A 72,089-nucleotide genomic window follows, 5' to 3' on the forward strand; every position below is an offset into this window, starting at 1 on the left:
CTTCCCATAAGATTTATTCCTTTGGGTTGAGGCTTGCCTTCCTCTAGCCTTTCTTCTTAAACAATGGTATTCCTGTCTCCCCTGAGGGGCTCCTGGGGCTGGACCCACAGGGGGAGCTTTGTGGATGACATGTGATTCTATGACTGCTCCTCAAGAAGGCAGTGGGAGCAAGTGCCCTTCCTAAAGCCAGCCCCTGTGCTCCTCTTTCCTCAGCTGACACATCTGAGAGTGGAGGCCGTCTTTCCCATGTTCAGGGCAAAGGAGGGGAAGAGCTGGAAGTCATCAGGGTGTTGTTTTTGCCAGTGGAGCCCTTGAAGTGGAGACAGGAGAAAAACAAACAAACTCATGTCATCTCCCCAGGGCCCTGGAAGAGGTCTCTTTCACAGCCAGGAATGTGACAGGGAGTGAAGTCAGCCAGGAGGCTGCCTGCAGAGGGAGGGATGCAGGCAGCCTGGGCTAGGATCGGAGGCAAAGAGCAGGGAGAAGGGGCCAGAGCTGGGGGCGTCCAATGCCACAATATCTCCAGGGAAGGGCAAAGACCCACCAGAGAGAGCTGTACCCCCAGGCTGGGAGGACTCCATGACACAGAAAGATGGCACATCTCAGAGGAGCCACTTAGGGTCTTCTAGAGGAATCCAGCCAATGTTCTCTAGAGACTGGTTTTGTGGCATAGATACAGCAATAATCAGACAGATTGATCACTGATTGGCCAGGGGGATCATGATTAGGAAAAAAAAGATCATAAGCAAATACAGAGGGAACAGAGATGGTCCCTGGGAGGAAACAAAGTGCTAGGGAGGGGGATCAGCCCCAGGCTGAGAAGCAGAGCAGAGAGACAAGTGGCCAAGGGTCAAGGTTATGCTGAGCTTGCCCAAGAGCTCTGACACACCAGAAGGCCTCTGATGGGCCAAAGCTGGACACATGTACCACACCGCTGTTCTTTCAAGAACCTTGACCAGGACTTCCATGGCATGTCCCACCCTTACCTCTACCATGGGGCAAGCCACCAAGGATACCTGGTCCCCAGTCTCCATTCTCAGCTCACCCCAGCCCCTAGGAACCAGGGGAAAGGAAGTGAGAGGAAGACATGGGATTTCCTGATGCATTCTCCTTCCTCCTCCAAAGTGCACATTTAGGGTCCCTCATACCATAGGCACCACCTTGAGACTGCAGGGCTTGGGCCCCACCTACCCTCCTTTTCCGTCTACATCTGGGGGGCCTAAGGTATGTTCCACTCCAGGATCCTGCTCTGGGTCCCACCTGTGTGAGGAAAGCCGCCAGACCAATTCTCCCAGAAGCTCACCACAAATGGTCAGGGACTCAATATACCCATCTGCAAAATGGAGGCAAATCCCAACCCCTCACCTCACTGGCAGTTGGGGGTTGACACAAAACCCTAATTGCCAGAGTACCCAGGAAGCAAACTAAAGCATCTGAAGCATTCCAGGAGAAAGGCTTCTTTGGGGGGATTTTCTGTTGGAAATGTTGAATCTGTCACTGCCTGATCTCAGGCTATCAGAGCTACCTGGTCCAACTTCTCCATGTGCAGCTTAGAAGACTGAGGACGACATAGAAGAAAGGACAGTCTGTGCTCCAGGGACAGCCAGCGGCTCAGCACTCACCCTCAGGGGGGCCAGAGGAAGGAGGAACATGCGAAGAGCAGGCTCATCCTCTGGCAGCCTTGATCTTGTACCTGCAGTCTGATAACTACCTTGTACCCGAGACTCAGGATTTTCCCAAACCCATCCCCCAAGTCTGAATCTCCACCTTGAGATCCTCTTAACACTATTTTGAAGCCCAGGCCTGGGTCTTGCCCTAATGTCTCCTTCCAGAGGCCAGAGCCCCCTCCCTTCTCCCAGACTCCCAGCACCTCCCACCTATTGCTCCTCTAGACTGCCTGGGCTCTCACTAGAATGTGAACCCCATGTGAGTGGGGATCTTGGTGTCTCTTGTTCACTGATGTATCCTAAGTCCCTCAAGTAGTGCTGGCACAAGGGAGACACCCAATATTTGTGCAGAGGCCTGAATCTACTATAAAAGGATTGGTGAGAAAGTAGAGCCCATGACTTGATGGAAAACACAAGGAAAGGCACTGTGCAATGGACACCTGCTGGTTCACCTCTCTTGTCCCTCACCAGAGTTTGCCCCCTCTCTAAAATGACTCAGACCATCACCCAGAGGACCACTTCCTCCACCAGCTCAAGTCCTGCAGCTCTCCATTGCCTGGTTGGCTCCTCAGCCCTTCTCCTCCTCCTGGATGCCCAGTGTCACCACAGCTTTGGGTATGGTCCCCCGATCCTTCAGGCTACAGGCTCTGCAGCCATATGGAGCTCGCCAGGCTCCATCAGGTGGCTCCATCCTCCCAGACTGGAGGGTGAGTGCTCAGAGCTTGGCCTTGTCCTTGAGGCCCTCAGGGGTGAAGAGTCCCAACTGGACCCAGCTCTTAAAACCTAATGACTGTTGAGTTTCCCTAGCCTCCCCTACATGTGCATCCCCAGCTCCACTGCCCTGCCTCTTTCTCCCTGACCTTAGCACCCCCTTCCCCAGGGGTCAGACCCAAGGCCACTTCCTGCTGCCAGCACCCAGAGCACAGGGAGGCCGCTATCTCCTATCCCCAGACTCCAGACCCCAGGAAAGGCCAGGACCTTGTATTCTTTCACTGCATTCCAGAGGGAGCGACAGGGAGGCCACCAAGGTGGCCTGGGCTCCCAGGAACAGCCTGGCTCCTTCCCCACCCACCCCACTCTGCCCTCTGGTCACCTCTCAAGCTTTCTGCCTCTAAGTTGCCTGTAGGAATCTTGGCCCAGATCTCCACAACCCCTCCCCCAACCTGCTGCAAGGCCTCCTCACCCTCTCCCTCCCTGTCAGGGCCCCAAGCCTGGTATCTGGTATCCGGTGCTCCCTTCCCCCTGCTTTTCCATCTGCACCCAGCACATCTTTCACTTAGTGTTCTGCCCTCACCTGATCCAAGGAGGGCATCCATCCCACTTTATCAAGTTGAGTTGCTGATACATATTTATTTGCCTAATAATATGGGGGAAAAAAGGTTTTCTTCTTCTCTTGGCTGCAAGGTCCATCCTACTACTCTGAAATTCTGAGTATGCCTAGTCATCTTTTAAAATGGAAAACAGTCTTCAGAAAAATGAGGGGTGCTTTCCTTGTGGAATGCTCTCATCTTGATTACCTGACTTTCAAGGGACTTTTATATATTCATATGTTCAAAAGTCAAGCTCTCCTGTGTGTTCGTTATGGAATGTGCTGTAAATGAGGGCTTTGCAATTAAAGTGAACTTTGCCCACATCGGAGGAAAACAAAAAAGTCTATGGGTCTCTCCCCTGACCCTCACCTGGGTCCCCAGCGGCACTCTGAGTCTCTCTAAGTGTGGAGGGCACTTCTTTCATACTTATCTCACCCCCAGGGCCTGTGTGGGTCCTGAATCTTCCTGTGCTAGGTCATGAAAGAAAGATGGGCCATCTGCACTGCTGTTTTTCACTGACACGGCCTTGTGTTTCTCTACCCTTCCTTCATTTGCCAAATACTGAGCAAGACCCTGCAAGGTACAAAGTGCTGGGCTCTTCCTGTTTCTCTCCCCTTTCTCCATTTTAAAAATATGGTTATAAAGTAGAGTCCAGGATCCCAGCCCAAGATGAAGTCTGAGCAGGGATAAAGCTGGGGTATGGTCTGGGGTATGGAAGACTAGAGATTCCCAGAACCCCTTTTGAGTAAAAAGAGGCACCTGCCTCTCCTCTGCTGCAGCCTTGCTAAGGAAGCCACCACCAACCAGCCTGTCACCTCCCTGCCCCCAGTCCACTTCCACTTGGCAGCTGGGGAGATTTTTCAGATCAACACCCTTCTTGATATACAGATTTCTATACACTGGCCCCTGACTACCCTCTGATCTCAGAGACCGGGTGTCCTCTCGCTTACTACAGCCACACTGGACCTGCCACATGCCAACTTCCTCACACCTTCACGCATGCTCTTCCCCTGCCCACAACACTTGTCTCCATCTCCTCCCCCCCCCCCCATCCCCACTCTCTTCTTTTTGCCAACTTGTACACATTATTCACATTTCAATAGAAGTGTCTCTTCCTCAGAAAGGGATATCTTACCTGGCCTTCAGGTAAAGTAAATTCCCTATTATATGCTCTTATCATTACCCTGAACATCATGATACTTCAATACTCATTTAGGTAATCATGGTCTCTTTCCCTTGACTATAATAACTACCTTGAAAGCAGTCCCCTATCTGTGCTGGCTGCAGATATTGGGCTGACTCAGCTCACTCCAGGCCTTTGTAGGAAAGAGCTCAAAAGACACTGCCCCATTCCTTCTAACTGATCGGCTGAAGGCTGTGTGCCCTATTGCAGCAACAGGGATAGAACCAACCTCAGCTGGAGTTGATACTCTAAGCACATTTAAACCAGAGCTCCAGCTAGCCTGTACATGCCCCTGTGGGATTAGGAAGAGATGTTCCTTCTTCTGGGAGGGTGCAGCCCAATAGCAGGGCATGGGCCTTGATGAGTAGAGTCTGGCCTGGCTACATTTCAGCTCCAACTCACCCCTTGGGCAAGCACCTTTTTACAGGATATGCCCCCATTAAGACCCAGGTACAGAAATGAGCTAATTTTCAAGCTAGCTAAAGACACTACCGCATGTTTTGAAACTCTGCAGCTTTCTCAAGACCCAGCTGGGTCTCAAGAAGTTGTGTCTTTCTTCTCCCCACAGGGAGAGAAACATCTCAGAGTTTTATTTCCTAGTCTAGTACTGCAGGCATCTCAGGGTCTTCCACAAGCTCTGGGCACTTCCCCTCCCTTAGGCCCTCCAAATCAGTTATTCACCCTCCCTTACTCTCTCCCTGCTTCTGTTGACACCTGTTTTGGGCCTGTTCAGGATTGTGTTTAAGGAGGGGGCTCTGCCATGGGGACAAGGTATCCCCAGCCCAGCATACTCCACTGGGTTTCCACCTATGCCTCTGTGTTTAGTGACAGCAGGTAGGTGGGTCCCATTTGGCCAGAGGGAAACATGGATGTGCATTCACAGGGCAGGATCCTGGGAACCAGCAGAGAAGCCAGATCTACATTCAGCAGACCAGCAGGAGGGCCCACGGTTAGTGATAAAACCACCACAGCATTCCCGGTCCTCCGTATGGTCTGAATGACCAGTCAGGGAGCAGCTGCACTGCAGCTGGGACAGCTCTGGCCCACCCTGTCCTCCCCACGTCTGACCTTCGCATGGCCCCGAGGATCACACTGCCCACCAAGCCAGCAGTCTGTCGTCAGCATCTTATTTCACTCTCTCCCCATCCTCTGGCTCACAGTGCACTCCACAGCTCATACTCCAGCGTGGCTGGGACAGAGCGAAGTCACAAATGGGCTCCTCCCAACTCAGGTGGCAGATGATAAGCATGCCAAGCCCCATCAAGACTGAGCCTTTGGCCCCCTGAGGCCTTCCCCACACACGGCCATGTGATCCACTCTGGCCATATTCTCCTTGTCCATGCCTCTCTCTCTCTCTCTCTCTCTCTCTAGCTACTGGGCTCTTTCCAGGGCAGAGGAGCATGTTCTCGGAGCTCTGGGAGTCCCAGATCTGTGGCTTCTGGCTTGAGGTGATAGAAGATCTGTCTTCTCTTCCCTCCACCAGCTGGCCAGCCTTTTATGTGCCCTGTATGGCTTTTCTCTCATTTTGCCTTCAAAGAGGCAACCAGTGCTGATAGCTGAGGTGCCCCATTCCTTTTCCACTTTGATCCAAGCTCTAGTTCATCAGTTCTTGTCAAAAAAGGAAGTGAAGCCTGGGGTTCTAATCTTCTCAGCTCGTGGGATTATTGTCTCAGAAAACCCCTCTTCCCTTGGGAGCTAGGTTTTGGTGTTATAATGGGAAGGAGAAATCCAGGCCATGGGGCTTGCTCACCATAAAGAGCACATCTGTAGCTTATTGCCATTAAAACTGTCATCTTCATCACCATCACAACAGTTATGACAATTATCATCATTGCCACCATCCAGTAAATATCAACTGCCATCATCATCCTTATCTTTGTCACCTTCTCCATTGTTTTCACCATGATTATCATCACCATCACCAACAGTCATAACCACCACCACCACTACAGTCATCCCCAGTTACCTTTACTGTGACTATTAACATCTCCACCACAAGACCTGCCACCATCATAATCACTTTCACAAACACCGTCAACTTCTATACCACTGTCCTCACTGCTAGTTCTCTCATCCAAACCGCAACCATCATATGCTCACCATCACAAACATCACTGCACACCACCGCCATCACCAACAATCCCACAACCATCAGCACCATTACTAGCATCAACACCTATTACCACCACCCAGTGTCACATATCCTCTTCATCCGGGTGATTTTCTCTATAGTGGATTCTACAAAATTCAGCTCTGTTTGCAAAATCTTGGCTGAACACAATCTATGAGTTCAACACACAATGAGTTGTTGAGGTTGAATTAGTTGGCTTTCACTGCATGATGATCAACCCCCAACATGAGTGGCTTGAAACAATAACCATTTAATTATTTAGCACGTGATTCTCAGATCAGGTGGGAAGTTATTCTGGTGTAGGCTGCCTCAGCTGATCTTCACTAGGCTTCCTTGTGTGTCTGTAGTCAGCTGATAGGTCAGCTAGCAACTGGATGAACAAGGATAGCTTCGCTCATATCTGATGGGGCACTTCATCCTCCAGCAGGCTAGCTCAGGCTCATTCACACAGTGGTTGCAGGGTTCTAAGCTTAGCAAGGGGGCAAGCCCCATGCACAAGGGTGCTTGCCAAGCCTCTACTTGTATCAAGTTTGCTAATGTCTCAAGGTCTAAAGTAAGTCACCGGGTCAGCACAGATTCAAGAGATGAGGAAACAGACTTTGCCTCCTGATGGGAAGATCAACAATGTCACATTGCAAGGGCATTGGGGAGGAGAAGAATTTATGGCCTTTTTACAATTTACCACATGGGTGAGCATTAAAAAAAAAAAGAAGAAGAAGAAGAAGAATTTTCTTTAAAACTAACAGCAAACACTGGCCAAGAGAACTCTAATGTAATGTCCAGAGGAATGCCCTTGGAGTAGCTTGCAGAACTGGAGTAACTTCACACCCAGAGTCACTGAGTCCTTCTACTTGGCCTATTTCAACTTCCATGAAATCTTCAGCATACTACCTTTTTCTTTCTATCCCAGAGTCCTTTCTGCTCTGACTGTCCCTGATCTTTAAGGCCCCTGGCTCTCTGCAGAGAATCCCTTCCCATCCTCCTCTTCTAAGGACATACATTATGAATCTTCTCAGATGCTCTCAGACCCTCAGCCACTTAGTCCTCAGCTGCCACCATAGTCAACTGACTCTTGACACGCCTGCTCGGTCCTACCATCTGAGGTTGACCAGCTGCCCTGCTCCTATTGCACTCTCAGACCTGGAAGAAGCATCAATATGCACAATGCAGGATATGACTTTGTAAGTAGCTGCTGAAGGAGCCAAGTGACACAGTCAGGATGTTCAGATTAGTCATCTCCACATGAGATGGATTTTGAAAGACAGAATATGGAAGGGGATTTCAGATAAAATTATCTTCCCTTACCCCTTCAGATGCACTGTTCTGAGGTACACTTTTTCTGTATAACCAGTCCAGAGATGTCTTGCCTGGCTGATGAGAAGCTTCTACATCTTGATAGGCTGTGTCTTTCAGCAAGTTGTTAAGAAGCAATAGCCAGTGTAATAATGTATCATCTTACCTTGTTCCCTATCCTTTACTGCTTCACTTTTACTTTGCTTTACCCTTGCTGCTCAGGATTTGCATCTCCCAAATAAAGCATTAGCACCTAAGCCTTGCCTCCGGCTCTATTTTCTAGGGAATCCAAAAAAGATGTCACCTGAAAGGAGGTCACCGCTAGGGATATCTTTGGAGGAAGCCAAGGACATCAGGGGGCTATCCCTCTTAGCAAAAGAAAAGAGAAATTTGTGGTGTTACTGAGAGTAGAGGTGGTGGAATATTCCTGCCCCCCCCAAAAAAACCCCCAGTAACCCATTTCTAGGATGCCAGGGCTTAAAAATGAGGGTCCAGGAATTCCCTGTTGCTCCAGCTCTCTGGATAAGAGACCTCTTCTTTTTTTCCTTTGCCCTGCCACAGTGCTCAGACACAGACCCAAAGATTCCTAGTTGTGCTAGTATTAGAACTATTTTCTTACACTCGTGTCTCTGCTTTATCTCTGAGCACCACATGAAACTTCCTGAGTCCAGGGATCACCTGGGAGCTCCTTGATGACTCCCTTGTTGGGCTAGGGTTTCCCAAGGGCAGGAAATATGTTGCTCCCCATAAAATTCAGCCCAAGATGATTTAGGTGGGTCATGAGAACACAGCCCCAGCCATTGGGCTGAGAGGAGCACTGTCTGCTCCTCTCCCACCTGAATGTCTAGACATCCACGAGGGTCCTTCCCCCAGCTGTGCTCTCCTTCTTCCCAGAGTCCAGCTCTCAGTAGAGGGCTCACCATTGTCTTCCTCTCAACCTTCCCTGCCAGAGATTGAGGCACATACACAGAACTGTAGCTCCCTTTGTCATTCTGTGTGTGTTCATGAAACTTGATGACCAAACTTCTAACACGACTGAGAGACAGAAAAATGCTAGCAAGTAACCCCACAAAGGAATTTACCCAATTGGAAAGTATTTTCATTTGGAGAAATTTAAAGCCCCCCTCCCAAATCCAATTGCTTTGCATTTGGGTTTCCTGAAAGTCCCAGTAAACAAGAGACAGGCCATATGACCCTTCAGCCTTGGTGTTTCAGAACTGAGAATGAGTGCACGCATTCCTCTCCAGGTATGGAGAGGGGCAGAAGGAGAAGGTCACTTAACTCTAGCATCTGGCTTAGGAGAGCATCATTTCCAAACCTGTCTCATGAGTAGCCCTCCTACCTTTAAAGATACCCGAGCCTAAAAAAGAAGCAGAGAAAACATTACTGGTTGCCCATTTCTACCAGTGGTCCATCCATTTTTTTCAGGACGTCTCCTTACACTCACCCAAACCCTTATGGCTGCAGTTCAAGCTTATTTCTACCTGCCAGTTCATGGTGAAACTTGGAGCCTTGCCACCATGCTTCATTGTTTGGCTCTGGCTTTTAGGGCCAAGGTTTAGCCGACTCCTTGGGGGTCCAATTAACATTGAGTTGTACTTAACACTCAAAAGTCAAGAGCACTGGACAGGTGAGGCAGGGTTCTGCCCTTTACCCTGCTGGGCATGTTGTCACCAGGCCCAGGCCCCCGGTTGCTAGTATTCTTGGGGGCAACTGCTAGGGTATGACCTGGGCTGCTGAGACCCATCCCTAGCACACCACAGCATGGGCCACTGAGGGTATCCCTAACGTCATGCAGCCCCTCTGGAGGGGCAACCTTTGTTTTTTCAGGTCCACTGTGAGATACGGTCCATCTCCCGATGATATTAAATCATAAAATACAGTGCTCTGACCATGGTGGGGCTCTGCAATGCTCCTTCCTGTTGAAAGCCTCTTGGATCTGATTGGCTCAGGATTGAGGGCAGGCACGAGAATTCTTCCACTTGAGGCCTCACTTCCCTTTTCCAGACTAATGACTACTTTCAACACGCAGCAGGGAAGATATACAAAGACAGTCTTTGCAAGCAAGACAGCAGGGGAATGGGGAGGGGAAGGACCATCTGATGAGCCTTTCGTATGTGTGTTACCTAAGATAGTATTCAGTACGGCCCAGTGAGGCAGGCCTGGCCACCCCCATTTAGTCTCAGGTGGTCTGAGACAAAACTCAGACCTCCTCTCTCTTTCTGGAAAGAAGGAGGAAGGGAGAGAAGAAAGGCTCTGGTATGAGGCAGTCCCAGTTCAGTGGCAGCCACGGGGTTTCTCTGGGCATGCCCCCAACTCTCACCCTGCCAGGTGGCTGCTATGTAGCTGTGAATAACATGACCTCCATCTCCAACCAGACGAAACGGTGAGAGAAATTGATGATCTCTTATTCTAAGAAGGTTCCTCAGGTCTCCTGCTCCATGCTTGTGCAATGCACTTGAACTTCTGTGTCTCAGCTTTACCTCCAGATGCTGCAGGAATTCTTGGCATCCCATGTAGGTATGAATATACCCAGAGGAAGGCAAAGGACCTGTCTTCCTGTGTCCCTGTCTTAGGAGGGGAGAATCATTTCTTGTGAGCCCCCAACAGCCTTCCGTCATATAGCACTCTTGCATCAGTGACGGGCAAGAGCATGGGACTGTCGTGACAGCTACGTCAGAGCAACATCCTGGGACTCGGGTTCCATGAGCACTACAGGCTTTGTCTAAGGGGCTGCCACAACCCCCCCCCCGCCCCGGGAGCATCTGCTCTGTGCCTCAGCCTGCACCAAGCAGTGTCGGGGGGAAACAAAGGAAGGGCCCCCACCACCCTGCCCAGGGGCTCATTGGACAAGGATGAAAGACAAGAACAACATAGATGGGTAACTGCCTCCGCAAGACCTAGACTTGTTCCTTCCCCAGCTTCTGTCAGCATGTTCTCTGGAGCAGGACAACGAGGACCCTCGAAGAAGGTGGGGCCTTGGATGGGCCTACTAGAAGGCATTTCTCTGGGGCCCAGAGCAGAGGTAGGACTGGGCTGGACACTCGAAGCACAGTGTAGAAACAAGCAGGGAGAGGTAAGAAGTGGGGGGACATAAGATTGGGGGGGGGGCAGTTCTAGAAGGAGTGGAGGCTGGAGTTTGGACTTGACTGCACAGCCAAAGAAATTCAGCAATGCTCATCTCAGTCCTCTGTCTGAGCAGGTGTCTCCCCTCGTCCAAACCACATATATCCATAAATGATTTTGCCTGTGAGGACCTGGGGGAAGCCACAGGCCAGTACAGGAGAAGGGAGCAGCTAAGAGGCTGGAGATAGCACTGGCAGATGCGGAAGGAGCAGGCCCCCACCCATATCCCCCACACCCCCGCCCAGGAAGCCCCTGGCAGGGGAGAGGCAACAGCACCCCTGCTCATTCCCTCAGGTCCAAACGCCAGCGGAGAGAGGAAAACTAGGGAGAGTGTGCCCCCCACTGGTCAGCAAGGACAGGACCCACTGCCAGTGCAGGGCTGGGACCATCTCCCCCAGGGCAGCCTGGCCTCCGGGAAGGACGGCGAGCCTCCAGGCCATTTGCCCTCCTGGCCCTGGGGAGGGTCGGTGAGGCCTGTCTCTCTCTCTCTCTCTCTCTGGAAACGAATTTCTCACTGCTGCTGCCCAGAAAGCCCGGGGCGGAGGTCTCAGCATGCAGGCTCCAAAGGGGGCATCTCAGAATGCGCTCTCCCTGCCCTGATGGGAGGATTGGCAAGTTACCAAGGATGGCAGGGTTACGAAGCTGGTCCTCCAGAGGGCAGGAGTTAGGCGAGCTCTAAATGATCTTCTGAGGAAGGGATTCCAGCAGGGTGGGAGGGGACTTCCCAGACCAGCGGGCTCCAAATACAAGGCTAATATTCAGGTCTCCCCCAGCCCAAGGGGCACCGGGGCTCCCTCCTCAACTCTGATAAACCTCACACAGGAGAGCCTGGCGGCCTCTGGATTTCCTCCACTCGGGTGTGCAGGCTTGTAAGGGACCCTAGGAGTTGAATGAGTTCATTTCTTTCTCATTTGCAGGAGAAATCATGCCTTTTATAGAGGTTTCCCCAGATAGGTCTAGTCATAATGATGTCCCCCACCACCTTCTTTTTCTTCCTCGCCTAAATCCCTCCTGTTGTCGTTAAACCTCTGGGACAGAGGGAAGAACTGGGCCAAAGGCCACAGAGGAAGAAAACATGGTTCCCATCTTTGAAGGCCCCCAGGCTGAGTGTTTCTGTCCTAAAGAGCCTCGCAGCTTCTGGGAGAGATAGGCTAGGCACTCCTCAAAGGAAAGAGGTCTGCAGCAGACAAATACACAAAGTAGAGCAGAAATCATAAACACATTTTATTTCTAAATAATTTGAAAACCACTGGCATTGTAGCAAATTGGAATATATTTCCAGAATCGACTCAAAGAGATTTTTTTTTTATGGCAACATATGAAAAACGTCATTTAAATATCCACCAGCAGCTGCACCACATGTTGGGCTCTTAGGAAAACACTTTCTTTCCTTTCATCAAAGTCCCTTGATTAATGTTCCACTTTTCTTTGACACTTTTTCCATAGTTTGAAAAAAAAAAATCAAAGGCTGACCTATTATCTGGGAGAAAATTAAACTGATAAGATTTAATGTCTGCTATATTCTACAGTGGTAGGCAAAAAATATACTTTAGGCCTGGGGCCAAATGTAAATGAACATTAAATGGAGGGTACATCCCTGCCTGAGGCTTTTGGGAGGGGTGAGGCTGGGGTAGCTGCGGGAGCAAGCAGAAAGAGTTGGGCCAGCCGGCATGGGGAGGGGCTGGTGGGAAGGTTTGCGGCGCCCCCAGGAGGAAAGGCGGAGCAGGACCTGGCAGAGGTGATTCTGGGGACCGCAGAGTCCCAGCGTGGGGCGGGGGCAGGGGAGGGGGGGCGGCCAGGGCAATGCTGGCAATGCCCGCCTGCAGCAGGGCCTCCCGGGGGCTGGCATGCTGTGAATGGGGACACCTGAGGAGGCAGCTGTTGGGTCAGAGGAGGGAGGAGGAGTGAGAGGGAAGGAGGGAGGGGAAAGCAGCAAGAGGAGAAACTGCGCCAGTAGAAGGCTAGGCAGATGGAGTGAGGGGAAATCGCAGCGTGTCTGGCACGGCAGCTGATGCCATAATTTAAAGGTCAACTCAGTGGAAGGGGAAGAGAGGAAGGGGGAGGGGCGGCGGCACAGTCTGGCACTCGCCCGCCCCTCCCCATCCCCGTGCAGCCCCACCGGGCCTTCTCTCCTGACCTGACATCCTCCGCACCCCGGGTTCCCTCTCCCTCGGCGCACCCCCAGCGTGGGCTCCACAGTCTGCCTCCTTTGCTACCTCACCAGAGCGGAAGCGACTTAGGCTCCCGGAACCTTAGTTTCTTCCTTCCTAAAATGGGGATGATCACACTTTCTCTCCCCGGTTAATTGTAAAGGTTAAACTGGATAATGGCATCAGTGTTGAAAAGACTCATTAAAAACTTGCAGATCTTTCTGGGCTACTCTAAAGGAAGTAGCTTGAATTTGCCTTTGAGGAAAAAAGTGTCCCTTTGTTCTGGGAGAACCATCTTTTGGGTAAGTAAAAACTAGTAGTCCTCCTTTGTCCTAAGGCCCCCCTTCCCCCCGCTCCCCGTCCTTGGAGATAACAGGTCACCCTTAGACCAAAAGCCTGGGAGGATGACATGGGCTCACCTCTGGCTTTTCAGATGTCGTTAGCCCGTGGGTTTTGTAAATGTGTGTATCTTTGCGCAGAATCCGCCCCCCCCCCAGCACCACCTCCAACTCAGCTGGCTGGGTTTCTTCTTGAGGAGGAATGTTACTTTTCTCTGCGTGGATCTGGGCTGCCTGGTGCCTATAAATTATGGCAAGTTCTTGGGAAGCTATGGAGGTTTTTGTTGGAATGGTTTTTTGCCCGAGGGCTGGAGAGGAAACCCCATGGGCTACAGGAAAGCCTTCCAGGCGTGGGTTTCAGCTCTGGCTGGGGGAGGCTGTCTAAAGCGATGGGACAGGCCCACAGACTCCCTACTGTGCTGCTATGACATGACGAAAAGCCCAAACTGAGGGGTCAGTCCCCGCGAGGACCAGGAGACAAGCCCACGCTGCCCGCTGTCTATGGTGGGACGGAACGCTGGGCAGTCTCGACACATTCCTGGGCTCCGGGGCCCGAGGGTGCTAGGACAGCTCCAGATGCCGGGCTGCAGTGCCCTAGTCGCATGGGGTTGGCCCAAAGGCTGACTGGAGCTCCGCTGGCCCCTCGCTTCCCTTCCATTCTCCCCATCTGTTCAGTGATTCTGATACAAAGTCTCAGCCTAGCCTCTACCATAGGGTAGAGTGTCCTCCTGCTCTCATACCAAGGCATGGCTTTGAAAGGCTTCAGTTGGAGAGAATGTGGATGTGGCTACGGTGGGGTGGCTGGTGGTGGGGAAGACGGATGGTCCTCCTTCAGAGACCCCATCCCTGGGGCTGCAGGCAGGTAGCCAAGTTCCAAGCCAGGACACTATGGGGGTTGTACCTCTTCTGGTCTCTCGGGCCTGATAAAGCCCTCCTCTCCTTTAGACCGATAATGACCAGGACATTTCAGTCCACGGCAGGCTGGCTCCGAGGCCAAGCTGTCTGGCTGGATGGTGCCAGGGGACCTGGCCCCCGTGGCAAGCAAGGATGACATGGCCTTGCTTCCTGGCTTTTCCTGTCCACAGTCCCTTCCCCTTCCTCGCGATGAGTGCTCGCCCTCTGTTAAAAGGTGGGGGCCTTTCAGCACAGAGATCTCAGGTTCACCCTGAGGACGTGGTAGGGTAGGGTGAGAATGTTCACGAAGAGGTGCCCAAAGTGGGTCACTGCAGGGAGAGGGGATGGGCCTTGACCTAGACCTTGTGCCTCGTGCCACCTTATGCCTGGTGGGCCGCAAGGAAACTCTTAACTTAAGGGCCTCTGCCAGCCACAGGGCGAGCACAAGGAAGCCCCTGCAAAGGGAAGAAGCTCCCTTTGTGCACTTGAGGGCTGCCAGAGAACCCGGGGAAAAGCGGCACACCTGCACAGTGACCACCAGGGGGCTCCAGGGGACCCTGTGGGAGCTGCTTCTGGAGGAGAGCCTTCTGTGACCCCCTGGCCTGGCCTGCAGCCCTAGAACACAGGACAGAACTTAAAACCGACCAGCAGATGGTGAGCTCCCTGTCTCCACAGGTACGTGATGGAGGCTGAAGGAGTTATCTGCCAACAGGGGAATTTCTTTCTCATGCAAAAGGTCCACCCGGCGGGCCAACCCGCTCCAAGATCCTGTTGATATGGCCCGGACAAACCAACACAGTGTTCCCATTAGCTGATCTGTACACACAGCACTCTGTCACCAGCCATCCAGGGGACGGCGAAGGCTAAAACCAACCAAGACCGTGAGAGACAAACACAAGTTTCATTCATAGTCTCAATCTAACCAAATGGGAGTTGTTGGCAATTCCTTGCAGATAATTAAAGAGACAGCTCACATTTTGCCTAAAATAACGAAAGAATTGAAGGAATAAAACCATTAGTTCCAGGATCATGGAGAATTGCAGGTTATGATGTGTTAACCCGTCATTAGCTGCAGAAGGGCCTGATGGCAGGGGCAGCATGTCTCCCCCTTGGGAGGGAGGCTTTCCCAGGGCAGGGTCTCTGGCCCCTGCTGGGCCCCACCTACCCGCAGTGGGCCAGGAGATGCTCTGGCACCGTTTGAGAGGCCTGCTGGCTGGGGCTCCTGCAGTGGCCCAGGTGAAGGACAGCCCGCAGCAGGCCCCAGCTCTCAGCAGCAGCATCTGGTCCTCTCTGGGCAGCCCTGACCCTAAGGCCACAACAGAACGGTATCCCACCCAGAATGTCTGGCACCTAGTGCTACTACCAGCTTTCCTCTGGTCAGCATTTCCAAGAGCCAGATGCTTCCAGGACACAAGCCTCCTCTCCCTTGGGAGAGCTCACATCACCCGCCTCCAGTCTCTGCTTCCTTCCCAGAGCCAGCAGCTCTCCGCAACTCCCTAGGGTCCCCAATGCCACCTGTGGCCGTTTCTCCATGCTACTCTCTGCTTGACTCCTTCCAGCTGCTTGGACCACTCTTCAGCCTGGGTTACACCGTGTGCCAGGCCTGCCCTGGGCATGGGGGACACAAGCAGGCTGCTTCCTATTCGGGACTTCCCATTCAGGCTGATGACAGCCTCAAGAACCCTCTTGGGGCTTTGCTTTCCAGAGACCTGTCTTAGGTCACAGACCCTGGCAGAGCCCAAAGACTATGGCTGAGGGCAGGCTGTTAGGGCAAGAAGGGACAGTGAGAATCAAGCTCGTCTGGAATAGGGCTGTCAGGCTGTTTGCAGTGTGGGCCAGGAAGCTGGGAATCGGGGTGAGAAGAAAGAGGTTGCACCAGCTGCTAGGCTGGGCTCTGGGCTGGCTTTCAAAGTCTGGTTGGGTCCAGAGAGGAAGCACATTGATCAAACTCACACTGAACTGAGCGGGCCTCACATGTGGGTTCTAGCCCACAATCCAGCACTCACTCACTCACTCACTCACTCACTCACTCACTCACTCACGTACTCACTCCCCATCCTCAGCTTCCTCCTCTGAAAGGGATGCCTCCTGTGCCTGTCCTCTTAGAGGAATATAGTGAGGATCACAGGAAATCTAAGAGATTTTATTCTCTGGCTCACACTTCCATACTTGCAGGACAGGGAGCTCACCACCTCTCAGGTGAAAGCTGAGTGCGTTGGGCTGGTGTCTTTGCTGAGCAGCTCACCTGAAGTGCACTGGGGAAGCCAGAGAAAGAAGCACTGATACAGCTCGGGGCTGCACTTGGAGACTGTGACTCCATTAAAATCAAGACCATGACTGGACAAAGGACAGACCCCAGAAATCCAGAAGGTGATGCCCTCTGCCTTTGGAGACCTCCCTGAACAACTTCCTCAGACCTACCCGAACACCCCTGGCCTTGACCTGCTTTCCCCTGGCCCTGTGGCATCTGCACGGATGCTCAGGCCTGGGGCCCCATCAATCACTCTGAAGCCACACATCTGAAAAGCGGAATGGATTCTGCTTGGTGAGCAATGGCTGTGCCGTGAGCTGCCCCAAGCAGGCTGAGGGACACGTCCCCCAGCCCCAGGAGACAAACCCCTAGCATCTGAGGAGGAGCCCCCTAGGAGTGTGGGCATTTGGGGCAGCCCAGGGGACTGGGATGGGAAGCAGGCGGCAAAGGCAGGCAGCTGGTTCAGACCCGTGGCAGGAAGTCCCAACCAAGATTCATCCTGGAAAAATGCAACTAATGCTGCACAGCTGGGGCCACTAATCAGAAACACAGGCCCAGAGGTGGCAGCAGGGACAGGCCCAGAGGGCAGGGCCGACAGCGAGGTGATAATTGGCAGCAAACTCTAGGTCCGTCTCCCCACCCTCTCCGGCTGGCTGCCGTTTGGAGACTGCAGTCTGAGGGGGCAGCTTCTCCCCTGCCCTGTCTGCCTGGGGCGGGGAGTGGGGGACGCATGGCTCGTTCAAAGCCCTCACATAGCTAAAACAATAGCTGAAGCCTTGGCCTAGTCTCCAGAGCTGGAGCCGGGAGTGGTCACCCTTACCTCTGGAATCCCCATGCCAGGGGACAGCCCTTCTCAAACCCTTGGGGCCCAAGTTCCTTCTCCCAGCACAGCCTGGCCTCAGGAGACGTTCTGAGACGAGCCTTTCAGCCCTCAGTGGGCTCCCTCTCAAACTGGGCACAGGCTCTGTCCCCTGGGAAAGGCATGAAAAGGGAGGGTTCCGGGGGTGAGGTTATGGGCAGAGAGGTGAAGGACTGGGCTGGCCCAGAAGCCCTGAGAGTGCCATTTGCTTGAGCTCAGGAAACACTTACTAAGCTCCTGCTGTTACCTGCCTCCCAGGCCCTGGGTTATAAGGTAATGTTTGCATTCTCTGTCCTCAGGGGGCTCACAGTCTCATCGGAGAGAAACAAGGGAAGTGGAGATGATGTCAGTAGAGGTCAGGGCAGTGACAGGACAGTCTCTGAGAGCAGAGGGCTAGGGAGGGGCACTGCCCAGGAACAGGACACAGGGGCTGCCCACTGGGCTTCTCTAGGACCCCACGGTGCTCTGTTGGATCTCATCCTCCCCACCCTTTCCCTAAGCTTTCCTTCTGCCCTCAGCTGGGTGAGCTGGGTGAGCCCCCAGGGCTACAGAGACGGAGGGCCATGCCTGGGAAGATGGAGAGTCCTCTGCAGGGGCAAGAAGCCAGGCCCTCACACTTCACAATTCCCTCACTCTGGCCCAGACAAATCCTCCGCCCGCAGCCCCAGGTCATGGAGCCCCCGTGTGTTGGCCCAGGTAACAGCAGAGTCTCCCCACCCCACCCCCCGCCCCCATCCTCAGGCTGAGCCTCAGGTCCTTCAGCTTGCCTCAGGCTATCACTGGCTTGAATTCGTGGGCAGTTCCTCCTGTGGGTAGGAGCCTTTCTTTCGCTACTCACACTGTCTAAAGAGGCATCCTGGGGAAGCGTAAGTTCTCTGAACCCCCTGAGGAAATCACCGGACCAGGAACCACCTGCCCCTCCCCAACCTTCCCACAAGCCCTACTTTCCTCCCATATCGCCCCACACTATACCTACAGATCTGACTCAGTCCTGGTGACCGGCCGCCCCTCCCAACTTGAAGAAAGCCTTGGGGGCGGGTAGTGAGGCAGGGGGTCTTTGGTGGAGGTTTGAGAAGTGGAAGTAGAGGGATGGGAGGAAAGGAGGGTGATCCTGAGGCCATGCCCTGGGGAAGGGGGGTTGGGCATGGCCTCCGGAAGCTGAATGGAAGAAGCAGGGGTCAGAGGTGTGGGAGCAGGAGAGGAGAGGAAGAACCCAATGCAATGGCTGGAGCTGGGAGCTGCGGTGTTGGAGGGTTCCTTACAGCCTGAGTGTTTGCCATGGAATTTCCCGGCCTAATAAAGAAGAATTTAAATAGACCACAAGTTGCTTAATGTTGACTGTATAAATAATCCAAATCCCCAGCTCCCTTTGTTCCACAGGCTATTTGTGTCAAGAAAGAAAGGGGGGGGAGGGAATCCAACAGAAGCCACCGCCCCAGATCACAGGGTTTAGGGACTCTCTGTTCTCCTCCATCGGGGCCCCAGGGAACAGGGGCTGAGGCCTGGGAGGGGGAGATTTGGGTTTCCCAGCCAAGCCTTCCGTTCATGAGTGTGCACACACAGACACGTAAGCCCCACACAGACTCACACGCATCCATGTACGTACGTGCACGTGCCCCCACGCGGCACATTACCCCCACACTCACTCAAGGGTATGCGTGCACACAGAGACACCCGCTCGCCCACTTGGGGAGGAACACATGCCCATGGGTGCACACCCAGACACACAAAGTGAGGTTCAGCCAAAAGCGCCGGGTCCTGTCACGGGTCGGGTCCCAGCCACTTCCCCACCCATTCTGTGGCTCAGCAACCCTAGGGCACATGGCTCGGGAACTGGGATCCTTGGAAGTCCCGTTGGGTGTGTAGCAGAGTAGCTTTGGTCATACTGAGTCACTTCCAAAGAAGATTCCTGTTGAAAACCAAGCATGAACACCAAGTTCAGAGTCCTCCAGACCCCACTGCTAGCCAGTGACTAAGGACTCCAGCCCCTCTGCCCACACGTGCCGAGTCCTACCAAGTCCACCTATACTGAGGCCTCAGAGGAGGAGGGAGACATAGCCGTTCCTCAAAGTCAGGTCCTGGACCAGCCTGGAAATTTCTAGCCCCTTAGCCATGGACACGGCAGTTGGAGGGCAATTGTAATCAAGCGCTGCTACCAATCAATCTGCAGTGCCCAAGAGAAAGAAGGAGGAGGAGGGAGAAAGAGCGGCAGGGGTTAGAGCAGGGGAGAAGCAAAAGGGCAACACAGCTGCTTCTGCCTGGTGTCCATTCTGACTGCTCCATCCCTATGCAGGCCAAAGTTCAATATTTCACATCTCATTCTTGTCTGTGCTCTTGAGCACACGTGCATGCACATCACACAGAGCAGGGGGGGAGTGGGGTCTTAGGGGGTATGGGGGCGGTGCCTGGCCTCACATGTATTTCCAGGTTAGCAGTCCCTGTCTCGGTCCTACTTCTACCTGCTCCTTAAGCCCTGGATCTATCCTAGCCAACTAAAGCATGCACCCCACCCACCTGACTGCTCACAGGGGCACAGCTCAGCCTGGAACAGTAACTGCCACTCCGTGTCTAACCCTGAACTCTGCAAGGCCTAACACATGTCCCAAGAAACCAATGGCAGGGACTGGCTGAAGCCCAAGACCGGCATGTAGGAACTTTATGGGGGTGAGATCAGGGATCTTACCCCAGGAACCACAATTTTCTTCCATGTTGAGAATTAGAGAGAGGCGTAAGCCCCCCAGAGAACCCAGTATATATCACCAGGCAGGAATAAAGAATAAGGAATAAAGCCTCAAAAAATAAGGCTCTGAGTACAGAGGAAGAAAAGCCCCTGGGACTAGAACTATCAGGGATGTTCATCCACTAATTCATCCATCCATTTATCAAATACATATTGAGTACCTACTGTATTTGAGCAGTATGCTGGGCACTGTGGGGGTGTGTGTGTGTGTGTGTGTGTGTGCGCATGGATCTGGGTTTAGGAATTACCCCCCACACACACACCCACCACACACCCACACACACAGACAAGAGCAGGATCCCAGGGCCACTCTCGGTCTCAGCCCCAATCCTAACCCCACCTTCCAGGGCCAACAGGTCCTCTCACTCCTTCCCCTGAACCAGCGTTGGCCCCTGGCTTCACAGGGAAGTCAGGGTGGGGAGAGCTGCCTACAACTTTGCAGCTCCTGACCCACTATTCTTAGGTGCATTAAGCCTACTAACCGTCTTGCATAATGTCCGCTGTCTTATTCCTATGAAGCTCCCCCAGCCCAGGCCCCCCCTGCCCCAGCTCAGGGCTCCAGGAATGGCCCAGCAGATCCTGCCAGGGGCTCCTTTTCTGGGCTGGCTGGGAACCCGAGGTCTGGGGCTGCCAGCAGATGGTGTGCATCTCCCAGGCTGCCTGGGAGATGGACGAGAAGGGGAAGCGGGGCTGTCCGAATCTCTGGGCTGTCACCAGGTCCCCTTGATCCTCCTTCCAAGAAAGAAGGGGGGAAACATGTCTTTCCGGGCCCTAATCCTCTCCACATGGGCGGGCACCATGGAGAGCCAGGGCTCCCGAGGCAGGCGCGCAGGCGGGCAAGAGCACTGCTGTCACTCCACCCAAGGACCTGTCCCCCTGTCCTGCAGGCTTGTGACCGCAGAAGCTTCTGCCTGCCTGCCTTTCAGAGCCTCCACACTGCCTACCTCCAACCCTCTGCCCACCCTGTGCCTGGTATCCCCTCGCAGACTTCGGCTGAAGGGAAACCGAGGCAGCACCAGCTGACAGACATCTGGGTGGAAGGAGCCAGGCAAGAAGTGGTTTGCCCTGAGCTGAGCTAACTTCCGGAACCCGAAGCCTCCAAGAGCATCCCAGGCCACAGCTCCCAGGAACGCTTCCCTGGGGAGTGCGGGACCCTTACACATCTGCGTAGTGCATCACCAGGGGCTAATCTGCACCCTGGACACTCAGAGCAGAGCCCCAGGTGGCCCTCCTCTCAGCAGTGAATGACCCCTGGGGCTAGTTCCCTGAGGAGGCTCGGGACTGGTGGGAACAAGAGCAGAAAAACGGAAGACCTCCCAGAATGGAGACTTGGAGGTCAGTGGGGGAGTTAAGGGGTCCCCCTGAGGAAGGTCTGTGTAGGGGACTCTCCTCTAAACCAGCTCTGAATCCCTCCCAGCTGGGAGCCCGTGAAAGACCAGTTTGCGTGGCCAATGTTATAGCTCTTTCTTGCTCTAGCAAGATAGACCTTCTGTCTTCTCGGCAGGCTGGCTGCAGGCTCTGAGCCTTGGCTCTTGTCATCGATCTGGGCCATATGGGCCCCAACCCCCAGCCCCCCATGGCCTGGGGTTAGTGACCTCTGTGTCCAACCCTGGGTGTCTAAGACATGGAGCCAGGGTGATAAGCACAGGCATGCACCAGCAGATGTGAACCACACCCAGTTGCAGCTCTTGGCAGCCCCAGAGTGGGAAAAGGCCCACATCCCTGCCGCTCTAGCTCACTTGGGGCCTACCATGGATGCCAGGCTGGCCTGACCTGTCCATTCGGCCAGCACTACCACCTGGCCTGGACCCTGAGGGCAGGGAGGGGCTGCGGGGAGCCCAGTGGCCCGGAGGGCCTGGCCCTGCCTTAATGCTGGGCATCAAAGGCCAAGAAATGCAAGGACAAGTACTTGCTATCTGATGTCCCCAGGGGGCACAGGCCCAGACCACTCCTGTTCTCCTCAGACCAACCTGGGCCCTAGCTTCCAGGCCCAGGACCCTGGGCAGGGAACTGGAAAGGCCATCCCCATTTCCCAACCAAATCAATGGCAACTCTTTGAATAAGAGCTAATTCTGCTGACATGGCGTCTTCCTTTTATACCTCCCACCCTGTTTGTGTCTAGTTCCCCTCCAACCCCACCCCCACCCCCCCCCCCAGCTGCCCCCCTGACTTTTATTGTCCCAGACATTTTCACGAAAACAGGAACTTTGTGCTCTGGGCTCCATCTGCTCCTGCTTATTTCTCACTTGGAGCTGCAATCCTTGGTCACATATGCCCCCTCCCCACAAACTCACCCACTTCTAATTCAGCCTGCCCCTGGTGTCAGGGATAGTGGGGTCTCTGGTCCCTGGTGCAGGCCAGTGTAGCCTGAGAGAGTGGCCTCCTATTCAGACCCCTGTTCCCATCTCAGGGTCATGGACACAGTGGAACTGGAAAGTTCTGGAGCCTTGAGACTAGCCCTCACCCCTAGATAGTCCCTACCCCCACCTCATTCCACCTCCCTTTTGGCCCCAGAGCCCAGAGGAACTCCCCCACAACACTTGGAAGAATTCAGGGAGTCCGGAGGACCTTCCAGACACCAGCAGCATCTTGAGTGAGGAAGACGGAGTAAACACAACCCAGGCTGTCTCTCCAAGAGGCCCTGGCCCTCAGGCGCAGTATCCAGGAGTCACAAGCTTGAGTAAACGCCATCTTGTGTTGCTTATAGGAATTAAAATGAATAGTACAAAGAAAACCATATTGTTAAATATATGAATAAATACACAAGTGTCTCATGGGGCATTTAACTATGTGTCAGGCATGACTGTAAGAATTTTACCAATATTACCACACTTTTTACCGATATGGCCTTACCTATCTCAGATACATGCTATTATAATCCTCTTTATACAAATGAGGAATTGAGGCTCAGACAAGTTAAAGAATTTGTCCCGGGTCACACAGCTGGTAAGAGAGACAGAGCCTGGCCTCCTCTGTACTCAAAAACAGTCACTGCCCAATCAGCCCTCTGAATCTTTGCCCATGCTTTGCTCTAGAAGGTTCTCCTTGCTCCTGCCTATCCTTCAAAACCCATTTCCATCTTCCTCATGAAGCCTATGTGCTCTTATCCCCATTTTAAAGATGAGGAAACTGAGACCCAGCAGTCACTAACCTGATGGTGAGATCTTACAGGGACTCCGATGCCATCAAAAACTGAACTCTGGTTACCTAAAAGTTTAAAAACCTTTTCCTGTTGGAGATTTTTCTTTCCCAGTTGCCCTGAATCAAAAGCCCTCAGATGCCAAGTGAGCAGGTCAGGAGCTCCATCAACCAGTCAGTGTGCAGGCTAGGCCTTCAGAGTAGGGGTCAGCACTCATGGGCCCTAATTCCTTCCTCTGAAGACTACACCTCCCCCAACCAGCAGCCAGTCCTGCCCATGTCCCCGGGGTTCCTACCTTTCGGCTTCTGGCAGCACATTGGCTGTGCCAAAGCCCACATCAAGCCAGCACACCAGAACTTGGGGGCTCTCTCTGGCCTGTGCTGTCAGTCTGGGAAGAGAGGCACAACCCTGTGGACATGGTGGGAGGGGAGCTGATCCCTGGACTGGACAGGAGGGAAGCTAGAGTCCACTTCCTGCTCTGTCTGTATTGGTGCAAGTCCCTTGGCCTCTCTGAGCCTCAATTTTCCATTATGTAAAATAAAAGGAGGGCTCCCCAACCCCTACTCTTCCAACCCAGACCGGGGGAAGAGAGAAAACACCTGCACATAGACCACCAGACCTGGAACGGAATTGAGAGGACACATACAGGCTAGGTATGTGCGTTCACCAAGGAGGTAGAGGAGTTTCCGGAATGAAGAGAGGTGGCTCTGGAGGGCTTCCTGGGGGAGGCGAGCTGTGCACCCATATCTTGTTCCAGGGGACAGAAACCACCTCCACAGTACGTAACTAGCCTGGCTGAGCAGAGCCCAGGGAGCAGGTGAGGGCCTGATGTGCTGGGAGAGGCAGGGGAGGGGGCCGCCAGCCCCACAGGAAGCCCCAGCTTGTTGTTGGGTAACTTCTCCTCCTGTTTTCTGGGAACAAGCTATTTGGAGAAGAGGGGGAGGGAGACCTTAAAGGCTTCCAGATGGGGGGCCCTTCTGCTCAGGCCTGCTGCTGTGCCGCCACAAAGTCTGTGTAGTGCTTTCTAAGAACCCCAGCAACTGTGAGCTGGGGTGGCTCTGGGATGGCCTTCTGAGCCATCCCCCTGCCTCTGTGATTCCCACCCTCCCAGAGCTAATAGGGGGCCTTATCCCATCCTTTACAATTACTCTTTCTTATTAAAAGGCTACAGAGACAGAGTTGTGTATCATCTTTGCTGCTCTTTTCCACCCCCACTCCAAGGTGCTCTCTTGGTGTCCTGGCCTCCTGGCAGCCCCTCTATCCACTTCGTGGGGGCCCTTTGCCCTGAAGGCACAGGGCCGGAGAAAAGAGGCATCTCCCCAAGCTAGGGGAGGCCACTGGAAGCTCAAGAGAGAAGAGAAAACAGAACAGCCCCAAGATGGCCGTGGAGAGGTGGGGCAGGGGCTGGGGCGGGGTGAGGGGGAGCAGGGGAGCAGAAAGGAGCTGGGACTAGGGTCACTGAGGGCAGCTGCCCAACTGCCACTCCTGGCCCATCCCCGCTGTCAACCACTTCCTGAGCTGGGGTGTTGGGGACATGCAGCCCCATCTTGGGGCAGCTGGCCTCATCTGGGCTGCTCAGGACAGAGCCCTGGAGGGATCAGGGAAGGCTCGGCGCAGAGACATTGGTGTCAGGGCTCAGCCCCACAGAGTCTCTAACCCTTTCTGTGCTGTTTGGGATTTGTTCACCAGTCTTCTGATGGTGGGATGCGGTGAGGTGGCCTAGAGTGGAGAGGGGGACTGAGGCAGTGAAAGGAGACTTTGAGAGGAGGGCTCCACACCCGGGCCTCCAGGTGTGGGGGAGAGAAGAAGGGAGCCCCCAGGCCCGGCTATGGCAATAGATTGGAAGAACCCATCCCAATCCTGTCAGAATTCTGGATTTCAGAAGGAGCAGCAGGTTTCCCCCAAAGCCTGCTGTTCCCCACACTGTTGCAACATAAGCCTGTGATGAGAAGGCATTTTTTATGAGTCAGTCAGAAACATATGAAGCACACACCACAAGGGTGAAGGACAGAAGAGCAGGGATAAGAGCAGGGGCAGACATGTGGAGCCAGAGGCATCCTACCTGGGCAGAGCACCTCCCTGACTTGGTCTTCAGCTAGCTCTGGACCCGGCTGGGGACACTGGGTCCCCACCATGAGGCTTCTCCTTGGAAGACTGAGTGGGACCTAGGGTCAAGGAGGGCAAGGCTGCTGGCCTTGCCATGGCCCCACCTCGCCCTGAGAGCCTACAAAGATCTGAGCCTTAGCTCTAGGGCCCTACCCTGAGTGGAAAAGAGCATGAGGGAGGGGCTCAGTGAGCACTCAAAAGTTGCCCAGAGAAGCCATCCCAGAACAAATGAATGATGCTCTCAGGCACAGTAGGGGCTGGATTGATGTTGGAGGTGTGGGGCACAGGCTTCCACCAGGCCTGACCCTTCCCAACAGATGATTCATGTTCAGATAGGGGCCTGGTGGTGGCTGGCACCACCTTGAGGCAGAAGGAGCCGGGCGGGGGGGGGGGGCGGCCTGGTGTGTGTACATTCCTAGCCCCGGCCCTCAGTCTGCCTTGAGAGGCCTCCTGCCCTCAGTCTGCCTTGTGAGGCCTGCCTGGGCCACCACCACAGGCAGCACCTGCTCCCTCAACCATCCCCCTTCTGTAAAGAGGCCTCCCGGTGAGCCCACACCTGATGGTCCTTCCCTCAAGGGCCAGCCTTCGCGCCCTCTGCTGCCCCCACCACTGTGGAACCTTCCTGAGAGGCGTCTTCTGGCCTCCCTGGGGCTGGCCCTTCCACTGCCCTCACCCCTGCAGCTTCTGGCCTCTCAGCCTAGCCAGAGCCCGAACCTTGAATCTGCTCACTGTCCCTCACTCAGCTTCTGACTCCTATACCTACTTCTGGTTAAATCCCTCCTGCGCCAAGCCCCACTCTGCCCCTGCCTTCTACTGTGCCAGAGACAGGTCCCTGTCCCTCCACTGCCTCCGTTTCCCCTTCTCCAACCAGAGTTGGAGAAACTCCCAGTCCCAGCAGACTCCACGATTCTGTGAGTTCCAACACAGGCAATTTGAGGGGCAAATGTATGCAGATGGATATGCAAATGGACACCTCCAGGATTTATGGGTGGCCTTAATTCCAAGGGGAGGAGGTGGGACGGGTGGAGGGGGCATTTCAATGAGGCGGCCTCAGTCTGGCTGGGCCCACTAAATCCTAGTCGGTGTCAGCGCCGTAAAGCACTGTGATGAAGGGCAGGCGGCCCGCGGGAGGGGACAAGTGATTTACAGCCACCAGAGCCTTCTCCCTGCAGCCTCGCAGGCAAGCGCCACGGGACAGGGACAGGGAAGGATTTATGGCGCCCGCTTCCCCACCCCAGCGGCGGCGGGCGGTCGGGAGCGCGGGAGTGCCAAGGAAGGTGACTTTCACTTTCAGAGGAGGCACTGCACCCCCGGAGAAGGGAGAGGAGCCAGAGAAGGGATGGCGGGAGGGGGTGGGAGCCGGGAGCACGGAGGCGCCCTTCCAGCCTGAGCCCTGCCCCGCCCTTAGCCACCGGGGTCCCTTCCAGGTGGCCTTTCTGCACTAAGGCGGCCAGCCTGCACCCCAGCCCACTGCCCGGGACAGTCACTTCTGCCCTGGGGCCCTAGCTGTATCTGGCCGACTCTCCTGGGCCTGGCAAGGTTGGGCCCTGAAAGACTGGAGGGAAGGATGGGGGTTCTAGTGAGTTTCCTTGGCTGAACAGAGCTCTCCTGAAGTCTAACTTCATTCTCTTATGCTGGAAAGAGAAAGAACAGTACACTTTGATCTATTTTCAGTGGCCAAAAAAAAAAGGAGGTTAATCTCCCCCAACTTCACCCGGCTGAAAGGTGCTCATTTGCTGTATTCTCTCCCTTCCAATCCCTCTTGTCTCCAGCAGGTGAATGCCCCAGGGTGGGGCACCCCTCACTACACACACAGTTCAAATCCTGAGGTCGCTGGTAAATTGAATTTTGGAAAAATAACACTGTTTCTCCAGTGACTCACAAGAGTCTCAGAAGTGACTGATGCGCCACTCAACCAGGAAGTCCTACTGTGTGCTGGAGCTGAGGCATGGAAGACAGAAGGCTCAGAAGCAAACTTCTGGTTCTCAGGGCTGCCCCACCCCCAGCTCTGAGGGCCTCTGCCTCCTGGCCCACCCCAGCCTCTCCATAAACAAAGTTTACATGTCCTGTTCTCATAATTAAAGGAACTGGGCCAAAAGTCCCTCAGGTAAAGAAAGGCTCCTTTTGAGGATGTAAACACATAAATCAAAAGGCCTGGTTCCATTGAGTTGTTCATCTCCCAAGCTGCATGTTTTGAGCTAAGGCTGTCTCCCTTGAGTTCATTTTAGGGAAATATGTCCTGGCCTATTCCGTCTGTTTAGAGCAAAGCAGAGATGCTTCCCTGACCAAAGGCTTCACCTCAGAAACCCAGCGACATTTCAGACTCTGCTGGAGTCCTACGATTTTGTCTCTAGCTCCTCAGGACCTCTCTGCTCTGGCCATATTTCCTGACCCCCAACTATTTTGTGCCTCTATCTGTCCCTCCCTAAACAAAGACCAAATCCAGTGACCATAAATGTTATTGTCTCAAGCACATCTCTGTGACACTGAAGTATTTCCAAGAACCAGACTATGAAAGTAAGCCGGGTTCTCTATGACTCCATACAGGTACCAAACTCCAAAGACATTTCCCCAAGTGGAATTTGACCTGGAGATTGGTGCTTAAAGTCTCAGAGATGCAAAGTTCAGGTGGTAGAAGGTAGGGAAGTCACCAGAACAAGTGAGAGGGCAGTGGGAGAGAGGTGAACATATACACAAGGCCCCACTGACAAATACGTTCACCTCTTACTTTCAATTTCATTCGTTCAGTGTTCTTTTGTTGAGAATTTATGGGACAAAGAGAATCACTGTGAATAACTGTGCAGTTTGCGTGCTGCCAAAGCCTCCCCATCTGGGGAACAATAGCATCAAAATGCAGTTCCCAGCACCCTGGCCCAGGGCCGAATCAACCCAGATAAAGGGGCACCTTTACCTAATTCTCACAAAGACGCTGTATAGACCAACAGCAGCTCTGGTGCCAGGCACTGTGAAAATATGTTTCCATATATTACCTCATTTAATCTCAACAAAGGTAGATGTGATACCCCTGTTTTTCAGGTGAAATACTGGAAGCGCAGCAAGGTTCAAGTACTTTCCCAAGCTCACAGGGCTGATAAGCAATGGCAAGAGATGCAAACAGCACAGTGCATTTCCAAACCCAATCTCTTTCTTCTTGGTTTACTCTGTGCCTGTCCTCTCAACTCCAGCTCTGTCCCTTATCTTTTTTTTTTTTTTAAAGATTTTATTTATTCATTTGAGAGAGAATGAGATAGAGAGAGCATGAGAGGGAGGAGGGTCAGAGGGAGAAGAAGACTCCCCGCTGAGCAGGGAGCCCGATGCGGGACTCGATCCCGGGACTCCAGGATCATGACCTGAGCCGAAGGCAGTCGCTCAACCAACTGAGCCACCCAGGCGCCCCTCTGTCCCTTATCTCTTGCTGCTACAACCCACCTGCCCTCAGCCCTAATGGAAGACAATTAACAAGACCGAGTGTTGGCCAGTAGATGGGACAGCTGGTGCTCTCACACACTGCTGGAGGGAACAGAAGATGGGACAAGTACTTTAGAAAACTGTATGTGAGTTTGTTCCAAAATTAAACATACACTGACTATATGATTCAGCCATTCCACTCCTAGATATATACCTAAGAGGAATGAAATATGTCTATATAAAGACTTGTGCCTGAGTGTGGCTGGACAGAAAGTTAGGGAAAGGCAAGCAGGAGCAGGAGGGGGCTGGTGAGATAGGCCTACCCCTGGGCTGCCTTACTTCACTCCGTTCCTCCTCAGTCCAAGTCAGAAGCTACTGGGGGCTCCAGACCAACACTGTGCGGGCCAGCTCGGGGGAAGCGGGAAGCCACCAAGGGTCTGCAAAGTGCTCAGGAGACCTGCTGGTGACTGTGCCCCAGCTCAGGCCTTTGCATCAGGAGGGAAGCAGGGTCCCTGCCAGCGGGAAGGGCTGGGCTGGCATGGGGCGGAAGGATGGGAAAGAGGGTGCAGTGGCCCAGGCCTAAGGGAAGAGGAGCAAAGCCAAGAATTGGGCAGACAGTGGAACTAAAGCCAACTGAGAGCAGAGCTTAGGAGCCCAAGTGCCTCTTAGCCAGAGGGCTGCAGTATGGCAGCTCTGCGGGAGCCCAGAGTTCACGCATGCACCTGAGATGAGATGCTTATTAAGGGCTCCAGGTGGGCAGAAGACCCATTTGCCCCTTGGCTTGGGTGGCACCAGCTCCTAGGCTGAAATTTTCAGGGAGTTGCTGCTGGGTGGGGACAGGCTAGAGTCTGACTCCCTTCCTAGCTAGGCTATACCCAACCACCCCAACTTCTGCCCCTGCACTGGCTCTGAGCCAGAAGACTGGCCGAGGAGAACACTGGAAGGCCTTTCCCCTGCTGGCAATGAAGGTCTGGAGGTCCTGCTCTGGTGGCCGGGAGTGGGCAGACCTGACATGCCCTCGAGCACCTCTGGAAGCAGCCCCTCTACACTCCTCCTTCTTTTGCCCATGCCCCTGGTTCCCCACTTTTAGGTCTGCTCCCTGCTGGGATGGAAGCCTCAAGTCTTCTGTACCCCCCTCCAGGACTCCACCCTGATTGCCCTTTAGCCCCCCCCTTGACAGCAGCCAGGGTGGAAGTCCAGGCCATCCAGAGCCCAAAGAGAAAAGATGGTGCCACCATCTTTTTGAGGTCCATGCATCCTCAAAATGCTATTAGCTCAGTTGTGGGAGATTAGAAGCAGGGAGGGCACGCTGATTCCCCACTCCTAGGCCAATGCTCATGATCAGTTTGGAGTTACATCCAGGACCTTAGGCACCCCTCTGTCTGTCACTTAAGTATGAAAGTGCCCTCCAAAGTCAATCAGGATCGCTTACTTTTCCCACCCACCATTTTGGATGACTCAGGTCAGCACAGGGTGTCAAATACCTGCGGGCTTGGCTGTCCCACCAGGGGAGCACAGAGGAGTAGGACGCCTTGCTGTGGCCAGAGACTGCCCCACACCCACTCCACCCCACCCCAACTTGAAGCTATTCTCTTGTCATTCTGCCCTCGGACCTCCACGCCACTCATCACACTTCCCATGTGAAAGTGTAAAGTTCTCAGCTCCAGCTTACACACAGGACTTCCCCCTTGTTTTAAAAAGCAATTTCTCTCCTTGTCCCAAATCTCACTTCCACTGCCCAGTTCAGGCCTTCACAACTTCTGATCTGGACTCTTCCGGTCCTTCCCCCTGAGGTCTGCCAGCCTTCCCCTATACCCCACTCGTCCCTCTCACCAGTATAGCTGCTCAACAGAACAGTCCAGCTACCGTGTGCCAGTGGCCACCAGAAGTGGAAGCAAGGACAGGTCTGTCTTCCGGTGCAAAAGATGGATGGGAGCCAATCAGCGCATCGGCGTTATCCTGTAGCCCAGAGCATGCCCCAGGTGCAGTCTGGATCCCAGAGTCGGGGAGCACTTCTAAGGGGGGAGATTCCATTACACGGTACTGGAAGAGGACTAGAGAACACCACAACGGTGTTCTCAGTAGTGGAACACTCTGTGCAAAGGCTCAGAGGCTGGATTTCAAGGTCTTCTGTGCCCTGATCACACTTACTTATTGTACTGGTCAGGCTCTTATGTCTGTATGTGACACAAAGTCCACCTCAGACTGACTTAAACAACAAAGGGAATGTGTTGACTTTCAACTCAAACTCAACAGGTTGAGCCAGAGATGCTTGACCCAGAGGCTTAAAGGACATCACCAGAGATACCGTTTCTGTGTCTTTGCTCTAACCTCACCTTCACAAGGTATTACTCCAGCACCTTCCAGCTCTCCCCTCCATGCAGCAGTGCCCGACCTCCCGATACCACACTGCCCAAGAGAAGAAATTCTATGCCAGAAACATGCATACCTTCACTCCTCCTCCTTTTCTTGCTGGCGCTCTACTCTCTCAGAAATACAACAAATGTTTCCTTGAAGCTCATTGGCTCTGTCTGGGTCAAATCTCCATCTCTGAACCAATCACCGAGACTAGGAGAATATGATTCTCTCATTGGCTTAGGCCAAGTCATGCACTCCACTTTTGACTCTCCAGGTGGACTGTGGGTGTGAAGAACCTGGTAGCCAGGAGCACCGAGTATGAACCCAGGGCTGGAGAAGGCACCTGTCCTATGCGTGACTGTGGATGAGGAGGGTCACCTGGGATTTGCTTCAAACCAAATCATAAGTCTTGTAAAGGAAGATTGGGAGAAAATGCTGGGCCTCCAAGTCCTCCCAAGTTTCCTTTCTCCTGATTTATCAATTCCATATTACTTAAGCTAGGAAGAGAGCATCAGCTCTCAGCAGTGCAATTTTCATCCCTGTGTGTGTGTCTGTGTGTGTGTGTGTGTGGTAGGGGGAGGAAGGGAGGAAGGTAGAAGGAGAGAGAGAGAGAGGAGAGGGAGGGAGAGCAAGAGGGAGAGGGAGGGATTGTATATGTATGCTGGTGTCATCTTCCTTTGGAATACAGGGAAGTGTGGGGTTTGAAAGCCCTTCCTTCCAAATACTAAACAATCATAGCCAAGAAAAAAAGAACACACATAAAATATGATGCTGACCTTGAACCCAGTGAGTGTGGCCTTGGGAGGCTGAGCCATGTCCTGTGGTCCCACAGCCAATGTGCACCTGGAAGGGAATGGGGCTGCGACCTTGGGCACCTGTTTTGCCCAGGCCAAGGCTGCCCTTCTCTACCAGTCTTTGGCACTTCCCGGGACAGACTGAGGTGGGTGTGTAGTGTGCAAGGGTCTTGAGCCTCCAACTCCACAAATCATCCTGTTTTAATGTAAATGGCAATTGCCAAGAGTACAGCATGTTTTCCTGTGTCAGCAGCTCAGTGACTAATGTCCCAAGATAAATGGCTTTGCTTTGCCTTGTTTAGAGTGATTCTGTAATCTTTCCCTCCTTTCTGCAGAGGGGACTCCCCAGAACCTTCCCAAGTGCGCTCCAGGGCTGAGGAAGCCTGGGGGTCAGGCTGTGCCGGGGTTGCTCCTTGTGCAGTGAGAGGCAGGGGCAGGTGAGAACCTGGGCTGAACAAGTCTGAAGCAGACTGGCCCTCAGTCCACAGCAAATGACTAGAGAGAAGCTGAGAACAAGCCCTACCTTCCAGCCAGTCTGGAGCTGCGGCTGGAGGGAGGATCCAGAGTGCCCACGACTACTGGGGAGAAACATGGGACCTGGGATAGAAGGCAGAGAAGAATGGGCAGAGGGGTGGGAGAGAATCTCAGGCAGACTCCCTGCCCAGCGCAAAGCCTGACATGGGGCTTGGTCCCACAACCAGGAGATCAGGACCTGAGCTGAAACCAAGAGTCGGACACTTAACCGACTGAGCCGCCCAGGCGCCCCCCACCGCTGGCGGGGGGACATTTTTATTTATTTACTTTTTAACAATTGAAGACTTAGGGTTTGGAAAGAAGAACCGGCTGTGGACCCAGACCCGGATGGCTGGGAATCTCGGTCCTAGCACTTACTGGCTGTGGCATCTTGGATGGTAGTGCTCCCATTTTACAGATGAGAAAACTGAGGCTGAGAGTAGCTAAGCAATTTGCCCAAAGTCCCACGTCTAGCTCATGGCAGCATTCAGACTTAAACCAGGACAGTCTAGCTTCAAAATCAATAGTGTTGAATGAAGGGGCAATTGGGAGAATAGATCTCCCCGGGGCCCTGGTGACTTCTGACCACCCACCTGAAACCCCAGCTCTTCACCCTTCCAGAAATGTGTCCTTGCTTAACCACACTGCAAATGCTGTGATTTACATTTCCACCCTCTACCTTCTGAACACATTTCCCCGTCCCTTGTGGTTGGTGGACCATGTGATGTGTGTCACTTCCAGGTTGGACTAGTTCACTGTCAGTGTCAAGCCCTCCAGGGCCCTCCCTTTGTCACAGCAGTGGGCGCTAGTCCAAAGAACTACTCCATCAGCCTGGGTCCCACATACGGATGTCATGGACAGGACCCCAACCAACCCACAGTGGACAATGGAGCATGAGTGAGAAATAAGTCTCCAAACTGCGGGAATTTGAGGTTTGTTACTGTGGTATAACTCAGCCCATCCTGACCGGCAGTCTTCTCTTTCTAGGAGGAGGAAGCCGGTGAATTCCTCTAGATGTACTCAGCAGTGTTTAGTGGCAGCAAAGGACAGGGAGCCCCTTTCTATCAGCCACACCATCCTGTTTCAGAGAAGCCAAATGGGGTAAGGAGAAATTAGCCTTAGGGGAGACAAGGATTCCAAAAGCCCTGAGCCAGAGAGCTGTCAGACGGCAGGGTCATCCGGCCCCTCTGAGGTCAGGACGGCTGGGTCAGGGAGGTCTAATTTCACACAACCCAGATCCAGGTGGCTGGAGCCTAGAGCTGTCCAGGCCTCATGCAAGAGAAGGAGCTGACTCACCCCTGGGTCAAGCATCAGCAGGGTCTCTCGAGTGGCAGATGGGCCCAGGGCACCTGTGCCCCATTTACCTGAGCACAGACTCCGTTGTCCAGGCGAGCCCCGTGGACAGTGCACAGGGCCCTCCGTGGGCTTGAGCCCTGGGACGCACACTGGAGCGGCAGGGACTGGGCTGCAGGACACAGGAAGGAGTCTCCTGGAAGTCTGAGCCCTGTGGAGAGCGTGGGCACTAACCCTTCCCTTGGGGTGTCTTCCCCCTCCTCCCACATAAGGCCCCCACCCCCTCTCCATCTCACATTTCTGAGAGACAGCTAGAGGGAAAGCAGTTGGACTATAAATTAGCCCCTCTCGATAACGTGGTTCTGAAGCTGGATTTAAACTGGGAGAGATGCTGGAACCTGGTGCTCAGAGGGGATCCCTGTAGAAGGTGGAGGGGTGGGGGTAGAGAGACTTTCCCCTAAGTAGCAGCTGCCTGACTGGTGTGAGTAGAAGACTGCTTCAGGGCTTAAGTGACCCCCAAACACCCTTCCACTACCTCCCCCTTTCCCTGTGGTCAGGGCTAGCCTTTACTCACTCTGCACCTGACACCTCCTGCCTCCCGGTTCCTCGAAACCACGTCCCTGCCTCCCAAAGCTGCCTGAAAGATCTCATCAGCCTTCTTTCACAATGTACGGAGTTCCTTCCAGAAGATCTCGGAAGTGCTGTGCTGCTTTCTGGAGAAGTGGTGAACAGTGGAGCCCCTTTCTCCCAGCCAAGATTGGCAATTTGGAAGCTGCCTTAGAAGCAAACATTGGTATTACAACCGTCTCTTATTGTATCCTCAGCAGAAATGCAGAGAGGAAACAGCCCAGCATTTGAGATGAGACAAATCTGGGTTTCATTCCCAACTGCCATGGGCCAGGTGTGTGAACGTGGGCCAGGGCCTTCAGTTCTGTAAGCCTCAGCGTCCTCATCTGTAAAATGGTGATAACATCAGCCCCCACACCATGATAGCGCTCATACAAGGGCCCAGCTGGGTGAGAAGACACTGCCCTTAGCACAGGGTCCATCTGCCCTGAAGCACATATAAGTGCTTAATAAGTGATATTTAGGATTTGTGTGCTCTCCTGAGTAGGCCAGAAGCAGAGAGGCTCTAAGAGCATCAGCAAGCAGGCAGCGAATTTGCTTGACTCAAGAGGGCAAGAAGAGGGTTGGGGAAAGGTGCAAGGGGCCTGGGCTACACCCTAGAGCCCTGGTCAGCTGCAGTGCCAAGCACTGAGCACCCTGAGGCCAGAGCCCACAGACAGAAAGGAGGCTCCAGAGCCTGGGTGTCCTCCCAGTCAGCAGCTCTAGAGCCAACCCAGTGCTACCTCGGGCAAGTGTCTGAACGCATTTGTTCAGTGTCCAGAACAGTCCAGAAACCACCCCTGGGAAAAGCTATTCCTTAGCCTTACCCCTAGCCCTCTGCATCAGCACTCTTCTGTTTCTGCTATTACATTTCTGGGTTGCTGTTTTTGACCTTCAAACTGCTTGTGGTTATTTGCAGAGAAGTTGTTGGGCTTCCCCGTCCAGGCCAGTTAGGTTGGTAGCAGGGGCAGTAAGGGTGGCTGGGTCCCATTTAAGAGCGCAGAGCCAACTGGGAAGACACAGGAGAAATGAAGAAGATGGAGCCTTAGGGCTGCTTGAGGAGGATAGGGCCTCTCTTTCCTGAATCTTCCCAAAGGGGAATTTTACCCAGAAGTGTTCCAACACGAACTGTCATTCAGCTTCAGTCTATTTATATATTAATAATTAATATGGGACTCTGGGGTCAAGAGGCCAGCCTCCCAGCTCCATCTCCACATAGAGGAATGACAGATATGTTTGTTTATTTAGTATATATGTATATAACCATGTTAAAGAGAATAAAGAAAGGAAGATATCCACAGGCAAATAATGGAGAAGGAAACCAAAGTGATAAGCAGAAACTGAAGTGCAGTGAAGAACTGGAACAGAGATGAGTAGCTGGTGACAGGCCTGCTGTGCCCAGATGGGGCTCCTGTGTGAGGAGGAGGCTCACCCCGGAGGCTGGATTGACTGCCCACATCGGATTGACTGCCCACAGGATAAACACACACTGTTTATCCCAGACCAGAAATTGAGATGTAGCCCAAGAAAGAAACTGAGCCCTGGTCATGTTCCCTATGTAGGTAGAAAGTTCAGAACTCTTCCATCCACATGGAGACGACACGCAGACAAAGTTGCTCCCAGGAATACCTTGTCCACAACTCCAAAGCACATGGGGCTGGAGCTGAGGCAACCACAAAACCACCCTGTAGGGAAGGGCATGTGACAGAACACCCCCAGGAGAGATGAACCCTCAAACGAGATTATCTACCCAAAGGAGAGAAGTGGGATGTGTCATTGCAAAACATGTAGAGAAAAAAATGAACAAAAAAATGAATTCAACAGAAAGTAGGAATGGAAGGGAAATAAGGAAGCAAAGTAAAACATGGTAAATAGAAACAAAAATGATATTGCAGAAGTAATTTCAAATATATTGATACTCGAAATAAATGAATTTGAGTGGGTGAAACCCTTATTAAAAGACAAATTTTTATGGGGATTCCCCAAGGGGCACATTCAGTTGGGTGTCCAACTCTTGGTTTTGGCTCAGGTTGTGATCTCAGGGTCATGAGGTCAAACCCTGCATCAGGCTCCACGCTCTGCAGAGTCCACTTGAGACTCTCTCTCTCCCCCCTGCACGTGCACACACACACTCTCTTTCTCTCTCAAATAAATGAATGAATCTTTTAAAAAAAGACAAAATTTTTTGTTTTTACCTTTAATTCATATATATGCTATTTATGAAAGAAATATCTAAAATTAAGACAGAAGTGGGCGCCTGGGTGGCTCAGTTGGTTGAGTGACTGCCTTCGGCTCAGGTCATGATCCTGGAGTCCCGGGATCGAGTCCCGTATCGGGCTCCCCCTGCTCGGCAGGGAGTCTGCTTCTCCCTCTGACCCTCTTCCCTCTCGTGCTCTCTCTCTCATTCACTCTCTCTCAAATAGATAAATAAAATCTAAAAAAATAAATAAAATAAAATTAAGACAGAAGTGTGAGCAGTAAGATTATGCAACACACACACCCAATGCTAATCGAAGGGGACTGATGAAATATTAATTAGTAGAAGAAAACCTTAATTTTATGGAAATGACAAACGCTTCCCAGTCTTAAAAAGAAGTATCCATTAAAATGGCATAATGGTAATACCTTGTATACAACTAACAGTACAAACTCAAAGCATGTAAGTTGGCAGTACTGAAAGGAGACGTTGACAAATGCACAGAGTGGGCCACTCTCTCGGAAATGAAGAGATCACGCAGTCAACAATTGCGCAGAATATAAAATATCTGAATACAAGTATTCGAACAATGAAATTATACATTTGATTAATAGAGCCATATAGTACTTGGCATCCAATAAACAGAAAACACGTATCATTCAAGCATGCATGGGTCATTTGTAATATTCGATCTGAACTGTATGGTAAAACTAGTCTCATCAAATCCCAAAGACTCAATATGAAAAAACCACGTGTCCTGACTGCCACACCATAAAACCCAAAAGAAATCATCAAAAGAGGGCACTCCCAAAAAACCCATATATTTGGAAATAAACAAGCAAAACAATTCCACTGCCAGATAATTTGTAAGTTAAAGGGAAATCATTTAAAAACTTATGAACATTTTAGAACCAAACAAGAATGAGAGCATGGCATATCAAAATTTCTGAAGCTGTCCCTTGAGAGAAATGTCTAAGTCTAAATACGTTTGTTAAAAACCAAGAAACATAAAATAAATAGACTGAGGATTCACTTCAAGAACTTGAAAATAGGATAATGGAGCAAACCAAAAGAGAAGAAAAAAAAAGGAAATAATAAAGATGAAAGCCAAAAATAATAAAATAAAAATAAAAAAACAAAAATAGAAAGGAACCATGAAATAAATAGTGGTTGTTTGGGGAAAAAAAACCCTCTTATGTGACTGGGAAAAACATAATATGTTATGCTAATATTATTATATTATTATAAAACAATCAAGCAAACATAACTATAGATACAGTTATTTGGGGGTTTCTGGGAGCTACTTCTCTATTCATCATGTCTTTCTGTTCTCTGTATTTCCTGATGCTTTGATAGCTGGGGCCCTGCCATCCCCAGAGACACTGCCTCTCCCCAGAGACACTCCCAGGGCTGGTCAGTGTCTGGAGACAGGAAAGGACTCACCTGCAAGCACCCTTCCTCAGCAAACCAACCAGTCCTGAGCCCATGCCCAACCACCTCCTTTATCCACCTGCCCTAACCACCCCAGGGCCAACTACAAGACAATCAATCAGAGACAGCCCTTTGGCCCCCGGAGTCTGCTGAAATTATCCAAACTAGGCAATCCTAAACCTGCTTACTCTGCCCATTCCTTTTTACAGAAACCACAATGAAGCCTCTTGCCCATGCTTTCCTCTCACGCCCTCCGCCTCCTGACTGACCCTGGTGCTTCCCCACATGGCCCTGTGCGGTGTGGCAGGCCCCTTCCTCTTGGGAACTGTGAGTCACAAACTATCCTTTCAAAGCAAGTCATCTCCTGATCTGTGGCCTCCCCATACGGGAATAATAACAAAGCCTACATTTCTTTTTTTTAAATTTAAATTAAATTAATTAACATATAATGTATTGTTTGTTTCAGAGGTAGAGGTCAGCGATTCATCAGTCTTATATAATACCCAGTGCTCATTACATCACATGCCCTCCTTAATGTGCATCACCCCATCCCTCCACACCCCCTCCCCTCCAGCAACCCTCAGTTTGTTTCCTATGATTAAGAGTCTCTTATGGCTTGTCTCCCTCTCTGGTTTTGTCTTATTTTATTTTTTCCTCTCTTCCCCGATGATCCTCTGTTTTGTTTCTTAAATTCCATGTATGAGTGAGATCATATGATAATTGTCTTTCTCTGATTGATTTAGCTTAGCATAAATACCCTCTAGTTCCATCCATGTCATTGCAAATGGCAAGATAGTATTTTTTGATGACTCTGTAATATTCCATTGTATATATATATACACCACATCTTCTTTATCCATTCATTTGTCGATGGACATCTAGGCTCTTTCCATAGTTTGGCTATTGTGGACATTGCTGCTATAAACATTGGGGTGCACGTGCCCCTTTGGATCACTACATTTGTATCTTTGGGGTAAATACCCAGCAGTGAAATTGTGGGTTATAGGGTAGCTCTATTTTCATCTTTTTGAGGAACCTCCATACTGTTTTCCAGAGTGGCTGCACCAAAAGCCTACATTTCAAAACAACCTCCCCAGTGCTATTCCAGAAGGAGAAAGAGGAGAAGATGAATCACGTGGGAAATGTGAGAGATGAACAGTATCTTTAATCTTAGGGGTAGAAGGTCCCATGGAGGACCAAGCACTACAGATGTTAAGAGGAACCATGTATAAATCTCCCCTGGTAAAATTTCAGGATGTCAGGGATAAAGTTTCAAATCCTTTAAGTATCTGAGGGGAAAAAATTTACATGTCAGGGTAAAGAGGATTGAACTGGAATCAGTCTTCTCCTTGACAAACCTAAATACAAATGAAATAATGGTAAGTATAATAATATCAACAAAGTTCCAAGAGGAAAAGACTGCATTCAAGACAAGAAAGCTGTGATTTATTTGTGGGGTTAATTAAAAGATATTTTTCAAACATTTAAGCATTCAAATGTTAAATGTAAATGTAAACAAACAATACATTATATGTTAAGCATTCAAACATGCAGAAAAATTTGCTCAAAGTAATATTCCAGCTGAGCAAGAAATGAATAGGAAAATTGTTAGAACTCAAGGTTACTTTATAAAAAATCAATATTAGCACTACTGATGTCCAAATATAATGTCCAAAATATCCAAAATAATTACTGAAAGAGAAGGTACATAAATGTCCAAAGTAATTACTACAAGAGAAAGTATACATACATGTAAGAAATAAATTCATAATACTAATCTTAATGTTTTATGTCAAGAAAAATGGGAGATAAGTAGGGAGGAAATTTTACAAGCATGAAATCATCAGATACAGGGGAAATAAATACATACTATGTTCTTTTTGAGGTTGGTAGGGCGATAGTATATATATGGGATGTATGTGTGTGTGATTGAAGGAACCAGGAGTAGGCTAGAAATGGGGAGTGTGACTTTCTAAGTTCTAAATATAAAGAAACTTGCAAAGCAAACCTGAGCAAATGGCAAAATGAAAAAGGAAAACATAAGGAAGCAAAAAGAGGAGAAAATATTATCATCATATGAGACAAATGATTAAATATCCTGACTCCAGCCTCAGGACTAAAATAACACTGAGACCACCATGCTGGGGACTCCCCCATCTCTTATGGCTGGGTCCACTTTCTTTTCACCATTTGCAGTAATCCACTCCCTCTGTTTTCTAGTTTACCTATAGGAAGATGGCAGTTTACTTATAGGAAGATGGCAATCAAGTGTGTGTCCCCTTAGATCCAGAGAGTGACAAAACTGAGTGAAAATCCTTATCCCAGGTCCCAACATGCAGGGAGGGTTCTGCTTGGCCCCGCCTGCATCAGCTGCCCATCTCTGGAGCAAACACATGTGGTTGGGGACCAGATCTTCAGAACTCCCCACAAAGTGGACTACCTTCCAAGAGAAGGACAGACAATCTATTTGGTGTCCATTACCCAAGGACAAACAAAAAGAAAGCAATATTCGTATCAGACAATGCAGAAATCACAGCAAAAAAGCACTGAACGACCTTAAGGGGTGGGGGGAGTGTATCCTATATTGGCAAATTGTAGAAACTAATGAGAATATAAGAACCATGAATCTGTGCCCTGAATATTGCATTAAATATACAAGGCCAAAAGGGCTAGAAATTAAGGAGTAACTGAACAAAACCACAGTGATAACAGAAGGATTAATATGCCTTACCATTTCTGAGAGACCAAATAGAAATTTCGTGAGAATACAGAAGAGTTCAAACCTATTATTAAAATTTTGATTTAACAGATCTATATTAGAATGTGTTCTCTAGAAACAGAAAATACATATTCATTTCAAATGGCCAAAGAAGAGTTACAAATTTGATCATATCTTAGGCCGCAAAGAAGATCTCATTAAAACCTCAAAAGCAGAAATAGTACTATGCACAAATTCAAACCACAATGCAACAAAAGTAGAAGTTAATAGCAAAAGAGAAACAAAGAAACAAAATGAAGCCACTCTGGAGAGCTGGGAAACTTGTCTTAATAGCCAGAGAGTCAAAGAGAACATTCAAACCATAATTAATGATTGTTTAAGAAACAATGAGGAGCTATACCAAAGAGAAAACACAAAGCTCTAAAGAACAGAATACACATAGTTTTGTTTTTCTCATTAAACAGAAGAAATTAAATGAAACAAGTATTCAAGACAAAAGCAAGTAAAAGAGCAAAAAAAGTGAAGCTATGAAAAGCTAGAGGAAGAATTTGAAGATAGTAAATAAGAAGGTGATAAATTAAAAATAATTTAAAAAACTATAGATCTGAGAAATTTAAGAGCTGGATCTTTGAAAAGACCATAATTAGGATAATAATAGTGACTAGTGATTGGGCATTCAGCTAATGGCTAAGGATCATGCTAAACACTTTAATATTCACACATTCATCTCAGGATGGCGCCATGTGGTAGGAAGTACAGATATCCCCATTTCATAGACAGGAAAACTGAGGTGTTGGGAGTTAAGTGTTGGGTCCCAGATTGGTCCATGCCCAGAACTCATGCTTTTAGTCATTACACATTTCCTCTAGCAGGGCAAATCAAGGAGAAAAGACCTCATGGTCACAGACACACAATACAGTGGAGGAGAAAGGCATACAACCAGTACAGAGGAAAATTTCAAATTAGGAAAAAATACTACACACAAACGGATAGTAAGATAACTGATTTTTTTTCTCCCTCCTCTTTTTTCTATTGGTAAGTTTGTTTATTTGACATAGTTGGGATCATATGCTTTATCCAGTCAGGGCTCCTTTCTTTTTCTCTTTTTATGTAGAAATAATTTCAGACTTAAAGAAAGGCTGCTAGAACAACACCAAGAACTTTTTTTTGAGAATAATTTGCTCATCGGATGCTCCTGTACCCCCCAGTACTTGAGCGTACATTTCCTTAAAGTAAGGACATCTCCCACATAATCTCAGTACAACCATCCGAACCAGGACAACATCGTTACACTTCTACCGTCCAATCCACAGACCACGTTCAAGTTTTGCCAACTATCTCCACAATCTCCATAAACAAGCAGCTTCAATCTGGAATCACATGTTGCATTTAGTTATCACTTCCCTTCAATCTGGAACCATACCTTAGTCTTTTCTCTACTCTTGTTAAAAAGGAAACAACAAGCTCAATATGGAGTCATTTGCCCTCTATGACAGCAAACTGAGACTTACAGTTTCAACTTACCCTGGGAAATGTGACATTTTAACAGTCGTTCTGAAATTTCCTGTCCAACTAGTGAGGCCATCTGCAGGATAAAGACCCTATCATCCCCCTACCACCTCCCCCCCCACCACCTCCAAAAAAACATATGCTGGCTTGGAACAAATCTTTCTTCTCTTTTGCCAGTAACTTCTTTGCCCCACCCTCTTGACTCTAAAAACCTTCCATTTTGTACATCTCCTCAGATCATCTTTCTATTTGGTAAATGAGATGCTGCCCAATTCACGAATCACTTAATAAAACCAATTAGATCTTCAAATGTACTCATTGAATTTTTGTTCTGTAACACTCTCTTGACCTTGATACATTTGAGGATACAAGCCAGCTATTTTGTTGAATGGCCCTCAGTTTGGGTTTGTCTGGTATTTCCCCATGTTACCTTTTTTTTAAAGATTTTATTTATTTGAGAGAGAGAGAGAGAGCACAAGTGGGAGGAGAGGCAGAGGGAGAGGAAGAAGCAGGCTCCCCACTGAGCAGGGAGCCCAATGCTGGGCTCCATCCCAGGACCGTGGAATCATGACCTGAACCAAAGGCAGATGTTTAACTGACTGAGCCACCCAGGAGCCCCTCATGTTACATATTTTGAACGAGAACATTACACACCGTAGTTCTTCAATGCATCCTATCATGGGTCACATGATTTCATTTTGACTTTGGTTATTGAATTAAGGGAGTGTCTTCTATTAAGTGACTCTTCTTCCAAAGCCCTTTGTAATCAAGAATTATTTTATGGGAAAGTATTTGAGACTATGTAACTAGTTTCTCATCTACCCTTATAATATCCACTGATGGTTCTTGGCTGAATCACTTATTACTACGATGGTTGCCAAAGGGTGATTTTCAAATTCCATCATCCCTTCTACATTGGTTGACATTCTACTTTTAAGGAAAGGTTTTTCTCTCCTCTCCACTTATATATTCACTTATTTATTTTATCGCTGTGGACTCCCGATTCCTATTTCATTCCATGGTAAAAATCTGTTATTCTTCTCTTGTCTTTTGTCAGATTATCCCAGATTGGCTAGTATTACCTCTTCAATCTGGTCTCTATGTCCCTCTTGACCTGTACTCATTATTCCTTGAGCACTTCTTTACTTTCTTGAACAACAGAATGTTCCAGGCTCATCTTGTCCTTTTTCTACCCCTGTCCTGGAACCCACCATTTCTTCAAGTACTTTTAGTGGAGAAAGGTACTTAAAAAACAAAGATCTGGACAGGAGATGAGTCCATTGCTATTAAGGTTTCCCAGGGCACAGAGGTGAAAAATGTCTATCCCTATCTATCTGTCAATCATCTATCTATCTATCTATCATCTATCTATCTATCTATCTATCTATCTTCATCTATCTGTGGTAGGCAGCTCCAGGATTGCCCCCCAAATGATCCCCACCTCTGGTATTCAAATACTTATATAATCCTCTCCTCTCAAAAGTGAAGTGGACATTGGTGACTCACTTCTAACAACAATCTGACAGAAGTTCAAATTCGAGTTTAGGTTTATGTCACATTGAAGTTGAGGTTACAAGAAGACTGTGACTTCTATCTTAGATATTCTCTCTTACTCACTGTGAAAGAAGCCAGCTACATGCTGTGAGATACCCTGCGGAGAGGTCCACCTAGCAAGGGACTGAGGGTGCCTCCAGCCAACAGCCAGTGAGGAAGTGAGCCCTGCAAACAACCACATGAGTGAGATTGGAAATGGGTCTTTCTCTAATAGAGCCTTCAAATGAGGCTACAACCCCAGCTGACAGTTTGATGGCAGCCTTGTGAGACCTTGAGGCAGAGGCCCTCAGCTAAGTCCCTCCTAGATTCCTGATATACAGAAATTATGAAATAATAAATATGTCCTGTTGTTTTAAGGCACTAAGTTTGAGGGTCCTTTATTACATAACAGTAGAAAACCAAACCACACACAGACACACAAAATACATGCATTTATTGCTATATCAGTGCTCTATATCGGAAACCATGAGTTCACCCATACCTCCAATTCCAATTCAATACCACAGGATTCACTCTAGTTTTCTTCTTTTCCCTAATTGTAACACCCTTTGCCAACAGTGAGGACCTGACTCTCATTATTCTTAATATACTTACTTATTGGATCACCCCCCACTCCCATAACCAGCCTCCTCTCCATGCAGGCTTCCTCCTCAACCTGCTCAAACCCTGACACCCCAAGTTACAGCCACGGGTACTGTCTACCCTATGTGAACCCCTGCCTTGTCCAGATCTACCCACTGGCTCCTGGTATTTAAGAAGGGAGGAAGGAAAAGTAGAAAGGAGGCTGGGAAGAAGGCAATATAGAATACCAAAACTGATTCCAAAAAGAGAGAAAAAGGATAGAAAAATAAGCTTGAAATAAATTGAGAAACCCTTAGAGATTTACCTGCCAAAAGCTGATGGGCCCAGAAGTATTTCAAACTCTCAGGGAATAGATCATTACTGCACTATATAAACTGTTCTAAGACCAGAAAAAATATAGGTAATATTTCAAATAGTTTTATAAATCTAGCAAAACTCTGATATCAAACCTAAAGAAATCAAAACTTCACGTAAGTAAATAAACTGAATTCAGCAATACATTTCAAGAGTAATGCATGATCAAGAAGATTATGATGTAATGTATGGTGATTAACATAATAAAATTTAAAAAAAAAAGAAGATTTAACTGCAGGAATGCAGGGGTGGGTCAACATTAGGAAATCTCTTCACTTTAAATGAGTAGATAAGGAGATAAATAAATACGTGGAGATCGCAGTTGGCATCAAATGGACTTTTTTTTAAAATTTAGTCTTTTCCAAGACATATTAGTCAGCACTCTTTTGGTTGCAAGTAACAGAATCCAAGTCAAGCTTATGCACATAGGGCTATTTCATGGACGTCAATAAACCACGACTAAAAAAAATAAATGCTGGAAAGGAAAAAGCAAAAATTTTCGTACCTGTCCATCGAGAATAAATACTCCAAAATCAATAACTTTCCCATAAATCAACAATATCCTGCTTGAAAAGCCAACGGGACAAAATTCCATTTACAATATCAATAAAAGACTACAAAGTACCTAGAGATTTGATGCTAGTGGTGCGCATCTATTGAGGAAATACAGAATATTTTCATAGGAGGACACAGAAGGAGACTTGAGTAAGACGAGAGACAGGGACTGTTCCTGGGTAAGAAGATACATATTGTAAAGATGTTCCTTTGCCTTGAATAAATCTATAAAGTCAATGCAATCTCAATGGGACTGTCTTTAAGATTTGACAATACAATTCTAAAATGGAGGTGAAAGACTTAACAGAAGCCAGGAAAGACTTCAGATGTCGCCTCCTAGACACTAAAAACTTAGCATCTATCAAGTGCTTATACTGTACTTAGCACTGAGCTAAGTGTTTCACATGCACTGTGGATTCTATTCACTCCTTCCAAAAATTCAGGGAAGTACAATTACCTACCCTGAGAGACATTAACAAAGTTTGCCATTATTACAGAAGTACTAAATATCAGGAGTCTGTATTTGAACCCTGGACTCATCACTTCAGAACTTAAAGTGTAACTACTATGCTAATTAAATATATTACAAAGCTAGAGAAATTAAAACAACCTGCTAGTGAGAGAGAACTCAACTGAACAAATTAATTTAAAAATATATATATACATATATTATTCCCAACATAAGAATAGAATTACAGAGGCGCCTGCATGGCTCAGTCAGTTAAGCATCTGCCTTCAGCTCAGGTCATGATCCCAGGGTTCTGGGATGGAGCCCAGCATCAGGCTCCCTGCTCAGCGGGGAGCCTGCTTCTCCCTCTCCCTCTTACTCTCCCCTGCTTGTGCTCTCTCTCTCTCTAATAAATAAATAAAATTAAAAAAAAAAAGAATAGAACTACAGATTTATTTTTTCTTACACTTTATTTCTTCCAGGATTTATTATGAGGAGCAGTATCGGGGAGAATATGTTTATTTTATTACTTTTTTCAAAGAAAGAGCTGTTGATTGTATTTATCGATTCTACTATTTTTCTTTGTGTAATTCATTGCTTTATTACTCTTTCCTTATTTCCTTTGTTTTTTTTTTCTTTTTTTTTTTTACTTTCTTGCATTGAGTGTTTAATGTTTAGTGTAATAATGAAACATTTCTTCCCCATTTATTTTTCCAAATGAACTTTGTGTTCTCTTTAAGTTCTGAAAAACTTACACAGAGATGTTTATCAGAGTTTTATTAAAGGTATAAATTAAATTGTGGTGAAATGACATTTTTACATATTGAATCTTCCCAACAAGGAGCATGTCCTCCCATTTATTCAAGACCTCTTTTATGCCTTTCAGTAATGTTTTATGGTTTTATTCCTATGGGTCCTGCACAGTTTTCAATAGTTCATGCAAAGGAAATCTTCTTTTTGTTTGTTTTCTTAACTAGCTACTGCTAATTTATAAGACTTTGTTAATGGAGTCCAATTTGTGACTAGTTCCCTTATGAACTCTCTTCTATTGTTCCTAGGGTTTTCAAGGTAGAAAAAATTTGTTATATGCAAATTATGATAATTTCATTTCCTATTTCTTAGTTTCTTCTTTCAGTTTCCTAAATAACTGTATTAGCTAAAACTTCTAAAACAGTATCAACAAATAATGGTTACGGTAGGCATCTTTGTCTGGTTTCTGACTAATGTAAATGCCTGTTTCATTTCTTTAATTACACTTTTTGAGATAATTATAGATTCACATGTAGTTGGAAGCCACAAAGAGACCTTATGTATTCTTTACCAAGTTTCCTGCAAAGTTAGGTTTTGCATAACTGTAGTTACAACCAGAATATTAACATTGATTCAACTCATCCATCTTATTCAGATTTCCCCAGTTCTACTTGTATTTGTGTGTGCGCCTGTGTGTGTTTTAATTCTGTAGAATTTTGGGCGCCTGGGTGGCTCAGATGGTTAAGCGTCTGCCTTCGGCTCAGGTCATGATCCCGGGGTCCTGGGATCGAGTCCCGCATCGGGCTCCCTGTTAGGCGGGGAGCCTGCTTCTCCTTCTGCCTCTCTCTCTCTGACTCTCATGAATAAATAAATAAAACATTTAAAAAAAATTTTTTTTTAAAATTCTGTAGAATTTTATCATACATGTGAGTCCTTGTATCCACATCCACAGTAAATAAAGAACAGTTCCTCCATCACAAGGATCCCTTGTGTTGCTCTTTTATAGCCACTCCTACTTCCACTCCCTCACCCCCACACCCCATCTCTGGCTCCTGGCAACCATTAATCTGCTCTCCATTCCTATAATTTTGTCATATCAAGAAAGTTAAATAAATGGACTCATATAATATGTACCCTTTTGAGGCTGGCTTTTTTCACCTTAATTTCCCCATAATTCTCTGGCAATTCATACAAGTTATTACATGTGTCAATAGCTGGTTCCTTTTTATTGCTGAGTATTCCATGGTATGGATATACCACAGTTGGTTTAACCAGTCACCTGCTGAAGAACATCTGGATTGTTTCCAATTTGGGGCTAGCTATGATGAATAAAGAAGCTAATAATGTTGAACATCTTTTCAGGTGCTTATTTGCCATCTGTCTATTCTCTTTATGTGAAATATCTGTTTATGTCTTTTCCCCATTTTCCAGTGGGACTTTTTTTTTTAACTATTGAGTTTTGAGAGTACTTTACATATTCTAGATACCAGTCATTGTTGAATATGTGACTTGCAAATATTATGGCTTGTCTTAAACCCTTCATATGAACCCTCACAGGGAAAAAGCTTTCAATTTTGATAAGGTCCAATTTATCTTTATTTTATTTTATTTTATTTGGTATGGATCATAGTTTGGTGTTGAATTTAAGAACTCGTTGCTTACATCTAGATCCCAAGATCTATTTTTTCTAAAAGTTTTATAGTTTTATGTCTTATATTTAAGTCCATGAAAAAGCATTTGACAAAATCCAATACCTACTCATAATAAAAACTCTTAGCAAATTAGGAATAGAGGAGAATTACCTCAACTTGAAAAAGAGCATCTATTTAAAAACCTATAGCTAACATCAGACTTAGTGGTAAAAGACTGGATGTTTTTTCTTAGGATCAGGAATAGTCAAGAATGTCTGCCCTCACTGCTTTTATTCACCATAGTACTAGAAGTCCTAGCCTCTGTAATAAGGCAAGAAAAAGGAATAAAAGGCATATAGTTTAAAAATAAAACTGTCTTTATTTTCAGATGACATGACTGTCTATATAGAAAATCACATGGAATCTATAAAAAAACTACAATATGTGAGTTTAGTAAGGGTATAGGACACAGGGTCAACACACACAAATCAATTGCATGTCAATACACTAACAATGAACATATGGAAACTGAAATGTAAAACATGATGCCACTTACAATAACTCCAAAGAAAATTAAATGCTTAGGTATACATATACCAAAACACATGTGTACAGGATCTATATGCTAAAATTTACAAAATGCTGATGAAATAAATCAAGGAAAATCTAAATAAAGGTAAAGACATACTGTGTTTATGGATTTGATGACTCAACATAATAAAGATTTCAGTCCTATTCAAACTGATTTATAGATTTAATGCAATTCTTATCAAAATCCCAGCAAGATTTTTTTGTATACATAGACAAGCTTATTCTGAAGTTTGTGTGGAAGGCAAAGGGCCTAGAATAGCTAAAACAATCTTGAGAAAGAAAAATGAAGTGTGAGAATCACTCACTCAGTTTCAGGCTAAACATCTTCAAGTAATTCTTTTTAAAGAAAAATGTGGATCACAGACTCTTACCCACAAAACTAAAAAAATGGAAACATTGCTATCTTTTCTTTTGGCAGTTAGCATTGCAGATGAAATGTTTGAAGTCATCCTAACTTGCAGATAATCTATTTTTTTTCACTTCTTGATTCCTATATATTTTTTCTTATTAAATATAATTATTTCCATGATATGTCCAGATGAGATCTCTTTTTATTATCTTGCCTAAAATACAGAAAAACACTTCTGGACACATACTTGGATTCCCTTTTGACTTCTACGAAGAAAAAGAAAATTTGTTTTGACTGATCATTGCCTCCTAGTTATCCTGGTTTTCCTCCCACAGCAACACCTGTTAGTCTTTGTTCATATCCTTATACAAGTCAGGGATCTTAATTTCAAGCAACCCAAATTAACTCTGGCTACTTTAGTAGTGAAAGAATTTATTAAACAGATACTGGGAATCTTACAAAAATATATCTTTATTAAAAAAAAAAAAGACTCAGGCGCCTGGGTGGCTCAGTTGGTTAAGCAACTGCCTTCGGCTCAGGTCATGATCCTGGAGTCCCGGGATCGAGTCCCGCATCGGGCTCCCTGCTCAGCAGGGAGTCTGCTTCTCCCTTTGACCCTCCCCCCTCTCATGTGCTCTCTCTCTCTCTCTCTCATTCTCTCTCTCAAATAAATAAATAAAATCTTTAAAAAAAAAAAAAAAGACTCAAGCTCAGAAACAGGGCAGTATAGAATGAGGCTCAGCAGCAACCAGAATGACAACCAAGTTGCACCACAGAACACATCCAATGAGGACTCCAGGATGCTACCACTAAACCCTGAGGGCTCCTCACAGCATTACCACTCTAGCCCTGGACCCTGGACACTGCAGCTTGTGCTGTCCTGAAGCCAGTGCTGCCACCCTCCAAGTAAATTCTCCTTAGTCCTTTCATCTGTGTGCTACAAGCTTCCTTTTCAAAGTCCCAGATGCATGTGCCTGACTGACTGGCACAAGTCACATGCTGGTACCTTAGCAATCAGCCTGAGAAAATGGAATTCTGGCCTTTTCAGATTCTATGTGTGGGACAGTTCTGCCACCAAGACACCTCACATGGGAAATTCCACAAACATAGAAAGGAGCTTTCATTAGGACCTTGCTTCTTTGCCCTGTGTCTCTCATTCGTTATTTTCATCTCTATATCCACTCATACCTTCTGGGACAACTACTCAAATTTGTGTTCCACATCACTATTCCAATTTTCCGTAGTGTCAATTCTGCTCCTCACCTCCTTTGGTGTGGATGTTAAATTTTTTTTTTAAGTTTCTTTTCCATCCTTCCTTTGAAACTACAATTCCTGGGCAGACTGACAGCGAAAATGACTGTCAATTATTCCTCCTAAAACTGTGCACACCCATCCCCTCCCATCAAGAGGTGGAGACTACTTCCCTCCCCTTTAATCTGGGCTGATCTTGTGACCTGATTTAACCAATAGAACGCATCAGAAGGGATATTCTTATGAGGATTGGCAGCTTCCACTTTCTCACTTTGGGGATCTAGCTGCCATATAAAGAAACTCAAGCCACATGAGAGAGAGAGGGTCCCACAATTCTCTAGCCACCACGTGCCAGATGTGAGAAGTGAAGTTATCTTGAACATTCCAGCTCTAGCCACTTCCCAACTAAATGCTACCATCTCATGGGGCAGACCCTACACCAGATGGAGCAGAAGAATTGATCAATTCGTTCTGCTCTAATTCCTTCCCATAGAATTGTGAAAAACAAAATGGTGTGATTTAGGTCACTAGGTTTTAGCATAGTTCATTTCTTAGCAGTAGGTAACTTGACACACTCCAACATCTTACCTAGTTCCCTTTTCGCCTCACTTTGGCATCTTTTCATTTCATCTTATTTCATCATGGTCCTCTCTCCCCTCATGATTTTCTTCAGCTGTTCAGAGGCCACATTTTTTTTTCAACTTAGTGAGGGCTCCAAACAATTTTCTAAAATTGAATTCTTGTTACTCTCTGCACATCTGAGTCATCAAGATAAAGTTTCCTTTCTCATGTTCCACAGTTCATCTTTTTTTAATAGATCAAGTTGAGTGTTTTCCCTTCTTGTTCATTTTCAAAATAAAAGAGACATATCAAGATTCCATTTAGCATCAAACAAAATGTGTAGATTTCCCTTGGTGCCCCCACTGTTTATTGGGAATCAGTTGAATCCCCTTCTCAAAACTATAGCATCAGGGCTTTTGAGGGCTCTCTGTTTATAGAGACCTCAGCCCAATATCCAAGGTCTGGTTCCCAGGTTTTCTTTTTTTTTTTTTTTTAAAGATTTTATTTATTTATTCATAAGAGACAGAGACAGAGAGAGAGGCAGAGGGAGAAGCAGGCTTCCTGCCGAGCAGGGAGCCCGATGCGGGACTCGATCCCAGGACCCTGGGATCATGACCCGAGCCGAAGGCAGACGCTGAACCATCTGAGCCACCCAGGCGCCCCCAGGTTTTCTTTTAATATGGTACTGCCATGCTGTGGTAGAGTCTTGTCTTACCCCTACTTCGTGGCTTCCTGGAACTTTGAAACTATGATTCCCAGCATGCTTTGCTACCAGGTCTATTAAGGCTCTGTCTACCCACAGGTGTGGGGCGATGCATGAGGGCAGCGCACCTCCGTGAATGCAAAGCACTACCATCAAGATCACCCTATATTGCCCTGCTGTTCTGCAGTAGTTTCAGTCTCCGAATGAATGTAGAAATGTTAGCGGGAAGGCAAAATAAGCTGCACTCACACAGCGCTGGGACAGTTTCATAGTTTTTTAATTCATTTGGTATCAGAGTGTCTTAGGGCAACCAGAGGAGGAGAAAAGAAATGTTCTGCTTTATATCAAAAGGGACACGGGTGTGCCATTTGTTTCTGTTTTTGTGATACAGCTTTATCAGTATTGTGTTAATAAGAATTCCTCTTATCTGATAATATGTTGTTCATCAGCCTTGGTTGTCAGTGATGTTACATATTTTCATCTCTTTCTAAGTTTTTCTTAAACTTCTAGAGGGAAAAGCATACAGGCCACATCAGGGCCTTCAAGCCCTGTCTCCATTAAAATCATTAGCAGTCAAGAACTAGTGTTGGATAGAGGTCTGTATTACATCTGCTGGAGGAACTGCACGAGTGGAAGTAATTCTAGGAAGACACCGTGCAGAAGGAATTTTAATTCCATTTTCTCAAAAGATGCAGGTGGATTATGAAGAAAAAGATTAGAAAGGAAATGTCCTAGATTAGGGAGAGGAGAGAGCTTGATGAAAAAGGTTTTTTAGCTACAGTCAGGATATTGGATCAAAAAATTATGAATCATCATAGTGCCAAATTTTAGGCTTGACCTAATATCAGAGTAGAGATCTTGAATGCTACAATTTGAATGTTGGAGCCAGTATCAGTAGTTAAATTGGGGCCAATAAATGTCCAAACCATAGAAGCTCTTGAATCTAAGTGCAGAGAGAGTAGAGGTAAGGAGCCAGCTAGTATAGGGCATTGAATAAAAAATACGCAGATTGAATCATGCAGTATAGCCCTAAGCTCTCTCCTCCCACTATTCTGGTTATCTATTGCTACATAACAACCACTCCAAAATTTAGTGGCTTAAGCCTATGAGCATCTTATTGCTTACAATTCTCTAGGTTGACTGTCCCCAGCTAGATAGTTCTTCCATACCAGAATTAAAGATCATGTGTCTCCAGATTGAAATGCAATTTTTAAAAAAATCCACACCAATACCCAATGTCATGAAACTTTAGCATACCAGGGGTAAATACCTAAAAGCTTTTAAAGAAAAAAGATAGCCCAAACAAATGGCTGAGAATAAGAATGGCGTGGGCTCTTCAACAGCAACATTAGAAGATAGAAATTATGAGGGGAAATTATTTTCATCCAACAATTCTCCTCCTGTATTCAGTCTAGTTTGTGGGTGGAATAAAGGCATTTCAGACATTCAGAATCTCCTAACATTTATTTCTGTTGCACTGTTTCTTGGGAAGCTATTGGAGGATATGTACCCCCAAAGCCAAGGAAGTAAATCAAGAAACAGGCAGACATGACATGGAGTCAAAGCAACCAAGAATAAACGTAAGAGCAGGGCAAAGGCAATGCCAGGATGTTAGAGAGAGGAAGGGGCAGGATGAAGCTTTGCAGCAGCCAGAGAGAGAAGTGAGTCCAGATAGAGCCACAGATCTCAGAGTGCAAAACAGGACTCTGGAGGAGAGAAAATGAAAGCGGTAAATTATCTGGTAGGCTTGACCAATCAGAAAATTGCCCTGAGAGGTATTTTGCAGAGCTATGAAGGAGTGTGAAATTACTTAGCTGTTCAAAGAAAATAAAACAAATGAAAATCGGATGCAATTATTAACTCCAAGAAAAGCTAAAAGCTGTACAACAAATGAGATGTAATTAGACTATACCATTTATGTCAACAGTGAGCAAAATTTATAGCCATAATGATGAAAACTCTGAAAATGATTTTAACTAAGAATCTAGATATAATGATATTAGGAGAATAGGGGGTGTAGGAGAGTGTGTATACGTGAGTTTATATTTTCATCTATCATAATAGAAAGTCAATAATGCCTGAAGTTAATGGATAAAGAGAAAGCAATGCATTCATTTTAGTTAGAAATACAGATAGAAATACTAAAAGAAACACTAAAATAGTTTAAAATGCTCCCTTGTGAACAGTAGGATGGGAGTGGGGGTGCAATCTCGAGAGGTCTTAACAGGACTTCCTGCTATAGCATCTAAATAACCCACTCCTTACCTCATGCCCTCTTCCCTTTCCCAACCAGGCACTCCCTATTATAGTTCCTTGCAACCCATTTCTGCTCTGTCACAAAACCTCTTCCTTATTATCCTCTCTCCCAACCCAGGCTCAGACACTGCCCAGACTACCTGTACTCTTTACTCTGCACTTACAAGTCTTTGAGACAAGCGTATTTGTTGTCTGTAAGTTCCAGGAGAAAATGCAGATGAGAAACTATGAGAAACTGAAGACCTGGGACCAGTACGGTCAGAGGAAAGGTTTTTCAGCCTAAGGCTCAGAAAGCAAGTGGACAGTCACATTTGTGAAGTTGAAGAGATTGTTCTAGCATGGATAGCCATATTTACCAGTTTCCCCTCCTTCCTAAATTCATCCCTCAAGTCTCACCTCCTCCATAAGACTCCATCATCTCCTAATCTGCAAGGACATCACCTTTTTAGGACAGAAGTACCTTCAGACTTGACCAACTCCCAGCCCATGCAATCTCTAGGTGGTTCTCTAGCCAGTCTTGGAAGAGAAAGCACCATGCTACTATGGCTTCTCTATTTATTTATATCACAGCAGTGGGCAGTGAAGGCATTTATAAGCCTTCAACAGAGGCTGAATATATTGAATTCCTTGATTCAACTTAGCAAATGCCCAGAGTCTGCTCACATGTCCTTCTCTTCCCCGCTGAACTGGCTTTTCATATCTGTGTTTTTAATAGGTGTCAGTCAGTGTTTATTAAATGAATTAATTAATGAGTTTAATGACTGCATATTTTACTGATGGTTCCTGCCCTTATTAGTTGATGTTAGCATAACAAAGTTGGGCTAAATTACACTAAGGTAGTAGTTCTCAAGGTGTGATCCCTGGGTCAGCAGCATCAGCAACACTTGTTAGAAATGCCTCACTCGGGACCTCCTGATTTAGAAACACTGGGGGCAGGGCCCAGAAATCAGTGTTTTGATAACCCCTACAGGTGATTCTGATGCAAGCTCAAGTTCAAGAAGCTAACTGCACTAATGGTTCCTCTCATGCCCAAGGCTATGTCTTGCCCTGCATTTTCTCACACAGAGATATTACCGAGTGAGATAAAAGTAACCACAGCCAGAAGTAAGGCTAGCAGAGGCTCAGTCTGGATCTTGCTAACGGAGAACCCCGCTGCCTGATAGCAGGGCTTTCGGCAGATCATTTGTTCTAAAGAAATGTGATCTGATATTTTAAAGTCCTGTTAAGAACTGCCTCAGGCAGGAACCCTGGGCTTCAGCTACAGCAAAAAGTATCCAGGTTAGACAAGAGGAGGACTGTTGGACCAGCTTCACCAAAGGAAGACATAGAGTATCACCAATGAAATGCAAGGAAATGGACAAGATGACTGCCAGGGGTCATTACGTGCCAAACCAACAAGCAGGGGTCAGATGCCTGTTCAGAACTCTGAACCCCGCACTCTGATTACCTTGCTCCTCCTCCCCCACCCCTTCCCTCCTTCCTCATCTTCCAGGGCAGAGCTGGAGCCAGCTGCAGGGGCAGATTTACAGCTCTCCTCCATGAATAATGCAGCAGCCCAGCTCTCCAGGCAGAAGCTTCTGGGTAGCCCGTAAATCATTGCAGACATTGTGCCAACCTGCTTAATCAGCTGTCTCCAGGGCACCTCAGCAGAGGGAAGGAGGGCACCCTGGCCGCACTCAGTACTCCATTAATAAGGCCCCAGGCCACAGCTGCCAACCCCTCCATGCTAGCCCCACAGCCCCCACACTGTGGCCCCAGAGAGAGACTCCCCTAAAAGGGACAGCAGAAGGACATAGAGGGGAGAGGAGACACAGTCCTTGATCCAGAAAGCCCCGGCTTACACACACACAAGCACTTCTGTTCCTGGGCTCTGGGCCATAGCACAAAGGTTGTGCGGGTCATGCTTTCACTGCATAAGGGCCCGGCAGGAGGGGCATGAGGAAGGCTGAAATCCGGCCCAGCCACTGCCCACCAAGCCTGCACTCTGGCTCAGGGCTGTGCTCTGGCACCTTTTTCTGATTGTTCAAAGACGTGGTCTTGGCTCACAGCTGTAGTGCTGGGCATTTATCTGGGTCCCCTCTTCCTTCCGAGCCCCACCTCCTCTAGTTCACGGCATTGGCGCTGCCTCCTCCTAGAACCCCAGTCTCCCCAGGTACACTCCCTACTCCCTGTCCGTAGCCTGAAGCCCTGTCCCCCATGGTGAGCCATTTCTTGGTGCCTATTTTTCAGGGCTATCTAGCCCACATTCCCCACCTCTAAGTGACTAAGAATGGAAAGCCCAGAGCTGGCATGTGCCCACACATTACTGTGGTCCACAGATACACAGAGCTTTAACATGACTTTCCCTGAGACAGCCTAAGGCAAGGTTATTCCCAAGTTCCCTGATGGACAGGCCAGGGCAGCCCCTTGCTGTAAGTAAACAAACAATACATGATCCCCAACCTATAGCAGAGTGCTTGAGTTTCCTCCAGTGTCTCCGTATTCCAAAAATGCATATTTCCCACCAGGACCCCTCAGGCAAGGCTTAACCATAGTCTAGCAGAAAGACCTTCTCAAATTAAGAGATGATTCTCAACCCACTGGAACTCTGATTCATGCATCTACAAATGTTTCTTATTCTCCACTGGAAAGGAGGATATTGCTCATAATAAAAGGGTATGCTTGGGGAGGGGTATGCACAGGGGAGCAGGCATCTGAAAATAGGGTCAGGAATTTTAGAAATGTACGAAGTTCCCAAACCATGTCTCCTATCACATGACCCATTTGGTGTCTCCGGAAATCCCACATGGAAAATTGGACCAAAGCAGGGAGACACAGCTTCCCCAGGGAGGCGGGAAGGCTGGAAGTCGGCGAGCCGAGCCTCCCTGGGAATGGTGGTGCCCTTGGACTTGCGGTTTAATGAATGAGCCAGGTCACTAACTCTGGGAAGAGCCCCGGAGGCCCAGGAGGTCGTCGGGGCAGCCCGCCTGGACACAGCAGCCCACTTCCTGCCTTGGCCATCCTCCCTCCCCCAGCCACCGCTAACTCCAAGAGTTACATGACTCAGCACCCAGAGCCACCAACCACTGAGTTCATCAGCACCCCTGGAGAGGCCTAGGCAGTTCATCAAAACCCACAGGCTCCACGTGAAATGATCTCCCTGTCCTGGTGGAAAAAAAATGCAGCTCCTGCCCTCAGGGGGGTGACTGTCCTATGGCCGCACCACTGGCCACCACAGCCAGGCATTCAGCAGACACTCATTGCATAATAACAGCAGACCAGGACTGGATGGAGGTCTATGGTCCTTTCTATAGCCATGAGTCAGATAGTCACGTAGTCATCCGACACATGCGACTGAGCCCTACCGTGTGCCAAGCGCTGGTAGTGCATGCTGTGCCAACCTAAATAATAAGACCTTCCTTGGAGGGCCCTGCTGGGCCTCAGCCTCTTCTAAGGGCTCCAGATGTGTCGGCCCATGTAAGCCCAACAGCAACCTCTCATGCCATCCTTATCTTACTGGAAACTGAGGAACAGAGCGGTTAAGTGACTTGCCTCAGGCCACATGGCAAAGTGATGCCTGGCTCCTGGTGATGTCCCTCTAGAACCCAAGGCAGGTGACGCTGAGGGCTCCAGGTGGCAGCCGGCCTTACTCCTCCACAAACAGGGCTCCTCTCTCAGTAGCTCACAGTCTATGAGAGAGCTGGGCAATGAACCAAATAATTAGAATATGGAGCCCCTCTAGGTAAAAACACTAACTCTAAACCCATGCCTAAATGGAGTGTCAAAGTAGGATTTTGCCAGGACAGCAGGGCCTTCCCCAAAAGGGAGTAGTCTGTGAGAGAGCTCAGAGGGAGTAGTCTGTGAGAGAGCTCAGAGGAATAAGAGCTTGGCATTTCTGGAAAATGGCAAGATGCACTCCGAGGCTGTGGTCCATGACCAGGTGAGCCATCTGAGGGCCCTTCAGTGCCAGGCTGGGGCATGTAGGCTGTGTCCCATGGGCAGTGAGGAGCCGCTGCAGGTTTAGGCGGGGTGGTGACATAGCCCCCATCCAGCAAGAGGCCCTGGCACAGGGGTCAGGGGGCCATCTGTGGCCAGCCTGTGGCTAAGGACCCAGTGGCTGGCTCCCCCAGGGACTGGCCTGGCCTTTGCCTGCCCTGGGCCTGGGGCGGGGCTGGGGGAGCCGGCCGGCTGTCTCCAGATGATTAAGGAGCTGGCAGCTGCTCCTTGGTCCAGGGAGGCTCCAGCCAGCACAGCACAGTCTTCCCTCTTTCCCTTTTGGCACCGGGTGGGCCTATTGATGTTTATCAGCCCGTGTTTATTATTCTTAACGCTGTTCAGGATGTTCCTCCCAGCTGGGGAGGGTGAGGCAGGCCAGCGGGGAGAGCACGGGGCCGGGACCTTGGCCTCGCTGCCACCCAGTGTGTGTGTCAGGGCTGGAAGACTCACAGCTCAGCCAACTTAGCTGCCTCATTGACAGATAAAGAAGTTGAGGCCAGAGACCAGGAGAGATTTGCCCAAGCTCACAAGCAAATTAGATGCAGATTATCTGCAAAGAGAACCGAGCCTGAATTCAGATCTCTTGGTCCCTGCAGCCCCTGGAACAGGGCTTGGGGTTTTGTTTAACAAATGCTAATCACGTGTCTGGTATCTGAAGGGGCTCTGCAAGATGGAGTATGAATTATCCAGGGCAGGAAGGCTGAGACGGGGTTAGGAAGTTGGTAAGAAGAGTGCTCTGAGTAGAGAAAACAACTTGGGCAAGCACCTGGAATACGCAGATGATTCCAGAGCTGGGGAGGCAAAGGGTGGGGGCCAAGGGTGCGGGTGGGCAATGAAAGAGACCAATAGTACTGACTTCTCTCCAAGCTGGAGAGCTCCCCACGATGCCTTCTGCACACCAGCAGTGTGGCCAGCTGCCTTCATCTGTCCAGATAAAGCTCGAGCACACCCCTGCTGCCTCCAGGCCCTTTTGAAGCCCGTCTCTCTGTTATCATTCCCCCACACATGTAGTTGACTCTGACCGGGGTCAAGAGGGACTCCCGGAATTCAGCTCTCCCTGGTCACTGGGAGACTGTGTCTCTACAGAGATGTGGTTTGATGGGGCAAGGGCCTCCAGGTGGAAGGAGAGCTGGCTCGGAAGGGCACGGGAAAGCCTGTTGGCAGGGAGGTAACGTCTCCCCAGGGCCGAAGGCAGGCGAGGCTGAGGGCTCCAGCCCAGGGCACCAGCCTCAATGGCCCCTTTAGGCTCAATCGAACTCCGCCTCCCTTCCCATCCACCTGCCACAGGGCTGTGAGACATGGTGCTACTCCAGCCCCAGCGCTAACCAGGGTCCCCAGAGAAGAGGGCATCCTTCTGGCCCCTGTCCTTCCTCTTTTCCCAGGATGTCTCTGCCCTGAAACTTCCCAGAGTTTATCCCCCTCCAGAGAGCCCTCCCCAAGTGTCCCCTGACTCTGAGAACTCTTGGGTGGTAAGGACACGAGACTCAAGCCCAGGGGTTGCCGTGTGTTTATTCACACTTGTTTTTCTTGTCTGTGGCCTGTGGCTGGGCGTGTTCTCCCAATTAGCAAGTGCCCAGTGGCCCCACTGAGATGGATGGGCCTGTAGTAACTCCACAGCAGGCTCTTCTCAGCCCTGGCTGAGCCTGCCAGGCACTGGGACAGGATCAGGAAGGTGCTTTGATGGCCTTCTACCTTAAATCTATCCCCAGAACTTGATTCTAAGACCTGAGACCCAAATCCATCATCTGCAAGGCTGAAGTCTTCTCATGCCCCCAATAGAGCCTGAGCACCAGGTGCTTGATGGGAGGCAGAGGAGAAACAAGCAAACCTGGAAACCAGCAGGGCAGCCAAGAAATGCAGCAAGGGCCTGGGAGGCTGTGGAGGCATCGGCCAGCCCAAGGGTCTCAGGACCTGAGGAAGAGGGCAGTGGCAAGATGAGGGCTCCAAGTCAACTGCCCAGGGCAGTGGGCTCACCAACAACCCCTAGGGTTCCAGAGTCAATCCTTCCACCAGCGCTGAAGACTGTGGACCAAAGCCTTGTCTCCAAGGGCTTCACCTGCTTGGTGAAGGCATTGGTTGGTCCAGAAGATTCCTACAAGGCTTCTTAGATCCGACCGTTGAGATTCAGTTTGTTTTAATGCTCATGCTCTGATTGCAGTGCGCACAGAAATACAATAGGGGAATGCATTTCCAACTACAATAACCCAAAACCAGGGCCCTGGAAACCCACATTAAAAAAGCCTCATGGCCCTGATGCGCTGCCTGAAATGCCCAGCGTCGCTCAGAGTAGAAGAGTGCAGTCTCCCTAATAGCCGAGGTAGCAGAGATCAAACAGCTAACCCACGCATGGAGCTTCTGTTAGTCATCTGTGCTCAAGGCCAGTTGTTAGTTAAGGCTCTTGGCTTTGGAGGCCAGAAGGCGGCAATGAAAATAGGGCATAGTTCAGAGAGGGGAAGCAGACTCAGCACACATTCCTGTGTGTGCCAAGGGCTGTCATAAAGGCAGGGTTGATTCACCACTCCATTCACCTCTTTGGCCATTCATCGTTCACTCCTTGAGTTCTCCCTGGTTGCAGTTGCACGGCAGGGGCTGTGCAGACAGGGAGGATTAGGTAAGACGGTCTCTGCCCAGAGGCGTGCATGGCCAGGCTGGTGACACGGATGGGTAGTGGCAGTTAAGGGCCACCAAGGCTTCAGGAGGCTGAGGTTGGTGTGTACCTGGCCAAGGTGGCCCTAAGGAAGCAGCATGTGGAAGGAGGTGCTGGCCCTGGGCTGTGGGGAGGGAGCAAGTAGTGGGCAGGTGAACAAGACCGAGGTCAGACAGCCTCAATGGCGCGGCAGCCCCAGGCCTGAGATCAACGCCGAAGGGAGTGGACGTTAGCCAGAAGATAGGAGGAGGCCATCAGGTGAGGGGTGGTGGTGCCCTTAGCAGGTGCAGGAAGGTGAAGGAAGTGGGCTATCATCCCAGACACCCAGTCTTCTGGTCTGCGCAGCTGGGGAGGTATGTCGAACACACAGGAGAGGGTTTGGGGGAAGACGACAAGTTCAGCTTTCCCGGAATCACACACGCCTGTATTTCCTTCAAGCATTAAAGGTTTCATCAACAGTCTGCAAATGATTTACTGTTCCTCCCCGTCTGCATCCATTACCCTTTGGGTTTTTAGTCCTATATACCCACAGACAGAGAGAAGCACAGAGACAAGAAGAGAGCCCCAGAGAGTGCATACCAGAGAGAAGCAAACCTTTCCTTCTCTTTCCCTTTGCCCCTAGACCATGCCCATCACACGTGTGAGCCAGTCCCGCAGCCCACACAGCACCTGCAACCCCCCCCCCCCACATCATTCTGAGAGTGGTCCAGGAAGCCTTTGGAAATGGAGGCCCCAGGAGGAGCCGTACTTGCCAGAGGTCACACTTGAGGCAGTAAATGTTTCCTGATGCTCACGGTGTGATGGTCACCGGGGCATGTGGCTCTCCCTCCCCTCGTGGCTGTCAGGAGGCACCCAGCAGGGCCTGGGACATGGCAAAGCCTCGCCTTCATCCATGGGACTGGCGTGGCCAAGGGATGTCTCTGGTGTACGCACCACGCGTCTCCAGCCCAGAAGAAAGGTTGAGATTATGAAGAAAAAAAAAGGTCTGAATTCCTGTGGAAGTGCCTCCTGACCTTCTCTAACATGGTGTGGTTTGAATTTTCCGGAAACCAAGCCCCCCGACTAATGGTTCTACTCTCTTTTCTAATAAATACGTGGCCCTGGGCCTGGCTCCCTTCTCTGCTTTGTCATAAGGGACCCGTTATTTATGACTTAGGGATGAGTCACAGGCCTGGCAAGGAGCTCACGGCTCTAGGCCCAATGTATTTTTCCACTCAGTAGCAAGTGAAGGAGGACGGATGCTTGTAAATTCTTTGTTGAAACGACTGTGTAGGTATCTTCACAGGGATGCTCTTCCTCGCTCAGCTATCAATCCTGTTGGACATTTCTGGTGGTCTTTGGCTGCTGCCCAGGAGTACGGGTTCTATGGACTCTGGACTCAGCCCCCACCCCGGCTCCCAGGCCACACAAACAACCACGTGCCTCACAAAAGTGCCACGTATTCTGTGGGGATTTTTCCAAGGCACCTTGGACACAGTGAGCCGATTGGAAATGAAGGTGTCAGAACTATGAGTCCCAGAGAAGATAAGGGTGGCGCATGGGAGACACAGACAGCAGGATATAAGGGCTTCCAGGGCTCCCCATTACCCTCAGAACTCAGTGTGCCTTCCTTAGCTGGACACTCCTGATTCTCTGTGCTGGGGCTGACCCTCACCTACACCAGGTGTACACTGTCCTGGCCTGCACTCCCAGCCTCCCTGCTTGGCTCTAGTGCTTCTCTCTCCCTCCAAACCCCCATCTACAAAGCCCCTACTCAGGCACTATGCTATTAGTGGTCAGACTATGTTGCAGATGATTTTTTACTTCCTATTCATTTGTCTTATTTGCCCAAAGAGATTTTGAGCTCCTGAGCAGGAGGTCTCATGTCTCTTTACAACACTTACATGATGAGATGACCAAGCACTTGATTTGGGGGACCTGTAGGAGAGGTGTTAAGAACTGCAGAAGGAGCTGAGATTTGTACCCTTCTTGCAAGCTAGAAAGCTTGCCTGCCACTATTCCATGGATGCTGGCAGAAGACATGAGACTCCTGGGTCAGAGACAAAGGACTCTATTACTCACAGTGATAACAGTATCTGGAGCATTAGAATTTGTGCCAGTCCCGGGAACCTTAATTTCTCCAGAGTTAGGCAAAGAGGCCAGGTGATACCTGCACTGTGGGTTGCATTACAGAAGATCTCTGAGCTTAGGGAGCCTGAATCTTTTATAATAGGCAGTAAGCATGCCTAAATTTTGACCCAGAAGTAGACATTCTCTTTACTGTTCTGGACAGCAGACAAAGCTGCTCTCTGCTCCACAGGGAGACACTTCCGTCTTCCTAGACTGTTAACTACACAAACAACCTTGAAGAGGCAGTCAAGAACAAAGGGAGCCCATGTTTGTGCTGGCAAGATGTGCAGAAAAATGACATACATGGAGCATTGTCTTCCAACAGGGGCTCAATAGATTTTTTTATTCATCTCATAATGACCAGCCATGGCATTGTCCCAAACTGTGTCATAGTGCACCAGCCTAGAGATCCCAAACTCTGAATTGCACATCAGAGTCTTGGTGACGTTGAGGGCAAGAGTGAGGGATATACCTCATTTGTAAATGCATATTGCAGCAGGCTCTCTTGGTTTTCTGCCATAGTCTTCAGTTTCACCTCCAGACTGAAGACTATCTGCAATGCACCTGTCTCTGCCTGTGCATAGGACAGCCAGAGCTGATGGAAGTTTAGAACTCCTGCAGGCAGTCCTCAGCCAAAGATAGGGAGATGGTGCTTAGATACCTCAGCTTCCTTCCCCTCGCCTGGGACAACCCAGTGAGATTGTGCCCCAGTTTTCCACACCAATAGATACTCAATGGCACTCCCTTTATTGACTCCTTCCCTTCTCTTTCTCATTTCTGCACTCTCTCAGTGCTTTCTGAGATCACTTCCTTACTTGTATTCAAATCCTTTTCTTAGTACTACTTCTAGGGGATCCCAACCTCAGACACTGAATTGGCATCATAATACTCTATGTTTGAAAAATGAAATGTATATCGGGGTGCCTGGGTGGCTCAGTCGTTAAGCATCTGCCTTCGGCTCGGGTCATGATCCCAGGGTCCTGGGATCGAGCCCCGCATCGGGCTCCCTGCTCTGCCAGGAGCCTGCTTCTCCCTCTCCCACTCCCCCTGCTTGTGTTCCCTCTTTAGCTGTCTATCTCTCTGTCAAGTAAATAAAATGAAATCTTTAAAAAAAAAAAAAAAAGAAAGAAAAGAAAAATGAAATGTATATCATCCTCACAATACAAGGTATAGAAAATAAAGTTTAGCATACTATACTTGAGTCATGGAGATATGCAAAAAATATAACGATTCCTTCTAAGAGAGGGGCAGATCAATGGAGGGCAGGGAGGGAAATATGGGATTAAAGAGGCCAAGATACCCTAATCTAGACCCTGTGCTGGCTCTTGAGAACACAGCAGCTGAACGATCTCTGCCAGTACAAAAGGGAGACATGTAAGGTAAGAACCATTGGCCAAGGGAGCACTGGCATGCAGTCTTCCCTTCTGTGGAGCTCTCCCCTTATATTCCAACTCCAAGTCTACTGCCTTCTTAGCCCAGACTCTTCCCTTACAGGAAGAGATTGGGATCACACACAGGCATGAGTATCTGAGAATAGCTATGAATGGGATCCTTGGGGCACTGAATTTAAATAAGCCTCAAAGCCTTGAGCTAAAGTAAGGAATACCCAAGAAGGGGAACAGGGTGGGAGTCAAGAGCTTCAGAACCACTTGGAGAGCTTATCCAAACCACACACCTAATGGGCTGGAGATACCCCAGGATGGGCTGAATGTCTCCAATTCAGCCACATCCCTACATAATTTACATTCTGCCCAGAACCACTCTGCCAGGCTTCCTCCCCAGCACATACACTGGAATTTCTCCCCTCCAACCCTTTAGCAAGCAAATAAAAGTGTATTAGGAAACTACTAGCATTAATTAGCACTTATCATTATTGCTCATTATCATTATTGTCTCTTGAATTAGAACAGTTCTTTATATTTCTCAAAGCTTTATCACATTGACTATATGTCATCTGAGCCTCTTTCTTTCCATCCCCCCCATTAGATAAATAAGAAAATATTATCCTCATATTTCACAGAGAGTGAAACTTTGGATTAGAAAAGGAAGGTTGATGGAAATACTTTCACTTTACAGATAAAGAAACTGAGACTCAGAAAAAGTGGCTTGTCTAAGATCACGCAGCACGTTAGTGTCACAGAGAGTAAGAGGAGCACCTTGTTATATAATACTGTAGTGGCTATCACTAGTTGGATGTTTACAATCTGCCAGGTCCTGTATGTGGATTACATTCAGCTCATCATCTTCATTAATGCTCATGACAAGCCTTCCAGGTAGATGTTATCATGATCCCCATTCCACATATGAGGACATCAAGGCTCCATGTGGTTAGTGCTCTGCCCCAAGAGGAAGGCAGATCCTGGTTGGGTGGGCATGGATATGTGTGGAGTTAGGCTTCCTGGCCCGCCAGCTCTCTCCAAGCATGAGCTCAATCAGATCTGACAGCCAGATGGCTGGGCTGTGACGTCAGGGCTTAAGGCAAGGGGCTGGGGGACAGCCAAGCTCTGGTTGGTAGCCCCCACCCAGACAGCTCCCCATGTGCTGGGCCACATGAGAGCCAGAGTGAAAGAGTATGTCTGTTCCTCCCAGCTGAAAACACCCCGCTGATGGGCCTGGGGCTGGCCTTTGTACCAAAACCAGACCAATATTTATGGGTTGCTGGTTGGAGTGGGCCCTTGAAGAGTCCTGGACTCCATTCCTGCAGCTCCAGGTCCCCTGCAGGCAGATGCGCCAGGAGGGGCCAGTGACTGCTCATCCCAGGAACACCCAGCTGAGCAGAGGACTGTCCTCACCTCCCCCATCAAAGCCTCCTCTGTTCATCCACAACCATTTGGCCATTGGTTCTCCCACAGATCTGCTCCATGGTCTCTTCCCAGGGAGACATCTTGTTCCCCTCCCAGGTGTGACCCACAGCTCAGAATGTACATCCAGGCTGACCTCACTACTTCGCTTCAGGAATGGTCTGGTGTGAGTGCCAGGCCAAGTCTCAGGTCACTGGCAATGAAAGTCTGCTGTCACGTCCCTTTCCCCCGGCCCTGACACTGTCCTTCAGCAGCAGCCCTTGAAGCCTTCTCAGTATCCAGATGTTTGGTGTCCTACAGCCTGGCTGATGTCCAGCCACACCACAGTGGCATTAATGGACCGTGCAGGCATGGAGCCTTCTGCTGGAGAAGATGGAGGTCAGTTTACTTAACTCAATTATAAACAAAAGCAATAATTAGCCTGGGTGAGGGAGGGAAGGAAAAAGGAATAAATTAAGCCCAGGCTGAAGAAACACCTGTGGAAAGGACTCCTCAGCCCAAGGGAAAGCGGCTGCAGTAAACAAACCACGAGTGACCTTGGCTCACAGACTATTAATTTGTTGATTGTTGATGGGTTTACACAGCCTAAAATGGGAAGAAAGCCATGGTCAGGCAGCAACCCAGTCACCCTGCGTGGGAGCATTTTGTCACGAATTAGCAATTCATTAGTCATGAGTTAGCAAAGATGGACCAGCCCTGATCTAGGGCCATAGGCCTGAGGGGACTCTGCCATCTTGCGGGGTGGGGGGCACCCAATGGGGTAGCTGCGCCCTCTACAAACTCAGAGACGGACTGGGGGAGGGGTCCCATTTGCACTCAGATAGCTGCAATACTACACAGAACCAAATAGGTATATGCATTAGGACTCTTGGCTGCAACTTGAACCAGATTAAGAAAAAAGATGGATATTATTTACTCAGAGAATCCAACCAAGTCATGGCAAAAGCAAGGATGCAAATGGGCTTCAGGAATCATTCAAGCTCCTCTAGGCCAGCTTCTATCTGCTTCTCTCTCCCTCTCTCTCTCTCTCTCCCCCCCTCTGCCTCTCTCTTGCCATATATACAGATGTACACCATATATATATAGATCCTCTCTGTGTGTTAGTTTCCTTCTCTTACTGCACAATGGCTTCCATCATACAAAGACATAGCCTCTAACAACTTCTAAGTTTTACATCATACTACTTCTGCCTCATTCTCTTTCTCAGTTTTTATTTTTTAAAAGATTTATTTATTTATTTGGGAGAACAAGCGAGAGAGAGAGAGAGAGCATGAGATGGGGGGGGGCAGAAGGAGAAGAAGAGGTAGAAGCTGACTCCCCGCTGAGCAGGGAGCCCGATACAGGGCTTAATCCCAGCACCCCAGGATCATGACCTGAGCCAAAGGCAGACACCTAACCAACTGGGCCACCCAGGTGTCCCATCTCAGTTTTTGTTTTAAAAAAAAACATATCAGGGAATGACTCTGAGTCGCCTGGATTGAGTGAGGGGGTTGGTCTTAAACCAATGAACTAGAACCAGAAAGGTAAGGAGTTACGATTGATCCAGCTTGGCAAAGACCCAACAGTGAACATAAAGGCAGGGCTGCCAAACACCAGGGCAGTCCCCTCCTTTCAACCATGTGGTTATGGGGACAGCAGAGAGAGGAGGAAACTCCAGATGGAAGGAGGGGTGCGGGATGTTAATAGCACAGCTGGACACAGCACTCTATTGACAGTAACAATACAAAAGCATCAGGCAGCATGTGCAGCAGAGTATGTGACTGAGTTGGGCAGACCAAAGAAGGTACCATGCAAGTGAGTTTTGAAGGATGGGTAGGTGTTCAACAGGTGAAGAGAGGAGAAAGGGCCCTCCAGGTTAGGAGAAGCAAGGGACAAAAGATATAGGAGCCTAAGAGTAAGTAGGTATGACAAGAAATGGTGTGTCTGGGTGATGGACTGGACGGTGAGCCTGAAAACCCTGACAGTCCCATCATGCAAGGCCTTGAATGTCTTGGAAAAGAGCTTAGACTTTATTATATAGTCAACGAGGAGCCACTGATGTTTTTTGAGCCAGGGTGACATGATCGATTATTTATTCAACAAACACTTTCTAAATGCTTGTTATTTTCTAGGCCTTGTCTGATGCTGGGACCGGGGAAAAGGAAAATGCATGCCCTCAGAGGGCCCTCAGGCAGGTGAGAGGGATGCAGAAATGGAGCATTACAGTTCTGTTCTGACCCAGACAGAGGCTGTGTCACAGAGGCCAAGGGCTAGAATTAGATCTCACAGCTCCCAAAGGGCATGGGAGTGGGTGAGAAGGGGCTTCCCAGAGGGATAAACACTTAGGCCAAGTTCTGAGGGCTGAGCAGGTATCTGCCACGTTGGGCAGATGGAGAGAAAGGGATGGGTGAGAAACACAGACCAAGAAACAGGACGTGCAGTTTTCAGAGCTCATGAAACCACTTGGAATGGGAAAGCAGGAATAGGAAGAAGCAGGGCACGGGCTGGAAAAAGGAGCAGGGCCAGCTGGGGTGCACTCTGTGGGCAGTGGGGAGCCATGGAAGGTGGATAAGCAGGGGGTACACATTTTAGACAGTCTGGCTGCTCCATATACCTGGGGAGGCAGATGCAAACAGGAGGCACGGGGACAGGTAGCAGGCAGCTGCAAGGCCAGGAGGAAAGGGAAGACATCTGGGCCGAGGCGGGGGGTGGGGGGTAGGGATGAGGGTAAGGAAGGGATGGCTATGAGGGGGCTTGAGGGGTGGATTGCATGGGAACTGATGGAGAGAACCTGGAGCTGGAGGGGTGGTGTCACACACAGGAGCAACAGCCCCATGGGGAGAAGGAGATTTGGGAAGAAAATAATGAGTTAGGTTTGGGGGCCTATTGATTTTGAGGTATTAGTGGGACCTCCAAAAGGAATTACCCAGTTGTGGAGTGGAAGTGTGGGTGTAGGGTCAGGAGGTACTTCTATGCAAAGATACAGACTGCAGAACACTTTACTTCGGGAAGGTGGGGCTTGACTCTATAGGTGCTTTAAGTCCCCAATAGAGAACACATAGAGAGAGATGAGAGCAGGCCGTAAAAGGGAGTACCAACATTTCAGGGGCAGATAGAGGAAAACTGCCCCGGGGAAAATATTAACAAGGAACAATCAGAGATAGTTGTCCACCAATATCTGTTCTCTCCTCCTTACATGGCAACAGAATTTCTGCCTGGCTCAACATCACAGTCCCCAGCGAGGTGTGGCCATATGCTGCTTTCTGACCAGTGGGACATGAGTTGAAGGGACACTGCAGCTTCGGAGTCCTGCCTTTGAAGGGAAGCTGCGTGGCTTCCCCTCCCCATCACCCCTTTCCCACGGAAGACAGGATCAAGAGCAGCCAGCCAGGGCCAAGAAACCGAAGTGGCACACAGAAGATGGCAGAGCAAGAAGGAGCCAGACCCTGACGCCATTGAGCCACCACACCAGCCATGCCCCCAGCCTTCTTGAGAGAGAAGTGAATTTCCATCTTGCTTCAGCCACTGTGTCTTGGGGTGCTTTGACTCAGAGGGTAGCAGAAAAGCCAGGGAGGATGGTCAGGATAATGGGCTACCATAGAGGTCAAAGGAGTGAGGTCAGAGAACAACTTGACAATGAGGTCACTGGTGACCCCGGTGAGCACAGACTCTGTGCAGCGGAAGGGTCTGAGTGGAGCAGGCTGAAGCTGCCAATGGAAGTGGAGCAGAGAAGCAAGTGTAACAGCTTCAGGAGGCAGGCTAAGGGTGGGAGCCAAGAGACGGGCTGTGGGCTGGATTACCAACAGCGTGTAGACAGTGATAAAGGGCGTGCTGTGCTAGTAGGCGAGAGGGAGTGAGGGAAAGGGTATAGGGAAGCCCAATAGTTGTGGGAATGTTCTTGAATCCGAGGCTGGAGCACAGTGGCTGGGATGGACATGGGAGGTGTCATTTCTGGGTAGGGACACCCCAATCCACAGGCTCCCCCAAACACCCCAAGATCATGAAGGAGACCAGGAGAATGGAAAGAATTGCAAAGGCAATGTGGGGTGGGGTGGGGTGGGAGAATCAATGACTTCTTGGGGCTAGTCAGGAGATAGGTTTGGACAAGGGTTGGGTAGTGTTTCATGACAGGTTTGGGAAGGAGAAGGATAAGCCTTTGCTTATCCCACAAAGTACCATCAGCAGCAGGCATGGGCAGATCCAGAGACTGCCCACACCTGCTTCTTTGAGGTAGCTTTCATGGGGCCATCATTGTCCAGTGTTGGGGTCACTGGCTCTGTCGAAGCTGATGTCTGCTGGGCAAGCAGAACCAAGGGCTCAGGGGCAAACTGGGGACCTGCTGGAGAAAGGAGGAAGGCAGAAGGGAAAGCGTGGCCAGAGGGAAGAAGAAGGAGGGACCCATCTCTTGGTCCCGGGCTTTCCATCCCTGGAACAGGAAGAGTGGGGACTGGAAAGGTCTGGGTCAGGAGGAGGTGCCGAGTAGACGGCTGGGGACATGCTGGGCCTGAGACTCCCCTGGAGAGTAGCGGGGAGACAGAGGGTCGAGGGTTCTGGTTCTCACATCGCTGGGGCTGAGGGGAGCATGGCTGGAATGCACTACAAGCCAGCGTCCATCCCCCGGGGCAGCCAGCAGGGAATCTCCAGCCCTGAAGTCATCGCCACCCGAGGAGCCTGGACCCCGCCATGGAAAAAGGGTCCCGCAGGGGCACCCGGCGCCGGCCAGTGAGGATGAGCTCATCACCGCTTGCCGCCTCTTCCCCTCTTTTCCAGGCCTCTCAGATTTCTGGCTGTCAGGAGCATCTGACAGACAGGAGCGGAGGATGAGAATGGGGCTGGGACCCAAGGCGGGAGGTAGGGGGCCAGCGGTATTCCCCTCCACCCCAGCACTTCTCCTGCCTCCCCTGCTTCATCCTAGGCCAGATGCAGGGGTGTTCCCAGCCCTCCCATTAGAGGCCCTAATGACAAGGCACCTAAAAAAATGCATGTGTTACGCAGAGGGATGTCACTGCTGTCCTTTCCCATCAGCCCACGCTATTCACCATGCACTTGCTATGGAAATGAGGGTCCTGGACCCAAAAGAAATAGGAAACAGAGCAGAGGAGGTAGTCAGGGTGGCAGGAGTCTGATGAGGCTGGGGACATCGGGCAGGAGGCAAGGAGCTGCCACACGATGCTGCAGTCAGAGCACTGTGCTAAGAGTCTGAGCATAGGGCCGGGCCCAGGTTCCCGCTCCACCACTGCATAACTGTGTGAGCCTGGGGGAGCCACTGTCTGTCTTCCTCAGTTTCCCCTATGTGAAATGGAAAGGCCACCTGACCTTGAGGATCAACTGAAAGCACAGAATTGGGCTTTGGAAGCTTATAGCTCTTTACACTCAAGGAGAGCACATTACTGATGCAAATGCCGTGTGATTTACTTCGTGGCTGCTACACCTACAACCGCAGGCACCAGCGCTCACCCCGCAGCCTGTAAGGATGAGCGCTCCCGTGATGCGAGTGATGCTCTCGGCGGTGGTGCTCACCTGCGGACCTGACCCTATAGCTGGGAAAATGGCTGCCCAGAATTTTCCCTGCACAGGGAGTGCGGCTACCCTAGTCATCTGACCATTGGGTGGCTCTCTGGGAGCCAGGCTCCTGCAGAATAGTCCAGCGTGGGAGATTCTAATCTAACTGAGATCATGCTGCTTCCCTAGGGGAGGCAACAGGAGGAAGCCCGCCCATTGCACCTCACGAAGTCAGGATACGGTCAGACACACTACAGTTAATGAGACCATCAATGAGACACCCTGGCCAGGTCTGGCACCTGCGAGACTGGATCAGACATCCCTGGAGGACTACCCAGAACCCCTGTGAGGTTATCAACTGTAAAGACAGGTGACATCAGACTGTTAGGGCTATTGCCATTGTCAATCACAGATGCTATAGGCCAGAAGTGGCCTTGGAGGTTGAACACTCAGGTGTGACCCCTCTTTAGGTCACTGTCTCCACAGTGGGATCCTGAGGGACAGGGGGCCCTGCACTCAGGGGAAGCCAATCCCACAGCCATACAGCTCTCCCCAGCATCTAGAACTAGAGGCCTCTTGGCGGTGTCATTTCACCTGCAGGGAGAATTTTCTAAGGGGAGGGAGGAAATGAGCTACCAGTTATTGAGTCCTTGATCTGTGGTAGGCACTTTACCTATGTGCCCAGCACACAGTAGGTGATGAATAAATAAGGTGCTGAATGAATGGATGGATGGATGGTTGAACAGTGGGAGAAAAGAACCAAAGTCTTCTAACACCTGACTAACTTCAGTGATCCTGCCTCCTACGGGAATGATATAATGCCTCTTCTAAGTAGACACCTTCGTGCAAAGCGAAGTGCCCTGAAGAGGCATGGGGTTTTTAAAGCTGGCCTCAGGGAGGAGAGATGGGACACCAAGGGAAATCATTTTCTCAGCACAGGAAAACAATAATTTGACAGCTTCTGGAGAGAACGCAAGGGTACAGGAAATGGTGCCTGGGAATGGGGAGAGGGTTGGAACTTGGCAATATACGATAGCCAGGCTGGGCCCGCAGAGAAATACAGCCAATAGGATGAGCAGCAGAGGTGAGGGTGGACTTTTCAGAACAGCAAGGGCTAGAGGTCACTCTTTAAGCTCCCACCTGGGCTGCACTTGCAGAGATCCAACCTCTAAAATATTACCCCCAGAATATAAGTAAAAGCTGCCACATATGTGGCCCTGTACTTAGGAATATGAAGAAATTTGTGGGGGTAAGGTGTCCATCAAATAAAACTAAGGGCCAGCCAGGTGTTGAGAAAGGTACAGAGGTGGGGATTGACACAAAAAGTAAAAATACATGCCTTTGCTCATATGCTCCTGTTCACAGTTCTGTGTGAGTACAGTGGCCAACACTTGTAGCCATCAGAACTCTGGAAATGAAAGAGGCAACCTCAAATGTGGAGAGGGCTCCAACCCTAGGTTTCTAAACAAAGTTCTC

This window comes from Mirounga leonina, unplaced genomic scaffold, assembly GCF_011800145.1.
Source record: "Mirounga leonina isolate KUSES-001 unplaced genomic scaffold, KU_Mleo_1.0 Mir_125, whole genome shotgun sequence".
In the NCBI taxonomy this organism is placed as follows: Eukaryota; Metazoa; Chordata; class Mammalia; order Carnivora; family Phocidae; genus Mirounga; species Mirounga leonina.